Source organism: Alosa pseudoharengus, unplaced genomic scaffold (assembly GCF_046254945.1).
Source record: "Alosa pseudoharengus isolate Yale_2024_CS ecotype anadromous, Long Island Sound unplaced genomic scaffold, YU_APseudo_1.1 YU_APseudo_1.1_scf_2, whole genome shotgun sequence".
NCBI lineage: Eukaryota > Metazoa > Chordata > Actinopteri > Clupeiformes > Clupeidae > Alosa > Alosa pseudoharengus.
The window spans coordinates 7,046,219-7,118,307 of record NW_027468663.1 but is presented as its reverse complement, the minus strand read 5'-3'; the positions used below and the strand labels follow the sequence as shown (position 1 = coordinate 7,118,307).

The window sequence follows — 72,089 nt, the reverse complement described above, 5'->3', positions numbered from 1 at the left end:
GTACAAGCTCCGCAGCCTATACCCCTGCAATTTATAAATCCAACATTCACTACTCTGATGAGAAGCAGAGCATTCTTAATTAAAGATGGAGCAGAGATCAGTATAAATATCCTCAAAACCAATTGGAGAAAAGGCTCTTGAAATATACAGGTGCATCTAAAAAAGTAGAATATTGTGGAAAAGTGTGTTGGTTTAAGTTATAAACAAAGCATGTTATAAACTGAACAAATGTTTCTACGTCATATGGCAAAATGATCATGATAGCCTTTACATTAGTCTTTCAGAAGTATATATAGGCTACTTTGCTCTTTTATAAATGTACCATATGCCTAATAGGCTGTATTTCTAAGTGATTTATGCTATAATATTTGAATCCTGGCTACGGCCTTGGTCATGTCTCAAACTTCAGTTCAGTTTTGTGATTTAATGCTTATAGGCCCTACAAGTGGAAAGGACATTAAAACACCATGCGTGCATATCGTGCTGTTTGGCAAAAAGTTAAATTTATCCAATTATATGACAACTCAGTCATCTTCACGTCACCCAATGTCACATCTCCGCATTGCTAGCCTCCTGGTTGGTAGCTCATGATAACAGATGTAGGCCTGTCTGCATGTCGTTGTAGGCAAGAAAGAGACATAAGCAGTCTTGACTGCCATGAAAGAGCGAGCCTGAACATTAGTAACATTAACAGTAACATTAACAGCCTTAACATTAGCAAAGAACAGTTGTTTGTTGAGTGATTATTTTCTTATTTTATTTTATTTATTTATTTAATGTTTTTTTTTTTTGTATATTGACTCAGCCAGTTAGATAGCAAGCAAAGTCTACTTCCAGACAGCTGACACATTTTTAAGTTTTCCTGTAATTTCTTTTCCTGCTATTAAGAAACACAATTTTGTCTGTTAAAACCATCTCTAAAAGATAAGTAAAAATAATTTTTAGTTAGTATATTCGTATAATATGTCATTTGCCACCGATGTAAAGTGCTGGAAAAGCTTGAAATTGACCTTGAAAGTGCTTGAAAAGTGAATTTAATCTTGGAATAGGTGTACGAACCCTGAATGAGCATCGTCAAAACAGTAAACGTCATCGACAGCGCCACAGTTTGTCTGAAAGCGCGGAGAGGAGACGAGATAGTTGAGGTTGAGGTTTTGTGGGTAGGTAGTGTGAGGGAGGGGTGTGGGCGAGTGTCTCTTGCAGGGTTAGAGAGCGCCTTCTGTGGGTAGGTAGTGTGAGGTGTCCCCCTGTGGCGCTGTCGATGACATTTACTGTTTTGACAATGCTCATTGGAGGGATGGACCGCGGCCTTGAAGGCTGCAGCCTGGAAGTCGACCTTCGAAGCAAACTTCTCCATTGTGCGCACGGTAGCGCACCACCAGAGATTAGGCTTGTTCGAGATGAACTGCGGCTGACTTTGGCTGACTTTCTATGTCAACGTGAACTTCAGAGGCTAGCCGGGAGGAGCTACAACAGACGGCAGCTCATCCCGGACAGACAGGCTACAGTCTGCCTGACGTGACTCGTGATTTTGTTTGCAATAAATACAGCATAACTTTCATTCTTACTCATTAAAATGAGCATGATGACTGACGAAATAAGTTCTTATGATGTAGTTTAAATAAACCACTGTTGTCATACAGTTAACAGGCCTGCATTGTAGCACATAAATATATAATAAATATAAATATATTCCATGTGTTGCGAGTTTCCGGTTTGGCACGCTCAGCTGAAAAAAAAATTGAGTGGTGCCAGACAGGGGTGCCTGCAGGAATTAATGCTATGGTACACACACCCATCACACCAAACCCCCCCCAACACACACACGCACACACACACGCAAAAAAAAAGAATTACGCGTAGATAATATTTGTCCGTTTCCCGGTTTTAGCCCCGTGCATTGGTCAGCAAAAAAGTAGCCTACATAGCATAACAACATCCACATGCAATAATACAACAACAACGTCTGCAATGACCTATTCATTTGGACAACTTGATACAGCCCTATACAGGCTAAAGTTACCTTGTTTTGTTCTAGCGTACCGTGACGTCTGGCTTTAAACAACTGTAATGCAGTCTAACGTTTTGACAAGCACACCAATTGCCTACCTTGTTCTTGCCCATCTGGAATAACTCCTCTAGCTTTGCTGCCTACAGTACTTTCTGTTTTCGTTGTTTAAACTTGTGATATCCATGATGAGTATTGAGTTAGTGAAATAGCTCAACATTGTGTGCTGATAACCATATATAGATAGCAGAGTAAAAGAAAACAACAAGTAGCCTAGTTGCGTGCCTGCGCGTATTCTGTCTCCTGCTTAAACAAAATGTGTGCGCGTTAATTTTGATAACGTGTTTACTAAGTTACGTAATATAAAATAGCCTGATGGCATGCCGCTAATGGGATACTGTGCATAGTTGGGAAGGTATGGTGGGCCAATTTGGTGTAAATACACATTACACACAAGGGAACTTTTCTCTCGTTGTTGAGTAGCCTGATGGTACGCACAGTGCGTACGGACGTACACCTGCAGGCACGCCTGGTGCCAGAGCCCGTCTACGGAGAGCCTGGCCACTCTGTATTAAGTCCCATTGTACCGAATTTTGGTTGCAGTTCCACCAGAGTTCCACTGGGGGCGATTGCCATGAGTGCAAAATGAATGGGAGTCAATGAAGCTAGAAGGCTAAATATGTCTCTTTCACCTGATTGTCATTGACTAATGAATGACGTCATTGACACATTTGAAAGGCTTTTTAGAACAATTAAGTGACTTAATTGAAAAAATATAATACTCAACCAAGTGTATTTTCTTTGCCTCCCGTTTTGAATACAATATTCAAATTACTTTTAATTATAATATAATTAATTGCAATATACAGCAATACAATTAATTATATCCCGAGAAAAGTGGATTTTGGGGGTACAGCCAAAGTCCTTTTAGGCAAGTCCCTCCACTCGGCGGCCATATTGCAACGCTTTTTGGGCACTCATCGGGCATCCTATTCGGCAGAAATGCACGTGCGCAAGGCTTCACAACACCAATCTTGCTCCAGCGGCGAGTTCACAACACATGATTAGCACGATGTCTTCACAACAAACCATATGATTGGCTCAATGTATTCACATCACACCACATGATTGGCTCAATGTATACACATGTCGACGTTTTGCCGATGAAGGGGGGGGGGGGGTATGTGTAGACAACGGCGTTACAAACTAGCCCCATGCATTTCTTTTGAGTGCTGTGTCTCCTCATTAGAAAGTCTCTGGTACAGCTCCATAGACCTCCATTCATTCTGCACTCGTGGACGAGTGCCCTCATATGGAACCACAGAAGGAACTGCAACCAGTTCAGAAACCAGAAGTTTTCCCGAGAGTGGAAGTTCTCCCCTTATTAGACATTAGGCTTGTTCGATAATATCACGGGAGTCTTCACCTGCAGACAGATCTTGCAGTTGCCTTCCACGGTCTGCACGGTCTGTATTCCCCTGCACTGACCCCGAGCTCTGCAACCGCAAGCTGTATTCCCCTGCACTGACCCCGAGCTCTGCAACTGCATGCTGTATTCCCCTGCACTGACCCCGAGCTCTGCAACTGCATGCTGTATTCCCCTGCACTGACCCCGAGCTCTGCAACTGCAAGCGCATTGCCCTGCTTGTCACATTAGTTAACCCTCGAGCCTACCCATACTTTTAGGGCTATGAATAATGTGGTTTTGCTATTCCTATAGGATCAGTATGGCTCAAGACGTGGTTGAGCGAGGAGTTGTGCTTAATGAAGAATTTATTTCTGTTCTTTCTCTATCAACACCAGCCAAAAAAGTGATCTTGTCAAATGTGCCACCCTTCATTAGTGACAAAGTTTTGACTGAGAATCTTGGTAGGCTACAGCAAGTTAGTTTCACCAATCAAGAAAATGTCCATTGCGTCAAAATTGCCATTGTTAAAACATGTTGTTTCTTTTAGGCGCTCTGTCTATATTATCTTGAAAAATACTGAAATTGATATGACTCTAAATTTGAAGATCGATGGCTTTTATTACACTATCTATGTCACTACAAACTCAATGAAAGTTTTGGCTGTGGCCAGGTAGGCCATCTAATTAGGGCCTGTCCAGCAAAACAAACAGAGCCTGGAACGTCAAATGACACCACATCCGAAAATAGTGCTAGTGCTTCTGCTACAACTAGTTGCCTAGCCTGGCGGGCCATCCTATCATTGAAATTAGAGATGTCCGATAATATCAGCCCACCGATATTATCGGCCCGATATTAGCATAAAAATGTAATATCTGTTAATATCGTTATCGGATTTTTTTTGCCTTAAAACCGATAAAATAATGCTTGCGTTTCACCCAAATAGTGAGAGGGAGTTAAGTCATTTTCCGACGAATGACCGTCGCAGGAAGTTGCGTCATAACAAAGGGACGCCAGACCCTCTTGTAACCATAGACAGTAAAAGAAATGGACGAACAGACTCCGTCGTTTTCAATGGGAGGGCACTGAGTCAAATAGAACGATTTTTCAGTTGGTCCCCCCAGTACTGCGCAGACTCACACTTAACTTCGTGACGTTAGCCATCGAACTGAATCTTGTAACTCATATGATAGATACACAGAAATTCTTCTCACACTTCCTTCGCCTTCAAAGTCATCAAAATTAAACATTTATTTATGTATTATCATCCTCACCAAGTCGAGTTAATGTTGAAGCTACCACACATGATCATCTTCAAAAACAGTCATGCTAAAACAAAACAAAGTTATAGCCTTGAAGCTAATCTTCTTTCCACTTTTCCGACCTACGGTCAATCCATCGAAAACCTCTGAAATGATTAGTGCCCTTTTTTTTTAAAAAAATAGGTTTTTTATTATTATTAGGTTCCCTCTGTGTAATGCTTTACCTTAACATACGGTCGTGTATGCTAGGTTTTGCTTATGAGTTACCGTCAGACAGTAAGGTGGACTGAGCTTCTTATCCAAACAATTGACCTCTCCAGAATAAGTCCCGCCTCCGTAACTTCCGTATCCATCCAACTTCCGTGCGTGGATTGTCTATGGAAAATAACATGGCGTTTCGAAATATCATACCGGTAAAACATCTGTAGGTAGCGAAGTTGAAAAAGCTGGTGGGCAGATTGGCCTACACACTTCTGCCATATAGTTTCCACTGGATTTTTTGATTGTCGGTGCCGTTTAAGTAGTATACTATAGACTATACTACTTAAACGGCACCGAAAAAAAAAAAAATCCAGTGGAAACTAGATGGCAGAAGTGTGTAGGTCAATCTGCCCAGCAGCTTTTTCTACTTTGTCACCTACAGAGTTTGACAGGTACGATCTTTCAAAACGCCATGTTATTTCCCATAGACAATCCACGCCCGGAAGTTGGATGGATACGGAAGTTAGGAGGCGGGATATATTCTGGAGAGGTCTATACGGTTATCTCCCTACGGCGCGAAAGAGAGATTACGTCAAAGCTAGCTTCCCTCCAACTGAACAAGCTAACCGTTCTTCTTACAGGTAACCAACGTTACGGACGAGGTAGTGGAGTCTGTTTTGCCTTTATAGTGTTTATGTGGATTACACAGAAGCTACAATATCGGCACAGGATATATGTTATATGAAGTTATGGTATTTCAAAAAAATCCTACAATGAATGGACTTCTATGGGAGTTAGCACAGAGGTGGTCCCTCCAGCCTACGTCGATTCTTCTACTTCCGGGAATTCGCCTGCCCCCTTGCTTGTAACAGCTACTCGGTGATACTGCAGACTCGTAAAAGTAGTTAGAAAATAAGGCAGAAAAACGACAAGTTTCCTCATGCTGCTTCCTTATGTTGGAATATGCAAAAATGTACAAACAATCAAGAGGATGCGTTCTTGTATGTGATTTCTGCAACAGTGATACTGCAAACGTGTTGATAGCCTATGAGCCTATTTTTATGCTGTAGCCTAGTGTAAAGCATGTCACACTAGACTAGCCTACAGAAAACTAATTGATGTGATATAATGATAACTTGTATGCCTACAATGGTTTATTAAACATCGTAGTCATTTATTTAGTCAGTCATCATGTTCATGTTAATGAATAGGAAGGACATCTAAACGATACCAACATTTAAATAAACCAACATTTCGCGCAATATCTGCCGTGAGTCCCTATGCGTGAGTCACGAGCTCCTCCCAGCTGACTGGCAGATCACGTGGACAGTCAGTCGCGATCGATTATTTAATAAATACATGTGAATTACGAATAATAATAAAAAGATTCTACCTAATGTGACTATTTTTTCCATGAACTGTAAAAGAAAACACGTTTTTCCCCACTGTATTCTCCATAAAGAGTAAAGTAAATGATGTGCTTATTTCTGGAATTGACGTCACTTCCTGGACTCGTCTGAGGCTGGTCTAATGGGTCATTTTTAAAAGATGCATTTCATCCGAAGTCATGTCAGCTCTCTATGCAGGGAGTAGGGCTGTCACTTTTTATTTGAACATGACGTGAAATATCCGTAGTCAAACTATAAATAAACTATTCGGTTTTTAGTGCTGTGTAGCGCATTTCTACAGTCTATGATTAGTTTTATTTTATTGTTTGCCATCTCATTCAGTGCTACATGATCCAGGGTTCATGACCAAAGCAAGCCAATATAATAGCCAGTAGCCACAATGAGCCATATGCAGCCACCCTGTTTCGACAATCAGGTGACGTACAGAACGGCCAGCAGATAATTACGTCCCCAACTCATCTAAAATGTGGTGTCTTGAAATACTTTGGGTTCAACAACATAAAGTGACCGTTAAATATAATGTTAAAGAATGTATCTGTGGATAATTGTGGCTTTAATCGGTCGAAGTTGACTCCATTTCGTGGTGTCTCACGTAACTCAAAGCCAGGCAAGCTGAGGACAGGCGCTCTCTCTGTTCCATCGTCGTTATAACCAAACAAGTCTTCTTCTGTCTAGGTTTGTTTGTAGGTTTAAGTGTTGTTCTTCTATGTGGTCCACCTACTGGAGGGGAGTGTTTACAGCAGTTCCGTTTCACACATGCGCAGTCTACGCGTCACTTTGACGCGCGGTCTTAAAATTCGGTCGACTCAAAGACGCGACGCATGCTGTAAAAATGACGCAATTCTCGTCACGCGCTCACCAGTGCCGCGTGCGCGGGACGCAGACGCGGGAGCGTACCATACGCTTGACGCCGGTGATCCACTAGCATGCGATGCGAACACCGCGACGCAGTATCCCTATTCATTTCTATGAGAAGCGAATTCCGCACCCGCGTAGGATTCTGGGTATGCGGTGCGACGAGTGCTGTGGCTGCGGCGCGTCAAAAAGTTCAGCAATCCCCAACTTCATGCAAATGAATCCGTCCATCGCGAGGCGAGTATCCAATAGTAGAGCAAAACGCAGGGGAGGTCCATCATCACGTAGCCTAAACAAAACCTAATTTTCCGGTAACGCCTAACGCGTATCTCCTACTGCAAATAGTGCCTATGCGCTCCTGAAGCGTTTACCGGCGCAAAGATGATGACCTCAACAAGCTGCGTCTTGAAGCATACAAACAAGCCATAGATATATACACTAGATGTCGCCTTCTGCTTCTCAGCATGCGTCAACACCGCCGCCATCTTTGTACAGGGATCTGAAGCACTAAACTAGTTCTCCTGTATTGTCAGCGTTACCTATTTAGCGACGTTTGGCCATCCCCAGCGATAGAAAACCTTTTTAGCGATTAGCGACAAATTTGGGAACTTCTCACAATGATGGCAGATCGGCTTCTTTGTTGTTGAAACGTAAGAAAATCACCTTTCTCATGGCTTTGTCATTTATGAATTCAGCTACATCTCGTTTGCCCATGGCACTGACCCATGATTATAAAAGTAACGACTGGCGTAGCCTATGTAGTAGCAGAGGTAAATGTTCTACAGATCTACAGCAGCTTCTGGTGAGATTACAATTTACATGAGTAAACGAGACGAGGGGTATGTGGCCTCAACCAGAGCCTGTCTAGAAGAGCCTGTTTACTTTCATTGTATCGAACCTGGTTGCAGTTTACTCATTGTTCCTCTAGGGGCCGCCGCTAGCTAGTGCAGAATGAATGGGAGTCTATGGGGCTAGACGGGTAAAATGTATCTTTATTATCGTCTTAAGCTTAGTTTTCTCTAGACTCAAACATAAATACATGCCTGTCAGTTGGAACAACCCAAAAAACTAGATAATTGCTTGAGATTTTGACGATTTATGGTGATTTTATTTTCGCTAGATCTTTGCCCAGATTGACGCTAATGCATTATAGAGGAGTGGATCACTGAAGCAAGATGGCGTCTCGATTGACGCATTCGTTCCAATGAACAGCAGTAGTCAAGGCGACATCTAGTGTATATGTCTATGCAAACAAGCGTGGATGGCTGCAGTAACAAACTTGCTCGCTCTGTTTCAACATTATGTCTGTGGTTTGGAATTGGCCATGGCCGTCGTAGCCCCTTGAGTTGGCCGTGACGCCCCATTGAAAATCAGAGGTTTACAGGCCACGGTGGCCTTGGTGCCCCCTTCTTTAAATATTCTGCTTTGCCTCCTACTAATAGCGATATATATTTAGCCTATGGCCAAATTACGCAGTGGAGAAAGTGACAGCGCAAGAAAGTGCGTCCAAATTAACCCATTCTTCTCAGTTGAACTAGCAGCTACTCGCGAAGTAGCCTACTCATCACACAGACATCACAAGTATCACATGGAAGAGCTTTTTCTCAGCTTTTAAACGATGTTAGCCGCTAATTGCTGTGGTGAACGGTTCGCGAGAAAAGTAAATAATATCATTCAATCATAAATTCTACTGAAGTTTTTGCGTCCATCTCCCTACCCATTCATCTCGGTGGAATACTTCAGAACCCTTCGTTTAACATATGACAAACCATATTAGAATAAACAGCAGACCTTACCGAACAGAAAGGTGTAAATCAAACCGTTCCAGACTAATCCCGTTTTGAATTTGCAGTAAATTTCAACATACATGGATGTCTCCAAATTTGGGATTTAAGTTTTACACTGTGTTTAAATTGTTCCACATTATTTCATAACGGGCCAAATACAAAACAAATATTACAAATGTCGCCTAGATATCAGTAAATCAGAGGACAGCTGACTGTAAGAGTTTGTGAAAGTAGCCTTAATGATCACAAAATGCTAAGCATGCATCTAGGCTATTTGAGTTTCTTAAAGCTGAGCTGTGCTTAAATTGTTCAATACATGATTTCATAACAGGCCAAATATAAAATAAATGTTAAATATAGCCTAGATAACTGAAAATATTAGATGATCAGATGATTTACAGTTATATGTAATATGTCATGTTTTATGTTTTTGTATACAGTGATGCAGGTCTACTGCAGTGAATACAACTTTGATCATTTTTATAGCCTACTCTATAGTTAACTTTGGCCTTGGTGCCCTGACATGTGGCCTTTGTGCCCCCCACCAAATATGCCCAACTGAAGGCCAAGTGGCCTTGCCCCTAAAATGGTGAAATCCCAAGCCTGATTGTGGGTATGGCCCGTTATGTACTTCACCTCAAGCCTGAAGTATTTTTTGTAGCTCAAACAAATGTTTTCAAAATTGTGCAGTATAGTTGCTTGTCACATTGTAATTGACTCATATTTGTGCATTCATTCAATTAAGGTGATTGAGTTTTAGTTAAAGAAACAGTTCATGAAGCATCCTACAAATGCAGGCTCATTTAACACAGAAAAAGGGTAGCCTGTCATACACTATGCCTGTTATTTTAGTTGGATTTACATTCTGCTATGTTGCACATAGTTGTTCAGGTACAATGTTTTATCATTTGTGAAGAAGTCAAATTTGCCCTATTTGTTGTGGGCATTGTCAAGATTATCTCAGGGAGAGTGTAATCCAAACTGTTGTTTGAGACAATTAAAAAATAAAAAATAAACATGGCACTTTTTCCCTAAATTAAGTTGAAGTATTTTTCTTATTTTGCACAGACAATGTTAACATTTGGAAAGCCTTGTTGCATTCAAGAATGCATCCAGTGGGGCATCACAATAACATTAAGCATGTTGTGTTAATTCCACAACAGGAGATATGTGATGTTACCTAAATTAGTTTTGAGGAAAAATAACCCACATATCGACATCGGTATCGGCTGATATCGGAATCGAAATTTGAGAGTTGGACAATATCGGCATATCGGATATCGGCAAAAAAGCCAATATCGGACATCCCTAATTGAAATGTATAGTCTGGAATCGAACCATTCACCTCGCTTAATCCAAGGGGTGGGCAGAGAATTGTCTTTCAAACTGCCAAGGCATGCAATAGGCCAGCGCTACGACCATATCTATATCCGGTCGGCAAAACGGCAAATACATCCTTCTTCGAAAGGAATGACTTGAGTGCATTGTGTTGCTCAACTTTCAAAAAAAAAAAAGTCCAACTCCTCCAAAGTTGACGCCAACGCCGATTCAAACAACCGCTCTCGCCATAGCCACCTTCCTTGTTGTTCACCGTCGCAGGACTGTCGTTATCCTGTTAAGCCCGCCTTAAGACTCTAACAAAATAGAGCGCTGTGATTGGATGACGTCCACAGCGTCAGCCAATAGAAATCCCTATGGTTTGATACTAGGCGTACAGGCTGAGCAAATGAATTTGCCGCCGCTAGGGTGCGTCTAGATTTCTAGGCTAAGGGGTGGACCTCACTCCCAGACGCCTCAAGAGTGCTGCTGGCATGAAAGCTAGTAGCCTGGGCTTTTAGCTCGATTGTCAGCGCGCACGATTCCCGATCCGAGGTGCTGCTGTTTCGCAAGTTCAAGTCCGGGCGTGTGCAGGGCTGAACCGCCCAGGTATAACACAACGCAGGTTACATTGGGGCAGTGACCTGGATTTGGAGTGAGGTTAAGGAGGGTGAGTGTAATGGATGCCAGCTTAGCTGTACGTGTGAAATGTTGGTAAACCTCACTCCACGACGCCTCAATAGTGCTGGCATGAAAGCTGTAGCCTGGGCTTTTAGCTCGATTGTCAGCACGCTCGACTCCCGATCCGAGGTGCTGTTTCGCGGGATCGAGTCCGGGCGTGTGCAGGGCTGAACCGCCCATGTTCCAAACAACGCAGGTTACAAGTCCAATATGTTTAGGGAAAAAATATTGGATCACTATTGATAACACCACACATTTTCATGCACTGGTTATTCCTTGGAATTGCATTTCTAGTTTGAGTAGGCTTATTACTGCTCGGGACATTTGTCCTCCACATAAAATTAGAGAAAAACTTTCAGTGACTGAAACAAACTCTCTACAGAGGAAAACCACTGGTGTAACTGGTCCCCGCTGTGTCTCCTACCTACTCTGGCTGGCTGACTGACCAATGTCACGTATGCTTTTGGTTTGCACGTAGCCTGCCCTGTTGCCCCATAAAGTGTACGGATCTTGTGGTCCCTGTGTCTTACTCTGGCTGACTGTCTGACCACTGTCAAGTATATGCTTTTGGTTTGCACGTAGCTGAAAGTAGGCTAGGCTACATTCACTTCCTGACAGGTCACATACATCATTCTCAGAAACTGTTTAAATTTGAGTAGGCCTACAATGACATTGTCATCTCTCATATGGTTCTTGTGCTGCTGCCTGTCTAGCCACAACAAAAGCTGTGGTCTCAGTAAGTGGGGTATCTGTCAAAACAACATACACGCTAGGCTATGTTGTGGTGTGGCTGTCTACATTATAGGAAAAACAAAATAGAACAGGACTGGGCTACATCCATTTCTTGCATAGAGTTACCATACCAATCCTAACTTATGCAAAGAGCCAAAGAGCTGCTGTGGCAGCATCAAAATACAAGAGTCCCCAAAGTGATTGAGTCATCAAGTATAGGTGAATCACAAATTATCTTCCAGGTTACAGTATATTCTGAAGTCTAACACATTGGCTTACCAAACTGTCAGTAAACTTATTTTCAACCAAAAACTGTGCTGGTCTTAGAGCACACAATACCTATATGTGTGATGGCTTTGTTTAGCATGAGAATTTAGCTCTATAGATTAGACACAAAGGATCATCTTAGTTGCTTAAGTGACTGAGTCTTGGGTGACTTGGGTGCTCAACCACATTTACAGCAACAAAATGGCTGAGATGTGTATATACTTGCAGTAGTGATCCACAGGCATCAATCAGCTATTCATTCATCCAAGGGCTCTGTCAAATGGTTCAAAATTGGACAAATGTTTGCACCGTCAGGGCATTTTCAGATTATGCTTATGATGGACTTTGTAAATAATGATTCCCTCAAATGACCTGACAAATTTTGTTCTCAAAACAGAAGACCTGGGAGGTATCCTTCATAATAGCATACAGTTAGAACCTGCCTGTTCAAGAAGACACCAGCAGGGGGCACCATGGTTTACTGATGCTGGGTTAGGCCAGAGAGTCCAATAACCTCTGATCACACACAATCACTGTGTTCAAACACAATGCAGATGCATGAGACGCTTATTAAGGGCCATTGTAAGCGCAGTAACAGCTTGAACAATGGGCTGCAGTATAGTCCATCAGTTTGCATCATGCATCATTAGCTACTGGTGCTGCAGGAGTGACACCGAAAACTACATATGATACAACTCTCACCTGTAGAAAATGTGCCATTGAAGATTGTGTCAATGCCTGTCTGCCTCTACCAACATACTGTGTGTATTCTGCAAGATGACATAAACTCCTGTCAGGAGACACAGAAAAATATGGACAGAAAGACACTCATACATTCACTCACACATTATACTGTCCAAAGTTCACTGAAATAACTGAGGCGAATGTGTCTGATTTCAGTAAAAAACAAAACATCAGGCACAGTGAGTTAGTGAGCAGGGAGATCAGAGTCACCCTAATGACTGCCACAGAGAGACCCCCTGCTGCCGGCTCCCCGGTGTGTGTGTGTATGTAGTGTGTGTGTGTGTGTGGAAGGGGGGGGGGGGGGGGCTGACATTTTGCACAGAATGGAGCTGAACATGATGGGAAGTAGAGGTAGGGTACCATTTTCCAATCACTTCAGGGACTAAATGTCATCATTGCTTTCTGGTTAGCTTTATTTCCTTTTTGCTAAATGACATCATGCCTTTGTGATTCACATGAAAGTGCATCTGTGAATGTGTGAAATGTTACTTGTAATGGACGCTTGTTGTCACCATGTGGTTAATTTGTAGCCTGGGTGAACCCAGACAAACCTGTTAGCAAATTTGAATTTGCTCTGCAGGTCCGCTTGGAAAGGAGCCCATTAACACCCGTTTCCGAACTGGCCATTTTACTGCTTCCACAGGCATAATCAGAAGTGGAATTAAACTTAAATTGTGCATTAAAGTCTTGCCAAATCATTTTAGAAGTACAGCAAATATATCTTTCTTGTTAATGAATGTTTAAAATGCAGTAATGTTTACTCAATTGCAATGAAAATACACGTTCCTGCGTTTTTGGTGATTTGGAAATGGACACTAATGGGCTCCTTTCCAGAACAACCTGCAGAGCAATGTGCTAACAGGTTCGTCTGGGTTCACCTAGGTTAGTTGATATGCACCGTAGGCTATTTACAATATCCAGACTGTGCCTGAGTTTAGAAACAGTTTCATTGGCGGGATACCCAGTGATACTGGCCATTGTGAACAAGAACATTTCTTCATATGATGTAACTTAATTCATTGATATGGCAACTGAGAATTCACAAGGGATGAGCAGTGCCTATGGTGTCCGAGAGCAGGAGGGAGAGATCCCACTCCTCCTTTAGTGCATCACACTTTCTTTTACCCTCTCCACCTCCCTCCCTTCTATATCTCTCTCTCCTTTCCTCTCATTCTACTAAATGGGTCTCTGTTGAGAATTCTCGGCAGTTTTTCTTTTGAAGCCTTGGTTCATCATCACCTCCATTATCTTGTCATTTCAAGAGGATTAGACACTGGAGAACCCAGCGTCCAGCGCGACACTAAAGAACTGTGACAGCTTACAGTAATTGCTAACCTAATTAGCATGCTCGAAACCCTGACTGGCTAAGTCTGATTTGATGAATATGGTCTGCTTGCTCAGTGCAATAGTGACATTGCTCACTATTGTTGAACCCATATTGATTCTTCATTGCCACTTAAAATGGTTCAAGGTTCTGCTGAGAATAAGGAACCTCAATCTACCCCCCAAAAAGTATAAACTGAAGTTTGTAAAAACTCAAAGATCTGAGGTATAGTGAAGTGCTCATCCCTTCCATGTAGTGGTGTTAAGTTACAGGTGTTCCATAAGTGTAGAATGAGAATGATGCCTGCTGTAGAAGTAGAGTAAATAGACGCTGTCAAGAACTCTTCACATTGCATAAACAATATGATCATAGTTTGAAATGGTTCTGATCACTGATAACATAGCTCTGCATACAAGAACAAGTGGAACACCTTTAGTTCCACTATGGAGATAAGATGAAGTATGCTCCTTCTACCAACAGTCCTAACCACAAGTGTGTCTACAACACTTTAATTCACCATATCACTTATTGTGTTTGACATTTTGTTTAGCAAATTGTTGCTTTACTCCTCTTGATTTGTAATTTAATTTACCACTGTAATTCCATCACTAGCAGCATCAACAATGTTACAAGCAGAATGTATGAGAGCATGAACAGGAGTCCGATATGTCACAATTAAGCTGTGGCTTAACAATTAGAAATTAGAAACAGCCTTTTCACTTAACGCTATGGACAATGTTTAGGATAAAATAAAAGCACACGCTGTATAAAAACTGAGTGGTCCATAATGATATAAGCCATGGAAGAACCCATTAGCCATGCTGCCTCTTACCTAGACTAGACTGTTCTATCTCTCTCTCTCTCTCTCTTGCTCTCTATCTCTCTTCTCTCTCTCTCTTTCTCATCTCTGTCTCTCTCTCTCCTCTCTTTCTCTCTCTGCCATGCATAGCAACCAAATTGCGCACTCTCACATGGGTCTTCAAAAGCGGCTGGCGCGCCCGATGCCAGACAGAGAGGCCCCTCATTAGCTCTGTTAGCTCTGATGGCCTTAGACAGCCCTCAGATGACAAAGCTAAGAGTAGCACTGCCACTGGCCTGTCTCCCCAGTAATGCTCCCAGGACAACCATGATGTACAGGACGCTTATTTGTGCCATGATGTACAGGCCGCTTATTTGTGCCATGATGTACAGGATGCTTATTTGTGCCATGATGTACAGGATGCTTATTTGTGCCATGATGTACAGGATATTTTGTGGAGAAGAATTACAGAGCCTGGGAGGCGTCATTACAAAATAAAATTGTATATCGAGAGAACGTGCACTCGTTTTATTAAATCATGTGCTAATTTTACTAAATTGTGTGCTTGTTTTAATTAATAGTGGGCACATTTCAGCAAATTGTGTAGCCTACTCATTTTGAGTGCACTATTTAGTAAAACAAGCACACAATTTGCTAAATTGAGCACACAATCTAGTAAAATGAGAACATGATTTATTAAAACAAGCGCACAATTTAGTAAAATGAACACACATTTTACAAAAATATATCTTGCAACGACACCTCTGGGGTTCCGTACCTCCTCCTTCAGTAGGTCTATCTTTTTATTTATTTATTTATTTTTATTTAAATTTTGACAAACAAACAAGGCACTGTATCATTCGACAAGACAAAACAAAACAAATCAAACAAAGTTAAGACAGGGGCTCAATTAACAATTAAATCGAAGACAGACAACAGAGACACCAGGTGCAGGGCTTTTACATCCTTCACAAACTTCAAGGATCTAGAAAAGGAGTTAAACTAATTTATCCAGTGGGCTAAATTAGGGACAGTTCTAAATAAATGACATGGGACAGTTATAAAGAAATTACACTTTCCAAATAAAATCAAAACATTCAAAACAAAAGATACGTTCCGCTCACCTACTTCAGTATCAAACCACAATTTTACTTTTCCTGATTCCTTCTTAATGAAAAGTAAAGAAAAATCCGCACACTCAAGTCTTTGCAAACAGGTTTTTACTCTTTGTGCAAGCTTTCGGTCAGACGACCTTCTTCAGGCAGAGTAAAGCTTTACTCTGCCTGAAGAAGGTCGTCTGACCGAAAGCTTGCACACTATATACACTCTGATAACTTTAAATTATTTTTAGGATATTGCTTGTTCACAACTCGAGCTATGTATGCAAAGAAACAGAGTATTTTTATTAGTATTATTTCATTTGAGCTACATTTTACACTGATATGGCATGGTGGCAACATAAACACAGCTAGCAATGGTATTAAATTGCAGTGATGATTAAATGTAATGGAATATTCAACTAAGGTAGACTTAGTTCACAGCACTAAGCTATTTATGGTTACTAATATACTCCGAGTCTCTGGCCCTCTCTTAGAGCCAGGCATAGTGAGCTGGCCCTCGGAAGAAAAACCATTGGGGACCAATGGTTTAAGCCATTGAGATTTTGTGGGCCTAGTATTGTGTCAGTCCATATTCAACTGACTGCATTCTTCAGCACAGAGGTATCTAAAATTATGTTCTGTGAAGCGACTGATTACCTGGATCTATACTGATTCCTGGCACTTGCTCTATTACATATCTCCTCTCTTCAACAGGCCTATCACTTCCCAATTCTTTTTTTCCCATCGCATTCGGTAACCCTATAGTTCCATCTAGCGTAGAAATCGAGCATTCCTACTAAACGTAGCGCTTCTCTGCTGTTATGAAATTAATAAAATAGCCAGTAGGCTAGACCAAATTTTGACTGACAGTAGTAGTTGTCGAATTAGAGGCCACGATGAAACTTGCTACGAGTGGTTGGTGAATGAACCAGCTGACTTTGGTATGCTGCAAGGCAAGTGGCATGGCATGGCATTTGGTGTAGCCTATGAAGCGTCAGTTTCGTTTTTTTTGTTTTGTCTGATTTTTAGAGAACAGCTGAGTTTGTATTTTGTGCGATTCGAGTGGATTTGATTTTCAACTGTCATTCTGTTGACAGCAGGACAGCTGCACTTGTAGCCCTTATCAAATTACAAACTTTACTTAGGTCTCTCTACGTTGCTGTCCTACACAAGAGCTACTCAGAAAACAAACGTTAGGCAAGAGCTTTACCGTTTATTCTTGCAAATAATAGACAATATAAACACTGGATGCACGTTGTAGTTTGTCGCTAGTTGGCCGATCAGTATAAAATGAAGAAAGATTTGTGTCAGATGTAGGCTGAATGTCAGATACAAGAATCATCAATAAAGTAGTTGACAGCTGAGTCAAGTAGGCTAGTAGACATGGAATGCCGTGGGCCTGAGGAGCAGCTCCTGAAGTCTGCAAGGGAAGGAGACTTTCAACAGATCCAGAGCATAATCCAAGCGAAGATGAATCGAGAATTAGACCTTAACATCAATTGTCGAGGTGATCATGCCAATTCAGGCCAACAACTACTGATTTCAAAGTGTCACTCTAGTCTTTTGAGAGAATTCGCCCCCCTTTTTTTGTTTAGGTGGAAATAAATTCAATACAGGATGGACACCCTTGCACCTTGCATCATACTTTGGGCACAAACAGGTTGTGGAGGAATTGCTTAAGGTCAGTGAAAGTGTCCATACTCAAATTCTACACAGGAAGGCCTGCTTTGGGTAAATTAGTTTGTTATTTTTATTTTGGAAGGCCAAACTGTTAGGAAAATGTTCTTTAATAGTGTTCTTAAAAATGCTTTTCAGTAATTTGTGCTAAAACACTGAAAGTCTTGATGGGTTCTTTTGATTCTTTAGATTATCTCTCTTTTTTAAAAAAAACCTATAGGCTGGGGCTGATATGAACCTACAGAATGATATGGGAGATACACCCCTTCACAAAGCTGCACTAAGTGGCAGAAAGGTATGTTACCATCTTGGCATGACTGGTAAATTGTTGGCATGTTTGTCTGTCCAGTCAGTATTCAGCGTTTAGCTCTCTAACTCTGCAGGAGATTGTTCTGTTGCTGTTGCGATATGATGCCTGTGCAACAGTTATCAATGGGTCGGCACAAACCCCCAAAGACGTTACAGAGGACGATGAAATCATCACCATGCTGGAGGGTATGTCCATGGTGCAGACATAACCTGAATGGATCTTCACTTGTATGTGAGGTCACTGCATCTGTGCCATGGTTTGTCTTTATTACAGCTGCCCAGAGAAGAGAGGAGCGAAAGCTGGAGGACAGGCTTCTGGAGGCAGCCAGAGAAGGCGACAGTGCAACACTCACACAGCTGGTCAGCCAAGAGGCAAAACAATACTGTTTACATTGTTACACTTGTTTTGCACTGTTTGCAAATATGCTGGGTTTTGCTTTGCTTTTTACTCACAGCTGAGCAGAAAGAAGCCTCCAGATATTCACTGCAGAGACTTGCTGGGAAACACGCCTTTACACTGTGCAGCCTACAGGGGTCAGAAGCAGTGTGTCATTAAACTGCTGAAGAGTGGGGCCATCCCCACTATCAAAAACAAAAATGGTACAGTCCTGCCATTACGCAATGTTTGCTTTCAATCAAGTTAAATAGAAAGTGTTTTTTTTTGTGTGTGTAATGAATAATCAAATCTTGGATTAGTCTATCTGTCCTAATCTCCAAATAAATATAGGGCCAATCAGGAGACAGTTTGTCTTAAACTGTGCGTCAAAATATATTTATTTGACAGGCTGGCTTCATGCAACATTTTGATTTCCTCTAATTGTGTGAATGTGGTGCATAGCTAATGTTAATACTTATATATCCAGTAAATTATTTGTATAGGATATTATTAAATACTTCAGTACTATAATGCTTCAAATGCTTCAGTAAATCATGTAATGTATATAATCAAAGAATTGCATTTTTTAATCAACTACTAATAATTCTAGGTAATAGGTTTCAATAGTGATAGAATGAATAAAAACAGCTAATATTACATACTCTCAATACTTGGCAGATCAGTCTGTGTTTGACCTTGCTAACAGTGACGAGATCCGACTTCTTCTTGAGACCAGTCAGGAGAAAGTGAGTACTTTACTCTTCAGGGCTATAACGGTGGCTTCTGTCCTCATCTCATTACTGACTCATGGACAACAATCCTGTCAGAATGAAAATGTATGATTTCATCTAAAAAAATAATACATTTAAAATGAACAATATTTACCGTACTGTAACCACAGATGTAGCAGTCTCAGAATTCAGTTTGTCTACAGAACAACACAGTTTGTGAAAAATGCTAAACACTAAACATGTTTTATTCTCTGTCCCAAAGACTTCTGCATTTACAGTACAGACATTTGAAGGGCCTCTCTGGAAGGTATGTGGGAAGGACATTCTAACTGTGTGCAGACAGGCCACCGGTATTGTGAGACTCATGTGTGTCTTTCTTCTCCTCTAGAGGTCTAATTTTCTGGGCTGGAGATCACATTGGGTAGTTCTGAAAGATGGTGTTCTGTCATGGTACCCTAAGAAGTAAGATATTTTCAAAACTCCACTCCCAATATTTAGCCTTTAACACACACACACACACACACATGCACACACACACCCTCATGTGCATGCACAAGACCATGCCCGAAACACATTCACGCCCAGAGACCATATCAAAGTAAAATCTCTATTCTAATATGGCCTGCACCTCTCTCTGTCATCTCATAGCTTCCTCTCATGTCATGAGCTAAGGTGCACCCCTCACAAAAACCAGTCATTTTCTTCTGATGGCCTCATTGCCACTCAAGTTCTGGAATCAGATATGACAAGCTAGCCTGCCCCAATTACAGCTGGCCTTCACTTTATATAGATAACTTCTTCGTTTTGCTGTCCTATTAGATCACTATGTTTGTGTTAACTATTGGGAATCATTTGATTCCTCTAGGTTTGTGTGTTACAAACAGAAACTAACACATGTTGTCTTTTGAGTTTTAAGCAGATTTTTCCAGATTTCACCTACATTTTAAAAGCCCTCTTTATTGCCGCCATTGCTTTGACATACTGTTTTCCCAACTGCTGTGCTTGTGTTCTTAGATCTGATGCCGACAATGATGCACATAAGCAGGGTCATCAGCCCCTAATGAGGGCTCATTGTATGGTATGTATGTATTACAAAGTGAGCACCCCTTTAAAATGTCATAAACTGTTAAACTGTTAAAAAACTACTTTTTGTAGGGCCATATCTCCATATGTCATTGACATTTTCTTTCCCTAAATGGTTTCGCTTGCTTTTTTCTGTTTCAGTTCAGAGCCTGGGATAGGTACTTCTTCACTGTTAAATGCTTTGATGGCAATGTCCATACCTTTAAGGTGCCTGCCAAAACTGATCCAGAGGCTCTCCGGAAAGTAAGCAAGTACTCTGCGTAATTAAAAGCTTGTGAAATATTTGAAAATGAGGTTGGCACAGTGTATGGCGTAGTTGTGGGCTCATATCTTTATCTGTGTGTGTGTTTGTATGTTTGTGTGTGTGTGTGTGTGTATAGAAATGGCTGGATGCCATCGGAGAGCATTCCGCCTGGAGCACGTACCATAGTGGGTCGGAGCAGGCCTGCGATGAGGAGGACGAGATAAACGTTGAAGACGACAATGGTGCCGTGTCCTTAGGAGATCTCACTGACTCCCTGATGGTGAGCCAATGCCCCTCTAGCCAGTAGCCTCTCTCCCCTCATAACCCCCCACCCCTACCCTTATTCCTCCTTTCATCCTTTCATTCAGTTGGCCGTGTGTTCTCTCCATCACGCACTCCACTCACACATGACTGAGAAATGGAGAGAAGATGAGAGGAGAGGATTACATCATCACTGTTAGCATTGTGTCATGCAGTTCCCATCTGTATGGAAGGACAGGTCTATAGGCAACACTGGGATGAAAAGGGGCAAGCCACCTGGGCTGTGCATGTGCATTCCCTCTACATGCTCTCACTAAACCCTTAGCAGAAGAGCTTCTGTAGGTAGGGCTTCAGGACAAAGTAATCCTGAGAGAATATAGGAAGTTTGAATGTATGGGAGCAAATTATCCCCATAGTGAATCTTCTTTTTTCATACATCTCATGCACTTCTTATGCACTAATATATTCTTTCAGGTAAAAGCACATGACCTATACTAGTGTAATCTGTATAATCTATTTTCATATTATTGAAGGTCATAATTGTGACCGTAATTGTTGTGGATGTGATATGGTGGACATGATGGATGAGGTAATTGCATACTTTATGGTGTCCTTATGCAAGGTTAGAGGAAGAGAGTATGTCTCAAATCCAGAGGGTAAAAATAACCCCCTGAAACTGACACTGATTCTCCTGTAAGGAGTATTTAACCCATTATTCACCATATGGAATCTTTCCCCCAACTACTTCCTGTGAAGATGCTGTCTACAGTGTGTGAGAGGCCGTTTCATGCATATTGTATAGGGCATTCAGAGGCTGAATTGGGTTGTATTCATAGGACAATAGCACACTAAGAAACGTGACCACATTTCACCTGTGTTGGCTAAACTGCACTGGCTTCCTGTGGAACACAGAATTAATTGTAAAGTTCTTCTGTTTGTTTTCAAAGCTTTACATGGTTTAGCATGTGATCTTTTAATTCCTTACTGTCCTCCTAGACCTCTTCGATCATCTTCCCAGTGTCTTCTTTGTGTTCCTTCTGCCTCTCTTAAATCCAAAGGTGACAGAGCTTTCTCTGTCTATGCTCCCCAGCTTTGGAATAGCCTTCCTGATGTTGTGAAATCCTGCCCCACTATTAGTAGTTTTAAATCCAACCTAAAGACCTATCTCTTCTCCCTAGCTTTTAACACTCCCTGACCCCCTCACCTCTCCCTTATTTTATATGTTTATATGTATTATTACTATTATTATTATTATTATTATTTTATGTCAAGCACTTTGGTGCAATGCTATTGCTTTGAAATGTGCTATATAAATAAATTTGACTTGACTTGACAGTGCCATGTAAAGTGAATAGACTTGTAATGTAATGTGTGAATGTAAATATAATCACAACCAAATATATGAAGCCATATATTTGCAGTGTCTGCTGTCCTGCTGTCTGTGGTACCACATGGTCTCAATGGGACACGTGCACATTGTGTAGTGACTGTAGGGTTGTTGAACACGCTGTTCTGTGGCCCTGTGTGTTTCAGGCAGCTGAGGCCAGCCAACAGAAACTGGAGGCTCAGGTGGCCATCTTTGTGTCCATGGTGAAGAATGAGGAAGATAACAGTAAGAGAAACCCACTTTTACACTTCCATCCTCTAACTTTCTTTTTTTCTGGTATGTTGTGGAGTTTTTATTTATTTATTTATTTTTTCATGCCTTGGCTGTTACTAATTCTATACGGTTTCTATTTTATGTCTTTTAATTTGATGTTGGCCTCCCTCTCCCCTCATCTTTACCAATTCACACGGTTCCGACTTAATGTACTTATTTAACTTAATGCACTTCATAGGAAGCAGTTCACGCAGAGCCCTACAGCTGCTGTGCTATTGTGCTCTTTTAAACATCAACTCAAGTTACCTGAAGATATACATATACATATACATATATGGAGTCAATATGCAAAACTCTCTCTGTCCCAGAGGTGGCCATGCCTGTCCTCCTGAAGGCCCGAGAGACGGCCCACTGCTCCAGAGAGACCTGCTCAGCTCTGCGCCTCTGCCTGGACCTTCTCTCCCAGAGGGAAGAGGTACCCCCCCCCCCCCCCCCCCCCACACACACACACACACACACACACACACACACACACAAACTCTGTGGTTTCGACCCTCAGCACCTGTGTCACCTTTCATTTAGGCTCCAGTGAATAGCACATGCCAATGCCCAGTGCTCCAGTGTGCTGATCACATGCAGTCAGTTAGGCAGATAAGGCTGAATTGATTTCCAGTGAATTAGTGTGCTGATCACATTCAGTCAGGAGATAAGGCTGAATTGATTATTGCAGGCAGAATATACCTTTCAAACCTCTCTTCTTGACTGCAAAAATCCTATGTGCCCTTGCAGAGGCACAGTTATCCACAAACTGGTAAGTCCACAATACACACATATATAATTAATTCATATATATAACCCATGTTGAGTTTGAAAAGATCACAGTCACATTTACGTTTACAAAATAAACATATTAAAGATGTGAATTAGTCACATTTAAATTCCAAAGAGACATCCTCATCTTTTCTTGGACATATGGGTCACAGTGAGCTGATTGTGTCAGTCTTTGGACACTGATGACAGAGAGCACCTGAACCTGTGTGTGGTGTCAGGATGGCAGGTGGACAATGCTGGTGTCCATCTTAATAGATGACGGCCCCTGCCGGCCGCCAGCATGCCCTTGGGAGAGGGGCCGAGTGCTGGAATAATCAGTGGCTCAGCAAGGGCACCGTCAGCCAAGAATCCCTTTTTATGCTGAGCTCTGCAGTCCATTCCGTAGAGAATCCCGGTCTCTCTCTCTCTCTCTCTCTCTTTCTCTTTCTTTGTCTTTCTCTGTCTTTCTCTTTCTCTCGTTCTCTCTCTGTCCTTCTCCGTTCCTCTCTCGCTCGTCTCATTCACACACACATATACACAAACACACACACACACACAAGCACACAAACCGTGATGTACACGCACATGCATTACACATTCCTCTCCCCTCTCTCATTCAGATGCTTGTACGTGCATGTGTGACCCGGGAACGCTCACACACTCACTCACGAGCGTGAGCAAGGCACGGAGAGAAGTGGAGCGTGTGCACTCTTTCACTCTCTCTCTCTCTCTCTCTCACACACTCACACACACACACACACACACACACACACACAACCACGAGGAGACGAGAACGCGCAGCTACTTGGCGCTCCCTCACACAAGCCCGTAGAACGTCCGGGACTGAGGAGGGAAGGGGAGAAAAGTGACACCAGCCACCAAACAGGTACATACAGCTACCTTGTGTCTCTTTTTTTTCTCTCTGCTCTCAGAGCTCCTTGCGAAGCACATGCAGACTGGTGAAGTATTTGGGGAGGGTGTCCTGTTTCCTATTGCCTGTGTCTGTGTTTGTGGGATGGGTGGCTCATGTGGTTAATGCTGGGCTGGGCTGAAAGTGTCATTTGCACTAAGTTGTAGTGAAAAGACCGATTTGTGTAAGCACTCAAGACTGGACCCAGAAGGCGAGGCTTGGATGTCAGCCACTGAGTGCTTTATATGGATTATATACTTAAGTATTCAGAGTTGTCAGTGCCTTTCTTATTCAGAATGGTCAAAGATCTGAAACATTTTCACTAATCTGTTATGCACCTGCAATGGATACTTAAAAAGTTGTGGATGACACAACCCATTGTTGTTTTTTTATTTGATTTGCGAAAATCTTTGAAAGATTTTCTTTTGACATTATTTTGATGCTGTAATTCGTTAATCAATCATTTTGATTAAGTGTTTGTGACCAGGTCAGGTTTGCTGGAATAACTGTTTTTCTCAAAACTCTTTTGCCAGAGTTTCTGATTTGCTGTTATTAATACATCCTCACATGAATAGGTTACATATGCCCAGGAAGCTGGGTGTCTTTCATCATTAAAATGCTATTGATGCCACTCATCTGAAACTGATTTGCATGGTGTGGTCTATATTTAGGTATTGCTGTTGAGTGCAGGGAGCAATTGCCCGAGGATGTTCCATTGAGAGGGTGCTTTTAGGTTAGTGAGCTTCAAAGAAGCATAGGTTACCACTGCCCCCCCCCCCACAAACAAATATTTGGACACACAAAAGAGGGGTAAAAAGAGAAGGACCAGAGTGGACAATTTCACACACACCGACTCCTAATTAAACCATCTCTGCGATTTCAGGAGGGAATCTGGAAAAGTCTGCAGAGTGGAAAGGTGATTACTGAGCATCGGAAGCATTACCTCATTCTCCTCGCCGTTTACCTTAAGCAGCGGGGGCTAACGTGTGCCAAAGGAGGGGCGCTAGATGGGATTTGCCTGGTGGATTATTGCTGGATCATTTCATAATAGGGAAATGTCTGAGCAAGCATGCCTCACTGTCTGAATAAATCTGACCGTGTTACATCAGACTAAATGGATTACAGTGCTGCGTGTTGCTTCTATGAAGCCATTGCACTGACCCCAATCGTTTCATTATCTCAGCCTGTCAATCATACCTATTACTGAAGGGACGATCTATCTTCCTGTGGTCAGTTAACCTTCTACAATATGCTACCCAAGCACTGTGCAGGTGAAATAAGGTGACGACAAGATCTGGTTTGAAAGGGCAGTGACTCCAAACAGTGGTAAGCAGTTGCTTATGTCTGGATGTAGATTTCTCTAGCTGTAGGACGCCTTGTCCATTTCTGTTTATTGTTTAGCAGCTCGGAGAGCTCTTGACCCCTGCCTTGCTTCATTAACTGTCGGTCATTCATGTCCAGCCGCTGGCTGGTGGAGGTGCTCATTTAGTCTGGAGTGTGCTGGCGGCGAGGAGCCCATTGACTCTCTGTGCAGGGGCTCTGTTTTCCATTATTTCTCAGCTCGTTTTCAGGCGTGAAATCACCATGGTTACCGTTTCCGTATGTAGGGCGAGTAGAGAGGGAGGTTCTCAAGGCTGGGATGGGTCGAATGTGTGTGTGTGTGTGTGTGTGTGTGTGTGTGTGTGTGTGTGTGTGTGTGTGTGTGTGTGTGTGTGTGTGTGTGTGTGTGTGTGTACACACATAGCTCACTGTAATGCGTATGCATGTGCACACACACACACACACACACACACACACACACACATACACACACATGATGTAGATAGATAGATAGATACTTTATTGATCCCCAGGGGAAGAATTCAAGAATGATGTATACAACCCCAAGTGGGGTTATTTCCTCTTTCAGACAGAAAAGCTGTGCTTTGTTCTTCTATGCTAGGATCGAGTGTCGAGAGGTCTTTCATTATGTAACTGGGGCCATACGTCACAGAGACCTGACGCTGAAGTATTCCTATGTCCCAAACCATGGTCACTCGGTTGATGACCGACAGAGTTCTAAACTGTCAGGACTGATGCTGCCCAGACTAGGAAGACACAATGGCTGTTCCTCTCTCTTTTTTCTCTTCTCCCTCTGACTCTGACTCTCTCTCTCACTCATACATATATATACACACACACACACACACACACACACACACACACACACACACACACACACACACACATACATACATACATACATACATACAGCGGGGAAAATAATTATTGAACACGTCAACATTTTTTTCAGTAAGTATACTTCCAATGAGGCTTTTTGCATGAAATTTTCACCAGACATTAGTATTAACTCAGATAATCCACCCATATAAAAAATCCAAACATTAAAGTCCATAGGTAGAGTTATGTGCAATAAAGTGGAATGACACAGGAAAAAAGTATTGAACACGCCTGCTGAAATTTCTTAAATACTTTGTGGAAAAGCCTTTATTCGTAATGACAGCTTTAAGGCATTTCCTGTATGATGAAACTAATCAGTCACAGTATTCTGGTGTGAGTTTGGCCCATTCTTTTAAACAGATAGTCCTTTAATATTGAAGATTTCAGGGATCCCTGTTGTGAATCCTGATCTTTAGTTAACTTCCAAAACTGTTCAATTGAATTAAAGTCAGGGCCTTGATTTCCTTTCTCTGAAACCAATTGAGAGTTTCCTTTGCTGAATGGTTTGGATCATTGTCCTGCTGGAAGGTCTAGCCATGTCTCATCCTCATCATCCTGGTATATGTAAAGATTCTTCCGGAACAAAATGACTCCATTCATCATTCCTTCAACTGTATGAAGTCTGCTAGTACCATGAGATGAAAAACACCCCACACCATGATGCCACCACCTCCAAACCTCACTGTTGGTAGGGTATTTTTAGGGTGATGCACAGTGCCATTTCTCCTCCAAATATGGTGTGTAGTATGACATCCGAAAAGTAAAATTTTTAACCAGAATACATTCTCTCAGTATTTCATAGGATTGTTCAAATGTTGTGTAGCAAACTTCCAACGAGCTTTGACATGTTTTTCTTCAGCAATAGAGTCATGCGGGATGAGCGTGCATAGAGGCCATGGCGGTGGAGTGCATTACCTATGATTTTCTCTGTAACAATTGTACCTGCTGCCTCCAAATCTTTCTGGAGCTTTCTCAGGGTCCTTGGCTCTTAGGCTACTGTTCTGACTATCCTTCTGACTTCCTGGTCAGAAATCTTGCAAGGAGATCCTGTGCATGGCCAGTTGATGATGTAGTGATGTTCCTTCTACTTGCAAATAATGGCTCCAATACTGCTTGCTGGATGATTCTGAAGTTTTGAAGTGCATCTGTAACCAGTTCCATTAATATGTTTGGCAACAATAAGGTTGCAAAGATCTTGGGAGAGCTTTTTGCTTTTACCCATCATGAAATGTTTCTTGTGTGACACCTTGCTAACAAAAACCTTTTTATAGCCCACCAGTATGTACTAACCCAGCTTATATCAATTTGTACAGATAGGAGGGATAATTTCTCTAACTACTTATAGATTCCAGTTTGTTCCTTGCCATTCTTTGCGTTTGTGTACTGCTTTTTCTTAGCGTGTTCAATACTTTTTCCCTGTGCCATTCCACTTTTTTACTCATAACACTACTTTTAGACATTAATGTTTGGATTTTTATATATCTGTGGATTACCTAAGTTAATACTAATGTCCGGTGAAAATTTCATGCGAATAGCCTCACTGGAAGAACACTTACTGAAAAAAATGTTGACGTGTTCAATACTTATTTTCCCCGCTGTACATACATACATACATACATACACACATACATACAATAACACATACACACACTCTCTCACACACATACACACACACATACACACAATAACACATACACACACTCTCTCACACACACTTACACATGCACACAATAACACATACACATTCTCACACACACACACACACACACACACACACACACATGCACGCATACCCCATACACTCAGACTGTCTCTCTCGCTCAGCTTCTTCTTCCTCATCAGGTCAGCGAGGCAGATTGCTTTGTCGTGTGACAGTGCCAACTACCTTTCTGTCTCCCTCTGCTGACCTCCGCATGCTTACACTGTCATATTGCAGCTGTGAGGTTGAAAGGTCAAATGCTTATTTTTCCCTGCAAGGGTTTGGACTCCCTCTCTCTCTTTCTCTCTCTCTCTCTCTCTCTACAGTACAGTACAGTACAGTTTAACAATGTACCAAAAAGTGAGATTGGGCTGTGTTGAATGCCGTCACATGCAGAATTGCATAACCTTTTATTTTCAATATAGGACTTAAATTGGGCCACCTCAGCTATATCCCAAGCTCTCCTTTTCTCTCCTTTTCTCTCTCTCTCTCTCTCTCTCTCTCTCTCTCTCTCTCTCTCTCTGTCTCTCTCTCTCTCTCTCTCTCTCTCTCTCTCTGTCTCTGTCTCTCACTTTCTTTCTCTCCCTAGTTTTCGCTCTCTTTCTCCCTCTAGCATGAAAAAGAAAAACTGAGTTTAAGCGCAGCTTGCGGGGTCCTGTGGAGGGAATAGCAGGTCTCTGAGGCTTTCAGAGCTAGTGCGCTCGCTCCACAGCAAAGCGCCGAAAATAGCGGCATGTGCACCGAGGCGAGAGGACGCGGGGAGGCTGTGTGAGAGAGCGATGGAGCGGGCAAGCGAGCGAGCGAGAGAGAGAGAGAGAGCGGGCTGCCAGCCGGGCCTGTTACACAACAAAAGCGTTCCCAAATGGGCCCGTCCGCAGCGCTGAGCATCCTCAGAAGGGCTCTGTGGGCCCCCCGCCCACCCCTAGGCACACGTGTGAGCGGGCAGCCATCAGAGGGTGTGTGCGGCGTGGAGAAATTGTTTTGGCCCTGTGCCTTCCATACTAAAGGGGTGACTTGCGTTGGGAGCAAAGTGACCGTCACACTCTGCAGCGCACAGTGGTAATGTGGTGGCAGTAATGAAGAGAGGACAGCTATTTGTTGAAGTTAGAGGGACACAAAGGGAGGCTAAGGCTCTGTGCTCATTGCATCAGAGCCTTGTTTACTATGGAAGTACTGAGTCCTTAAGAACCTGATTATCTCATTGTAACTGGTGTGCACCACGTTTGTCTGTTTATGCATTGGAGCTTGCTCAGGGAAAACTTTACATAAATTAGTTTACAGCAGGAGACAGCCTAGAGTAAACTCTGTCCTCTGTCATAGCATCACATACACAAACACCTGCACTATCATGGCAGGATGGTTTAGAATGGATTTTTTTTTCAGTCCAAGAACAAATGGCCTTAAACCTTTGGTCTAATTCCTCCACAGTCATCTTGTCGGTTTTCTGATTAGAATAACAGTGTGTTTTTAGCATTTGACTCGCCGCCTAAAAGGGAATAATCAGGTAGTCAGTCAATCGATAGCATACCAAATGTATTAGACAACTTTGTGCTAGATTAGCAAGATTTTAATGGATTATTCCTGAAAATGACTTCTTTTTCAAACAGAATGTTATTACATCTTGGTTGCTGTGGGCATTTTTGGTGGCCTCTGCAGATCTGTGGTCAGATGGTCCTTCTGTTATAGCGGTCTACTTTTTACTCCTAGAAAATCACATTTCCTCAAGATTTTTTTTTTCCTAAAGCACTTGCTCCAGACAGATAAGCAGTATGTTTCAGGAACTTGTTAATCCTCAGTTTCAGTTCATTCTTTGTTAATCTTTTGTGTGGTTCTTCACCATATCCCCCTTCCTGTCTGCCTGAAGGTCTAATTTTGAAGATTGACCCACATCCATCCATCTGTGCTCTGTTTGTTTAACTCATCTTGTGTAACTATGTATAACTAGGCTCAGACTCTCTTCAGATGTGTGAATATCTTTATTCATCATTGAATACATCGATGTTTTATCCATACATTTCCATACCCAGGTTGTCATTGTGATATACAATAGTTCACAGGGACATTAGCCATCTTAAACAGTTTTTCACATGACTATGTACTGTATGTCATTGGCATGACAATGCCTGATCTTACAATTTCACAACACCAATACAGATGCTGATGTGTGGCTGTACTCTGTGCTTTAGAGATACCGATATCCTACCATTAGCATTTGGCTTGCTCACCCCGTCCTGAGTCCCAGACAGTATTGATGAGTTATCTTTGCAATGTGCTGGTGCTTGGCAATAATGAAGTCAGCAGATGGATTCATATGAGTCAGTCTGACCTTTCTAACATCAGCAGGCACCTGAGAGAGTGATTGGGATCCAGTGCCAGCCATGCTGTATCATCAGTGCTGCTGTGTAAAAGGTCACAAGACCTTGGGCAAGACCTTAACCACTAATTTAACACGATGGGCAAGACCTTAACCGCAAACACTGATGGGTCAGCTCAGGCTAGTGCTCCCACATGCCACATGATCATTGTAGTTCATGCACAAGAATCCAAGTTGTTTGCAATGCTTTTGAATATAACTCAGTTACCCAAGATGGGTTCTAAAGCTGAGGCTCTCAATTTTTAGGGGCTTGGAACCCCTTACATTCAACATTACATAGCAAATTTAACATTACAAATTTAACATGACATGTTGCTTGACTCAGGATATGCCGCATGTTGTACCCAGGATCCGTAACACCCCTGCCTCACAGTGCTACATGTGCTGCTAGTAGCCTGAATGCCGATCCAAAGAACCAAAGCACCAAAGCAAAATCACAGACAGGCAACATTTGTGCTCACAGCATCACCAACAAAGCAGCTTTTTTGAGCATTTCACTGGGGTTATCAAGCAGGCACCTTCATTCATCTGTGTGTTGTTGAATGAGACCCACAACACCTCCAGAAGGCCTAACTTAGGCCAAAAGCATAAGGCCCAGAGCCTTAGAGAGAGAGACCTATAAGGCTCTGATAAGGCCTTACAATCTTAACCCTCAGATCTCCATGATCATGCATCATGTACAGACACACACGCTCTGACAGAGGACCTAGCTCACCATCACTCTATGCTATGTGTCCTGCTGCAAGCTTGTTTACACAAAGATTTCCCTGTGCAAGCTCCAGTGCATACGGAGACAAGCGCAGTGCGCACCTGTCACTATGAGATAATCAGGCTTTTTAGAACTCAGTCAGTACTTCCAAGCAGTCAACCAAGCTATGAGAGCCTATGTCATTGCAGAGCTGATCCAATCAGCACAGAGGGTTGCTACAGACCCCACCTTGAGAACCACAAAACCACTCAAGTACTCAAAACAAATTGCTAATCCTGCGTTGTATAAAGAGCTGCCACTCATTTATTTAAATATTTGTTTATTTAAAAAGAGATATAGTGTTTTATGTCCAAATAAAAGATTCATTCTGAAGACTAGATACCTCCATGTGCACTGTGGGCTGGACTGTGTTTTCTTTCTGTCATGTGCTGCAGACTCTTTAAAACTAGAATTAGATGTATCAGCCTTTTACGACTGGGAAAGAATTCACTACATTGTTGTGCAATACTTTTATTTTGGAATTGGTTACAGAACTGTTTCGATGTGATTTAAAGACTCCTATTCTCTCTCACTCTTTCTTTCTCTCTCTCTCTCTCGGGAGAGAGATGTGTGAATGTGTGTGTATTTGATAAGAGTGCTTCAGACTGACCAAGAAAATTAATGACTCCAGTGGTCTTTTTTTATCTTGTAAGGTTTATTGAGGCTCCTCTCCTATCAGATGTGCAGGCAGATTTATAGCTCCCGTTGCCAGAAGCATCCTGCCAAGGTGACTTTGTGTCTTGAGCTCTGTGGAGAAATCCACCACAATGGCTTATCAGTCTGCTTTCTTTCTTATTGAACTGGACTGAATGGCTGTCCAAATGTTTTCTAAAATACTTCTGTCGCTGCGTAGCTGTGTGTGTTATCTGGCTCGGTCTGTCACTCTGTGCCACTCTCAGCAGATCATAAAAACCTCAGGCTTTCAGTTAGCCCTCAGGAACTCTCCCCTCATAGTATACTGTAGCAGGCAGTGTAGTCAGTCTTTTGCATTAGTGATATTAAATTGGAGCTGGCAGTTTCTATCAGCTTGAAGAGTCAGTAGGCCGTGTGTAAATGTCACAGCCCATTGTTTTTGTGGCCGTTGCGGCCTTGTTTGAGGTAGTCTGAAGTCTGTGCGGTTGCAGACCGCTGTGTTGTGTGTGTGTTGTGTGTGTTGTGTGTGTGTGTGTGTGTGTGTGTGTGTGTGTGTGTGTGTGTGTGTGTGTGTGTGTGTGTGTGTGTGTGTGTGTGTGTGTGTGTGTGTCTCCGTGGCGTGCCTGTCTGTGGCCTGCACCGGAGCTCAGGTATCCGCTCTGAGCGTTATGTGATCCCGGGCCACTGTGCACTCTTAGACTAGATGTTCCATTCCCCCTGGAGGTAACCAGATGCCCGTGGGGATCAAAGACAAAGGCCCGTTGCTCTCCCTGCCATTGACAGCGGTCTGCCTGTGCTGGCCAATGAGACGGTCCATAAAGTTGACCCTCCATCAGTCAACTGATATCATTATAATCCCATATCCATTCATCCTCTCAGCTCCTCACATCAGTATGCAGCACAGAGCCTCCTAAGAGTCTTCTCAAGATGCCAATACAGAGGAGTTATTAAAAGTTCATCATCATGTAATTGAGATGACCTTGGTGTTTAAGGCATCATGAGCATGGGAATGTTTGTTCTCATCAGAACAGAGCCATCATTAAAATAGATATACTGTATGTAGTTATCCTTGTCAAGAATGGCAGCTATGTTTGCTGAGTTCCTGCCTCTGCTTTTACCAGGATATGTAATTCTGGTCTCATGTGTGTTAACTGCTGTGGTGTGTTGTGCTGTTTCTCATCTGTGTGTGTGTGTGTGTGTGTGTGTGTGTGTGTGTGTGCGCGCGCGCACTTTCTTCTAGGCGTGGAGTCTGAAGTTGGAGCAGGAAGTTGAGAAGAACAAGATCCTGTCGGAGGCGCTGAAGAACTTGGCCACTGAGCACCACGAGCTCGAGCAGTCCCTGAGGAGGGGCAGGAAGTCCCCGACACTGAGCACGCTCACTGAGGATGACTTCTACGATGCAGTCTCTGGTGAGTGACTTCAGGTGACCATGAAAGGGTGACCCTCTCCAACCATGAAAACCACCTTTGCTCACGTCACTCAACTCAATGATCAATGATTCTTCTTTTTTGGCCTCTCAAACTGTGATCTGCTTCATTAAAACTCTTTACTCTCTGATCTTGATCCTGCTTTCTGTCTCCTGTATTCTCTTTATTTTGAGTGATGTCCTGTCTTTCTTCCCTTTGGTTACTACGTCTGGTTTATTTCTGAAATAAGTCATCGGCAAATGCAATCATATCCTATAAAATCACTGACTAGTAAGGGGTCAGTAAGATTGATGCATGTGTAGGCGATGCATTTAGTTTGTAGTGTGTTTAGTGTGTAAATTTCAGATTATTCACTAGTACCTATTCAGGTCATATTTAACAATCCATTGGATACCAGATAAACAGACACCCATGCACAAAAAAGGGTTCCCTCCCTTTGCATGTTTAGGTCCTAGTGCTACTTGGCTAAGCTTCCATTGAATAAATCATTATGTCTCCTTAGCATGGAACAGCTCAGTATTTGCACACAAGAGGGGATCAGCAGCACCCAGCTCACAGTCTGTGGGACTGTTCCAGGCATTGTTACACTGATGTCTATTTACAGACATGATCTTAGGATTTCATTGGTGTCAGCTCTTCAAATGGAAAGATATTCTTGGATATTTCCAACTCTTAAAATGTTATGTGGTTTTAGTATCTTTAGTGTTTTACATTATTTTACTTTGTTGCATAAGTTCATTTAATGACCCATGACTCATAATATTTGTTAAATCAAAGAACATCTTAACTGTAATTAGAATCTATTGCAACTAGACCTGCTTTTCTTATCTTACATATATCTAAGACCAGATGTCCATCCAGCCACTGTAGCTTTGGAGTTTCTCCCACATCAGATAAAGCCATCAGGCAGTTTGGCCCCACAGGTCCAACTTGTTGTTGGCATCAGCTCAATCCCAGGCAACCTCCAGGCCTATCAGAGGAAAGCAGACTCTGGTTACCGCTGGGCCCTCAGCAGCTGATCTGGGAGCAGCTCTCCTTACACACGCCCAATAATCTGCACCATGATCGCCACAGACAAAAACAACAAGAACAATTCCCTTTCCCCTCATCACTTATGAGGGACAACACAGTGGCTCAGTAGGGGCCTGTCGGAGGAAGTGACATAGCAGGCTGGCATCTGATTGGAACACTATCCTCCCAGGTGGGGTTTCATTGACTGTGGGGAGGGCGAAGGGAGGGGTGTAATTTTGGCTGCTTGGCTGGGTGCCGTGGGAGACTGCGCTTGCAGGTAGCAGGGAGCAGGTGGCGGCTTACGGTGTCAAGGTGAGCGCTCTCACTCGCTCTCTCTCTCTCTCGTTGGGCTTGGCTTAGTTCGGCTGTTTGTGAACCTGTATGTGCCCCTCTGTGCCTCCCCGCCCTGCCCCCACCACCCTGCAGACAGCGAGTCCGAGCAATCTCTGAGTGGTTTCTTGTCGGTGGCCGGACAGTCCTTCGACGAGGAGGTCGAGCGCAAGTCCGTCCAGCACAGCACCGCGGCTGCCAGCGGCCGCCCCAAGGGTCACGGCAGGATGTCAAACGGGGGTAACCATGGCGACGAGAAGGGGCACTGCAATGGAGTCAAGAGGCACAGGTGAGCCTAATGCCCACCATTACATCATAACAAGGTGTTTGTGAGGCCAGATAATTTCTCACTGCTGTTAGCCAGAATGAAATCGATTTGATCAAATATGAAACTGAAAAAAAATGTAAATACAGATATGCAGTTATCACCAAAGTTTATAAGTTGACTTGGATATGCCATTCCTTCGCTGCACGCCCAAGACAAAAAGAGCAGAGTTGACAGATTTAATTCATGCAAGTGTGTGCCATCTTAGTGATGCAAACTCTGACCCACTAGTAATCTGACACCACCTTTCCAGCTCTCTTTTGCATCTCTTATTTTTTTTCCAGGTGTGTTTGTGTGTGTCTGTGTGTGCACCCCAGAGGAATGCTCTGCGTTTTCCCAGCAGAGCAGAACAGAGCAGGCTTGTGTTTGTGTTGGTGATGACGCACCTCCTGTGCTGGCTGCGTGGAGACCAGTAGCATCCCTCATTCTGTATTAATCCAGCGAGCAACCAGTGAATTATTTAGAGTGCTTGTTTAGCATCAGGCAGGGTGGATGGAGACTTGGCAAGACACAGAGAGAGAAAGAAAGAGGCAGAGAAGAGAGAGGTACTCATGAGGGAGAAAGAGAGAGAGAGGGAGGGAGGAAGAGAGAAGTGGTTGAAGAGTTTGTGAAAGATTGATGAAAAGGCTGGCTCTGTACAACTGTAAACCCTGTCGTTCGGTGCCGTGATATCCCATGCTGATAGATGAATAGATGATATGGCTTTGTTGTGCTTTGAGAAATCATTCTCCGCTGTTGACTTCCTCCTTGGTGCAATGCACTTCTTATTCGAGAGTCAGTTTGTCAGTAAACAAGTCTTTGTTTAGTTTTTGTTTGTTGATTTGTTTGGGTTCTTGTTTCATTAGGGACACTTGGCTGCCTTTCACACTCCAATCATTTTCACCATTTAATGACTTATGAGATTTTGAGGTTACCCCAGTTACCCCAGTTCCATTTCTCTCTCTCTCTCTATCTTTGTCTTATGCTATCTCTCTATCTCTCTCTTTATCTTGCTCTCTGTCTTATGCTATCTCTCTGTCTCTCTCTGTCTTATGCTCTCTCTATCTCTTTCTCTCTCTCTCTGTCTTATGCTCTCTCTCTATCTCTCTCTCTTATGCTCTCTCTATCTCTCTCTCTTTCTCTCTCTCTCTCTCTCGCTCCTCCCTCCCCACTTGACACCGACTCATTCACAGATCCATGCGAACTCCACGGCCGGTCACATGAGAGCAGGTCAAACACAGACAGACTGCTCATTAGCTGTAGTGTCGCATGTCTCTTTCCAGAGATCAGGCCTCCATAAAGAGTGTTAGTGTTTTTAACTCAACAGCAGGTGTAAAGATACTGTGAATGTGGACCAGTGAGTTCTTTAATGTGCACTCCCAGCAGCACACAGAGAGCGGTGAACTTCTATCAACAGTCATGAGTTTGTTGAGTCCTGGCATATGGAGACATTATGGCATATATGCCCTACTCTGACCTCGATGGTGTTGAAAAACAATTAACTGAGGTCACAAAAAGTCAACAGAATGTCCTAAAACTGAGGTGTGTTCAAAGAGAATTACCTTCGCAGACTGTTTGTGAGTGTTGGCTAACATTCGCCAAAAGCTCAAGGCAAACAGAAACCCGTTCGCAAACATTTGCAAAAGTTTGCCTATGTTTGCTAATTTGAACTCCTCTGGTCTGTGTTATTAAATTGCAGCAATTAAAATGTGTTAAGTAAGTACATGCAATCCTTTAAAAGAAGTTGATTAAGATGTAGAGTTGTAAGTTTAATTGAGAAAAGATCATTTGTAATTTTGTACACCTGTCTCCAAAGATACCTTGGATGTTTCATAATTGTAAGTGATGACGTTATCCCTAAATATTGTACATTTTCATTGAGACACATTTGAAATCAGCTCCTCTCTTCTCCCTTGCAGGCAGGTCAGACTGCTGGTTTATAAGTCATGTTCAGCTAAATGTGTATGTAGGGCAATTCCACGAAAAATGGATGTTTTGTCACATCCATAACGCCAGTGAAATGCCTTGACATGATGTGAATGATAACATAGATTTTTTTGTGCATTTTTTCTCATGTACATTCTTCAGCCAAAAATAGCAAATGCTCAAATTTCATGTAATCATTCAGATCATACCATACCATCAGATTTTATTGGCGTTATGGATGTTACAAAAAAAACGTAATTTTCCATGGAATTGCCCTGTAGATGTTTTTCATTTGCTAAAACTCCCATGAGCCATTGGCAAGTTGTGTAAGTGGTGTTGAGACGAGCATGGGCACGTGGTATATAAATAAGCACAGCTTGTGGTGCCTGAGGGCCAGACTAAAGTGTCTTACAACACTGCCTTTTCCTTATACACACAGCGCATTCATAGTTTGCTTGTGGCTCTCTCCTCCTCCAGCAGGACATGTCTGCCCACTCCCATGTTCTCCAGGAATGACGTCAGCATCTGGAGTATCCTGAAGAAGTGCATTGGGATGGTGAGCTCAAACTCGGCCTTCAATGCACAACAGCCCTCGCTGGCACTATAAATAATACACACACACGACTCTGTTAGCGCCAAAGGCCTCTTTTATACAGCATTAATCAGACTCACTTAAGCAGACGCATCAGATTTAATTGTACATTTTCATCAGGCCCAGACAAGGCACTAGCAGAGAGACCATTCATAACAGCTTGACGACTAATTTCCTCTCTTTAAAGTCTGCTTTCCTAGTTCCATTCAGTGGTGGTTGTTTTTAGCTCTTCATTTTTATTTGTATGGGCCTATCTAGGTTCCTAGAGTAAGATACACAACAGTGCTTTAGTGCCCCACATGGCATAGTACAATCTGTAGGCCTGTGTAATATTTTATTAAACCTTAAATATTCATATACAGACAGAATGTAGAAATGGTTCTGTGTCACATACCATTCCTGTATGTATTGTGACGGCCTGTTAGGCCTTCTGCTCGTTAGGCTGTTGTCTTTCTACTTGTGTTCAGGTGTGTTCAGGACCTAACAAGCTGATGAGCTGCACCTGTGTGCAGGTGTGCAGATAAGAGGACCGCTTCCTCTCCCCTTGAGAGGGCCATTCTTACTTTGGGTTTTGGATATGCAACACTGCACTCAGACACATTGCAAACACACAACATCCATGCATTACTGATGACTGACTTTGACCCACCTCACACTGTTTGTTTGTTACTTGGTTAATTTGGTTAATAAATCCATATTTTAGTTAAAGATCCAACCTCTCGACTCCCTCTTTTGTTGTGGCCTTACCCCTAGGTCATAACATGGGGGCTCGTCTAAACAAACCTTTTTTCTGTTGTTAGTTTACATTTAAGTCGCACATTCGTTTTTGTATTTGATTGTTCTGTGTTTGCTCCCTTTAGGTTCATGTGCAATTGTCTTTGGTTCTCACTTGCCTTGCCTTGCTCAGGTGCAGAATGGTAGGTGCAGGAGGGCAGAGTGAATTTGAAGTCCAGAGAGTCTGGCATTTGGTGCATGTAGCACATTCGTTGGACAATTGGCATGTGTTCCTTTTTGTGTGGGAGTATAGTATGTTGGGATCACCTGGATGTGTCTGCTCAGGTGCAGAGCATCAGGTAGGCTAGCGCCGGAAATCCCAGTTTGTCCTTTGGCGCCGGTAGGTGCAATAATTTGGTTAGCAGTCATAGCACTTGATTGGTGTCTGCTTAGGTGCAGGCCAGCAGGTGTGATTTGGTTTAACTGCTGCTCGCCTAGTCGTTCGGTGTAGTGCCGTAGTCTAGTGCGAGTTTTGGGTCTTAGGTTCTCGCATAGTAAGGTTTGAGTACCTTTTGGAAAATGCGAGGTTTGTGATTTGGTTGCATTGGTTTGATTACTATTTTTGGCAAAAAAATTGTATTTTGTCGGCTTTGTTAATGTTTGTGAGTTAAGAGAATGTGCGACATATGTTTTTCTGTGACTTGCCATAGGCTGGTCTAAGGTCATTGGAGCCGTATTAAGTTTTGCCGACATTTGTCTCTGCAATAGGATTCATCTCCTGTGTTTGGTGAGTGCGTTGCACTTCTTTGAAGGGGGGCGAGAGAGGTTGGTTGGATAATTTGGATTTGTTTTGCTCAGTTATTGGCTGAATTTGTCGGAGGTAAATGGCCTTTTGGCTTATGTTGGTCCTAGCCTTCGTAGTTTTGTCTTGTGCCGTTGCTTAAAAACATTGTTTGCCACTTTAATTTGCAATGCTCTGTTTTCCCTGTTAGGCTTAGTGGCGTTTCCCCTTTGGGTTGCGTCAGGGGGGGTAGTGTTGTGGCAATGCGGTTCGTGTCAATCATCTTTGGATGATTTGTCTCGGGAGCACGTCCGTGGGAATTTGTGGGGTTGCCTATTGCAGGTCGCTTTGCAAACCCGCTGGTTTAAGGTGCACAACAACCCACCGCAAATCCACATGAAGACCATAGGTAAGTTTAGCTAGCTTTGGGGCAACATAGTTAGTGGGAAAACTTCTGGGGTTAGTTTTGCCTCATGCCAGCTAAAGTGGTAAACGCCTTCCTACTTTTTATAATTTGTTAGCTTTGTCTTGGATTTGCTCTACATTTGAACTGTCCGTGTGTTTTTTGATTTGTTGAGCAAGGGCACATAATTGAATTCGGACCAAGAGTTTGAATTTGCAGAGCATTAGAATGCCACTGTGATTGTCTGTGTGTTCTTGACATCTCCCTTTTACTTTTTCCCAGGGTAAGCTGCAGTGCGGAGATTGAATGTGGTGCAGACAATACATTTTAATAAATTGCATATTGTAATTTAATGTTAATTTTCCATATTGGATGTTTTTTGGACCCGATTGATTTAAAATTCAGAAACCTATGGTTTCTGTTTTATGGGGGAGGGTGTGACGGCCTGTTAGGCCTTCTGCTCGTTAGGCTGTTGTCTTTCTACTTGTGTTCAGGTGTGTTCAGGACCTAACAAGCTGATGAGCTGCACCTGTGTGCAGGTGTGCAGATAAGAGGACCGCTTCCTCTCCCCTTGAGAGGGCCATTCTTACTTTGGGTTTTGGATATGCAACACTGCACTCAGACACATTGCAAACACACAACATCCATGCATTACTGATGACTGACTTTGACCCACCTCACACTGTTTGTTTGTTACTTGGTTAATTTGGTTAATAAATCCATATTTTAGTTAAAGATCCAACCTCTCGACTCCCTCTTTTGTTGTGGCCTTACCCCTAGGTCATAACAGTATATATAATGTATAGGACACAGACATTTCTGTATACAATACTGAAGGAGTGTTCCACTCTTGTTCTATTTGTCCCACTCTTTCTTAGGAGCTCTCTAAAATCGCCATGCCAGTGGCCCTTAATGAGCCCCTGAGCTTCCTGCAGCGGCTGACGGAGTACATGGAGCACACGTACCTCATCCACCAGGCCAACACGTCCGCCGACTCCATCGAGAGGATGACGGTCAGTAACAGAGCTGCCATTTCTCAGCACAGAGGGTATTAGTCAACCAGCCGTAGGGATTTACCGGTGTGAGAATCTCTTCACAAGTCTGCCAGTGAGAAAAGTCCCACGGAGCCACGCTTGTTTGTGACAGCTGGCTTAAGGAAGGTTAAAAGCCCAATTGGTAAGAAAATGCAGACGGACAGACATGTTGTCTGTTTCCTTGTCCCAGCTGGGTTGGCTTGAGCCCACACTTTGCATGGGAGAACATTAATGTGACAGAGAATGGGACAGGCCCGTGAGGGAGCGGAGAGCTCATGAAATATTCAGCGGCATATTCATTGTGATGGGTGAGAATTATGCAAGCATGGTGGTGGTGCTGACGAGGGTGTGTGTTTGTGTGGTAGTGTGTGGCGGCGTTCGCTGTCTCGGCGGTGGCATCCCAGTGGGAGAGGACCGGAAAGCCCTTTAACCCTCTTCTGGGAGAGACCTATGAGCTGATCAGGTGAGACTCACATTGACAAGTTACAAATCGCTAGTTACATTTACATTCATGAGGCAGACGTGCTTATCCAACAGGACCAACAGCAAATGCACATGCACTAACAGCACATTGTACTCATGTGTGTGTACTCCCTAGGAATTCCATGATCTATTATCCTGGTGTCGCACCATGATCTTTTAGAAATTATATGGTAATATGATTTTTAAAACACCACCACTGTGACATGAGCATTGTTGACTCATTCACATCATTGTCAACACTCACTGATCATTATTGTAAATTGACTAAGATTGGCCTCAATCCAGGTTTACAACACATCCTGAAGCCTCTCTAGCTGCACTTCTCTGTTCTGCACCTTGCATTTTTGACAAACTAGCAATCTTCACCTTTTGACCCTCAATGACCCTCTCCTGTCTCGGCCCAGAGAGGACCTGGGCTTCAGGTGGATGTCGGAGCAAGTGAGCCACCACCCTCCGGTCAGTGCCTTCCACGCCGAGGGGCTGGAGAATGACTTTGTTTTCCATGGCACCATCTACCCCAAGCTCAAGTTCTGGGGCAAGAGTGTCGAGGCCGAGCCCAAAGGCAGCATCACACTGGAGCTCCCCAAGTGAGTTCCTCCTCTGGGACGTTCTCGCCCGTTAGAACTACTATATGTGTTTGTGCCTGTTTACTGTTGATTTGTGTTTTCTGAGGTGTTCTTTAAACACGAGTGTGAATGTGTCTTCCGTAGACACAAAGAGTCCTACACCTGGACCAACCCCACATGCTGCGTCCACAACATCATTGTGGGTCAACTGTGGATTGAGCAGTATGGCAATGTGGAGGTCATAAATCACAAGTAAGGCCATTACACTGATCTTCAACATTTTATAGTAGTGTCTATGTGTGTTGCCCTACTATATGTGTGGAAGCCAAACATCAAGAAATGAGAAACAGCAATACTGTCAATGCAGTTTTGGCAGGGACATAAAATGTTGTGTTTTGCTTTCAAAGCACATCATCAGCGCGAGGGAAAGTGTGAACGAGCGCAAGTCAGCTGAAGTCACTCTACCATTCTGACTGAATTAGAAGAGCAGACTGATTGCTATAACTGGATGGAAAAAGTGCTTAAATTATCATGTTTTTTCTTGTGTCAGCAAAGGCTACTCCCAAAGAAACACGTGCAGCTGAAATGCTTCAGTACACATAAAAACGTGAAAAAAAATTGAATCTAAAAATGCTGGAGTAGCAAAGTTTGCAAAACAAAAAATGTGTCACTGGCAAAACTTTTGGCTATGACTAGTTTGAGAGTTAACACTTTAGTGCTTATTTATTTAGTCATGTTTAGCTTGTATAGACAAAAAGGTTGCTTCATGGGAATATGGAAAAGGCTAATAGATGTGTTTTATCGTTTAACAGAACTGGAGAGAAATGCTGTCTGAGCTTTAAACCCTGTGGTATTTTTGGAAAAGAACTCCACAAAGTTGAAGGCTACATATATGACAAAAGGTAACTTGTTAACAAGATGGCTATAATCCCAATTTAATTGTAAGTCCTTAACATTCTAAATACTTGAATTCAATTCAGTGATTCTCAAGAATTCTGCACTTCCTACTTTTAGCAAAAACATATAGAATATAGGAAAGCAAGAGAAATGTGACAACATTTGTATAAATAAAGGATAATAATATTAAGAAAATAACACAAACTATACACAATATATTTCTTCTCTGTCTATAACCCTCTGTGCAGCAAGAAAAAGATCTGTGCCATCTATGGCAAGTGGACCGAGTGTCTGTACACAGTGGACCCGGCCACTTTTGATGCCCACAAGAAAGCCGACAAGAAGAATGTAGAGGACAAGAAGAGCAGCAAACAGGTAACAGCACTGCAAACACTGCTTATCCACTGCAAACACTGCTTATCCACTGCAAACACTGCTTATCCACTGCAAACACTGCTTATCCACCACTACTTATCCACTGCAAACACTGCTTATCCACTGCAAACACTGCTTATCCACTGCAAACACTGCTTATCCACCACTACTTATCCACTGCAAACACTGCTTATCCACTGCAAACACTGCTTATCAACTGCAAACACTGCTTATCCACTGCAAACACTGCTTATCCACTGCAAACACTGCTTATCCACTGTAAACACTACTTATCAACTGCAAACACTACTTATCAACTGCAAACACTGCTTATCCACCACTGCAAACACTGCTTATCCACCACTGCTTATCAACTGCAAACACTACTTGTCCACTACACACACTACTTATCAACTGCAAACATTGCTTATCCACTGCAAACACTACTTATCAACTGCAAACACTGCTTATCAACTGCAAACACTGCTTATCCACCACTGCAAACACTACTTATCCACTGCAAACACTACTTATCAACTGCAAACACTGCTTATCCACTGCAAACACTACTTATCAACTGCAAACACTGCTTATCAACTGCAAACACTGCTTATCAACTGCAAACACTACTTATCAACTGCAAACACTGCTTATCCACCACTGCTTATCCATTGCAAACACTGCTTATCCACTGCAAACACTGTTTATCAACTGCAAACACTGCTTATCCACTGCAAACACTGCTTGTCTAACAAAGTGTTATTAATCTTATATTAAGATCAAAAATCTAGTTGGTATTGTTTCTAGCATAAAGACACTTACCTTGCACTTTCTCTTAAAATCATTTGACTTAATTTCATTGGAGTTTCATTGGAGACTAATTTTAAGACGTCTTATCAAGACAAATTTGCACTAGCAACCAAATTTGCTTAAAACAAGCTACCGGTAATCTTAATCTTGGTTAGTTGCAGTGTATTAGATATGGGGCACTAGCAATTAAGTCAGTTTGGTTCTTGTGTGTGCGTGTGTGTGTGTGTGTGTGTGTGTGTGTGTGTGTGTGTGTGTGTGTGTGTGTGTACAGTTGTTCTCTCTCAGGTCACTTCTTATTTGAATGCTTTCAACATCCTAGATAAATTTCAGTCAGGTTTTAGAAAACTTCATAGCACCGAATCTGTTCTTCTTAAGGTGCAAAATGATATTCTTTGCTCAGTAGATAATGGTTCTTGTGCCCTCTTAGCACTTCTTGACCTTAGTGCTGCTTTTGATACCATTGACCATAGCATCCTGTTAAAACGTCTGGAGGTTGAAGTTGGTCTGCAAGTGGTGGTGTTGAAATGGTTCACATCATAACTGAATGATAGAACATTCTCTGTAAGATTAGGTAATTGCTCTTCGTCCATTGCTCCTATCAAATGTGGTGTCCCTCAGGGTTCCATTTTAGGCCCTCTGCTATTCTCCCTATATATGCTGCCTCTTGGCTACATTTTTAACAAACATAACATTCAATATCACTGCTATGCTGATGACTCTCAATTCTATCTGCCATTAACAGCCGAAAGTTCCTGCACCTTGGAAAGCCTGTTTAACTGCCTTAATGACATAAAGAGTTGGATGGCTGCAAATTTCTTACAATTAAATGAAAAGAAAACAGAGATAATTATTTTTGCTCCACTCAGCTCTGTTCTTAAGATTAGAAATGCACTTGGGCCACTGGCTGTAAATTGCCACAGTGAGGTCAGAAATCTAGGTGTTTTCCTAGATTCCTCTTTGAATTTAAATAAGCAAGTCAGTAGTGTGGTTAAGGGAAGCTTTTTTCAACTAAGACAAATAGCTAAATTAAAGCCCTGGCTCTCATATACTGACTTAGAAACTGTACTCCATGCTTTTGTTACATCTAGGCTGGACTATTGTAAATTTAGGTCTGAACCAATCTACCCTTGCTAGACTTCAATTAGTCCAAAATGCAGGAGCTAGGCTTCTTACTGGAACAAAGAAACATATGCACATAAGTCCTGTGCTGGCCCAACTCCATTGGTTACCTGTCAAATACAGAATTCATTTTAAAGTTTTACTTTTTGTTTTCAAATGGGATTTTGGAATTGCACCACAGTATATCTGTGACATTTTAAGTCCCTACTGTCCTTCCTTTAAGTCCCCGCACTGAGGTCTTCCTCACAACTTCTATCAGTCCCAAAGGCAACCCTTAAAACTAAAGCTGATAGAGCTTTTTCTGTTGCTGCCCCTAGACTCTGGAATAATCTCCCTATAGAAATTAAGTCCTGTCCCACCATCAGTAGTTTTAAATCAAATCTAAAAACCCATTTATTTTCTTTGGCCTATAATGTCCATTCATTTCTCCCCTTGTTTGTTTTTTTATTTTCAATTTTTTAATCTTATTTCTATTGTTTTCTGCATTATATTAACTGGCATCTAACTTTACTGTACATCTTTCTCTAGGACTATAGTAGTAGTAGTTTCAGTAACCATATGTTTATTTTTATCTACAATCATAATCTGTTTATTATTATTATTATTATTATTATTTATTTTTATTTATTTTTTTTTTCATTTATTTATTTTTATGTTTTGTCATTTATGTCATTATTTTTGTTTTTATTACTGTTTATTTTATTTCTGAGCACCTTGGGTCAATAACATTGCGTTTAAGTGTGCTATATAAATAAATATGACTTGACTTGACTTATGTGAGCACATTATCCTGGTGTGGTGCTCCTCTGCTGTGCCTCCAGAACACTGTGGACGAAGAGCCGGAGGAGATGCCCGTCCCCGACGCAGAGACAGTGCAGGTCATCCCCGGCAGCGAGCTCATCTGGAGAATATGCCCCCGCCCAGAGAACTCAGCCCAGGTGATCCGCTCACATGGAGCCCCTAACTGACCAAGAGAGGCACAGACCACTCTTACTGTCCACAACACAGGGTTCCTACGGGTCATGGAATTTTTGGAATATCATGGAATTTTGCAAAGTCTATTCCAGATATGGAAAGTCTTATAATTTTATAATTTCGGGGGCAAAGTCATGGAATATCATGGAATTTTGTAGCAGTTCAAAATGTAATGTACCAAAATACATTAATACAAATATATTTCCACTCAGAATTGGTGTATATCTGATTATTAGCTTTACTGCTTGTAGTTGTGGTTAGTCCAACTTTGTTTATTCAATGCTCATTTATTAATCTCCCACTCTAAAAAAGTAAAAGATTATTGAACGCTACGCGACTGTTCTGAAATCTTTGGTCGGTACTGTATATTGTACCATTTATTATATAGTAGGTCATGGAAATTCCGATTTTTTGTCAGGGAAAGTCAGGGAAAAGTCATGGAATTTTACATTTGTTTTAGAGTGGGAATCCTGACAACAACTAAGCATCCTCTGTGTCTTGTGTCAGTGACAAACATGTTCTTGTTTTCATTGTGTTTGTGATTATTGTATATTAGCTAAATAATAGATTTAGCAACTAGAGGCTGATTGAGGTTCTGTCAGTCACTCCTACTTTTCCACAGTTCTACGCTTTCTCAACGTTTGCCATGCAACTGAATGAGCTGGAGAAGGAAATGGAGGGAGTCCTGCCCAGTACAGACTGCCGCCTCCGACCAGACATCCGTGCAATGGAGAACGGAGACATAGGTAGCGATATTCGTATGCATGTCTAATGTCTGATTTATGTGTTCTATAAGGAGTGTTATGAATGACATATATTCATTGCAAATGCATGTGTCAGTCACATCCTGATTGATCAACTCAATCCGGGCTTGATGCTTGGTGCTTGTTCAGATCTTGCCAGTGCTGAGAAGAAGCGGCTGGAGGAGAAACAGCGAGCTGCACGGAAAACCCGCTCCAAATCCAACGACGACTGGAAAACCAGGTCAGTGTGGCTGTGTTGTTATTGGGTGGGGCGCTTTAGACTGAGGCGAGTTTTTGACGTCATCACACACACGAGCAGTGGGGAAACTGCTTTTTGTTGTCTACTTGTACTCTGCACAATGACAATAAAGTTAAATCTAATCTAAGAGACTTGAAGCAACAAAAAATTCAAAGTCAAAGTAAGAAATGGCTTTGGCATGCTCACATGAATCCAGGTTTATCATGCTGAACGTGACAACATTGTTGTTATTATTATTTCATTTTATCCTTAAATTATCTATTAGTATATCACAAATTATCATACTATAGACACATCTACTTGAAGTGAACAATAAATTGTTCCAGTAGTGTGAGTTTTTGAGGTATATGTGTGGATTACTGTAATATTACATGTCAGCAGCAGCTCAGTTCTTGTCTTGTATCATCCTGTCTTGCATTGGCTGTCTGTTCTGATGGGTCTGAGAAGTCATCCTGCCCTGGGCCCCAGGTTTGACATCTACAGTCATTTTGAGCTCCACCTAGACTTGATTGCAGTGTCTAATAGTGTGAATTTAGAATTCTGTAGCTCCCCCCTCAGGACAGCAAATGAACTGCAAGCTTTTAATGAAAAGTAATCGTTCTGCTGTTTGTGTTTGTTTCACAGTGTGCCTTTGTGTGGGCTCTGTTTCAGCATGCATAGCAAACAATGTACTTTTCTCCATCTCCATCAAATTAACAGTCTGTATCTGTTTTGTTCTCCCTCTTTATTTCATGTGGTTCCCAGGTGGTTTCATCAGGGACCAAACCCTCACAATGGAGCACCGGACTGGCTCTACTCCAGCGGCTACTGGGACAGGGACTACTCTCAGCTCCCGGACATCTACTAATGACCTCCCCCCTAGGCTGTAAGGGTGTCCACTCTGTTCACACACGTCCCAACTCTAACTCAGTGCCGTCTTTGTTCTTGTCTATATCTGCAGTATGTGTGGAGAGTTGCCCTGGGAAGGGCTTGGAGGTTATATAGCTGTTTATTCGGGGAAGGACATTATGTGAGGATGTACAATGGCTGGCTGGTCAGGAAAATAATGAGAGTGGATGAAAGAGAGATCTCTGACCGGCTGAACAGATCAACTCAGGCGAGGGGAACCTGTGAAGGTTAGACCGTAGCTGGTTTATGGTTGGCAAGAGTGAAGAACCATGCACACCATCCATAGCCTATAATGGTCTTCCTTAAAGCACAAACATTGAGCCTTCAGTGTGATTTTGCTGTGAACAGTAATTGACCAAGTAAATTTGCATTTATCTCCTAAAATAGGTCTGTTCTGAAACTACAGACTGCTATAGGTTTCTCGTTTGTTTTTGCTTGCTTTTTATTTGTATTTATTTGACTTTTTTTCTTATTTTTGAAATGACTTCAGTAGAATGTGATCCATTATTTCTTAATTTCCTTCTCAATACTCTCTTCATCCTACATACTACAGGGATTATTTGTACAGTACCAGACATTTTTACTTGAACTCTCTCTCTCCTCTGTATATGCCATTTGACAAAAGGTGATAGACTTGTTACTGCAGCTCATCAGACTGTTGTCAAACTCTGAACTTTTAAAACAACATTGATACTAGATTTCATAGATGTATGTATTTCTGACTGTATATCTTCACATATATTCTCCTGAAAGGAGTTAATTAGCAAGTGCTAGTTTTATAGGCTGACTGTAGTCAGCACTGTCTCAGAATGTTTTTTTTTTATTTTCAAATTTATTTAACGCTGCATGTACACAGTTAATTTATAAATGGAGAAGCTTAGAGTCTTGCCCTAGCTACAATTACTTTTTGTCCAGTGGCACACAGTTAATATTTGTTGACTACTTTATTTGTTTAGTGCAGTTTAAGATGAGAGTTGTGTGTGTGACTGCGTGTGTTTATGTGCAGACGTGTGTGGGTGCATCATTACATTTATCCTAAAGTATGTATCACTTTGAACCTCTTACACATCTGTAATGTTGTCAGCTTTTAGTCAAGTCCTTAAAAATCTCATTGATAAAGAAATGAATATGCTTGGTGCAGATCCCAAAGTGCTTAGAGCATCTGGAAATGCTGTAGATTTGTCAACACCATCATATTATTAAATAGAGAACACTTGCTATGAACTGTACCTAAAGAAGTCATGAAGCTGTAACTTGACATGCTATCCACTTGCCACATGAAGAAGTTCTGCAGCTGTATAAGATATTGGGATGAAATGCCAACTAAAATATGACTCCCATAACACCCCCAAAAGTAATAATAATTGACTTCTCTGCCTGTATCTAGACTCAGCTCTACCTTTACTATGCAACCATGTATTGCACACACAGCTTTCCGCTGACTCCCCCTGGTGGCTCATCTGTGCACTGACAGCACTCCTCTATTTCTTGACATGTAGCTGCTGTGTAAAGTGTTCATAAAAATTGTACTATAAAAATTAGATTAGGCCGTCGTGGCCTGATACGTGTTTGTTCTTAACTTATGTCATTCTTTGTCAATATCATGTAAACAAAGTAAAAAGCATTTCTATTGTTGCTAAATAAAGGCTTAATATTAACTTTATATCTCTGTCTTCTCATTGAATTTGACGAGCAATTTCTGAAAAGCCCTAAAGAACAACAAATAATGCATCCATATCCATATCAGCTTTATTGACCGTTCAGGCTCAGTCTGGTAAATATGTGTCCATCTTGGTGCGTATAATCTCCCACTTCTACTTGCTCTGGTCAGCATGGTGTGTGGCAATGCGGACCACGGCAGGCGAATAGACGGTACGGCCCTCCTCGGTGATGAGCTGCAGGAACTGGGCCTGACCGCTGCCCCCCTGAGAGCCACTGAGGCTGGACGAGGGGATGGAGAGGGACAGGATGCCCGCCGCGTCGTCTCGTCTCACCCTCACCGCCGACAAGGCGCCCCCGGGGGCCCCCAGGAGAGCCGTCTCCTGCTTCGTCCTGTCATCGGTGCACAACAGGAAATTGGGCAGACTGATTTCCACGGTGTCCGTGTCTGGGAGGGAGGCTGAAGGGCGAACTGAGTCCGCTGCAGTGGCGGCCTTAGCTGAGGGGGCCACGTCTTGGGCTCTTTTTTGGTGTTGGGGGTGGTCAGCAGCCTGGACGGTGCTCTCTCGGAGCCATCCAGGGGCCTGTTGGAGGTTGTGACTGGAGGGCTGGGGAGACTTCTCGGCCATGAGAACGTGCCCAGGCCCGAAGGCTCGGATGTAGGCGCTGCCATTGAAGGGCGGCTGGAACAGGACCTGGGTGCAGAGAGTGCCCTCGTCGCTGCTATGGGGCAGATGGTACAAAGTCCACATCTGATCGACCGAGGTCTTGAAGACGGTGTCGACGCGAGTTCCTCGTCCAGTCACTGCATCCTCAGTGTGTTGTTGCTGCTCCTCAGCTGAAAAGCAACATTCAGTAAAACGAAATTGTTTCACAGCCATTTTCCAAAACCAAATCACGTCAGAGTGATTCTCATGAAAACACAAATTATGTGACGTACTCTCTTGTCCATGCGCTCATTTAGGTTGTAGCACATGTTGAATTTGGTCTAAGCTTAAAGACAACAACTGGTTCTTTGCACTCAGTTAACACACCATCTTACACCAATGGAGGTATTCCAATTGTCCTTAGATCAGGATGTATGAATATGACTGTCAGATGAGATCTGAGAGAATTATCAAGATGCGCCCCAGTGGGTTAACCATTCTCTACCTTGTACAATTTCAGTCTGTATGCTCTTTGTTGGTGGAGCTGTTGTCTCGTCTCCAGTGCAGGGGGGGGCTGTGAGCTGGCTGCCTGAGGCAGGGTTCTGATCTCCCTGCATGTCTGTGGCTGTCTCGTCCACACTCACGCATGACACCTGAGTACTGGCATGCACACAGCCTGCAACAACAAACACGCCACAGCAAATAAAACCACATCTGGAATTTGGAATCCTCCTATCATATGGGCTCGTTGTAAATGCTCATCATCTTGATTATGGGTCACACTATGTAGTTTAGAATGAATAGTTGCATGCAGCCATATCATTTATCCAGTTGGATGGTTCCAAAAGACACTGCTAGACGTTCTGTGTATGATGCTGCCAGGGGGTAGTGTTACCTAACACAGAGGAGGTTCTTGGTGGTATTCCAGGGGAAGTCCCCCTGTCTGTTGTTCCTCTGGATCTACTCATGTCCCCCTCCTGACTGGGAACTGCAGCCAATGTTACATTAGTTGAATCGGTGGCCTCTACTACTTCTGGATTTTCTTCAGTGGTAGTAGTGGTGAATATCTGAGCAGGTGCATCGACTGCAAGCTCTCTCTCCTCAGAGGGGACTTGTTTGAGGGGTGACGGCTCTAAGATGTCAACAACAGAATCAGATGTCCCTGTGGTCAAGCTTAAATCATCTGTCCCTGTGTTGTCATTCACTGTTGCCTGACTGGACACGGTGGGAAAGGACACTCTGTGGTCTACACTGTCCTCTGCCGGCTGGCATGGAGATTCTTCTGTGACGTCTCCCGAACGTCCAGTCGAAACTGCCTCCAAGTGCTTAGGGACAACAATTCCTTCTATTTCAATCCTATGAAAGGTTTCCGTTTCTGAGCTTTCAAGTAGTCCACTCTTTAACAGGAATCCTTCACTGTCAGAAGAATTAGTTTTGTCATTAACCACAGATGAGGTACAAGAAGCTCCATCAACAGATGGCTGCAGTGCTGTTGCCTCTTCTCTGGCCAGCCCAATAGGGAGAGGTGAAACAAGCTCTAACTCCAATAGTGCAGTCTGAGGTACCTCTGCAACAGCAACCAAAACATTATTAATAACTATGTATGTGGATAAACATTAATGTCACCAGTAATGCTCCAGATTAAGTAAGTGTTGTGCCATTACTACTTCTGAATAAAATCCTAAATGCATTTATTCCAAGTCTATGCATACCATGAATACCATTTTATGAGTATTACCTGGTTCAGGACAAGTGACTGGAGAAAGTATGGGTGATGCATCTGTCTGCTGTGTCTGTGGAAGTGGTGCTGTCTCAGTAATCTTACTCATGTTCTGCTCACAGGAACTGGTGACAACAGTCGTGCTGTCCATGTTCTCCTCTACTGGTTCTGAAACTAACCTCTCTGTGGTGTACGTTCCACAACATATCGGTGTCGCAGACTCCCTATCCTTTTGGAGCACGTTCTCTGCTCTTTCTGTGGTGTACGTTCCACAACATATCGGTGTCACAGACTCCACATTCTCTTGAAGCACGTTCTCTGCTCTTTCCGGACATTCAGTGTTGTCACTTCTAGAACTTTCAGCTGGTAATACTGATTTTACAGTAGCAGGATTGAGAGCATCTTCCACAGATGGTTCTTGTGCTTCTGTCTTTTCAACTCTCTGTACAGTGCAGAGTGGTGAAACTGTCTCACACGGGATGCATGCAGTATTAGAATTGAGAGCATCTTCAGCAGATGGTTCTTGTGCTTCTGTCTCTTCATCTCTCTGTACAGTGCAAAGTGGTGAAACAGTCTCACATGGGATGCATGCAGTGTTGCTTGCATTCAGATCATCCTCATCAGCAGTGCTGGTCAGACTAGTGTGCTCATCGACCGAGTCTGATGTTTCCTCAGGTTGATGTTGTCTGAAAGGTGGAAGTTCAGAGTTGTCGAATGCCGAAAACTCACGCATTTCCTTGACTACATTCAAATGGTCTGCATCAGCCATCTCACTCAGGTTCATCTGAACAGGACTTCCCACAGATGTCACATTTTCCAATGTGTGGATGTCAGCTGTCTCCACAGTGCTGAGAGGAGACACACTTTCAGCCTCAGACATAACAGTCTGAGGTGTCTCTGTAAGACAAATGTTTTCTAGTTAAATACTCTCTTCCTGCCATATGACATATGATGATATAAAAAATAAAAAATATATAAAAAAAAATATATATATAAATTGCACGTTACATTGCAATAGATTCATTTTACACCACAAAATCATGTCAAACTGCATTTACACTGATAGTACAAACTGCATTTACACTGATAGTAATATCAGTGTAAATGCAGTTTGACATGATTTTGTGGTGTAAAATGAATCTATTGCAATGTAACGTGCAATTTTTATATAATTTTTTTAATATTTTTTTTTATTTTTTATGATAGTAGATCGTAATGATTAGATAGCAATGATTATTTAGCATTACCTTTATTTATTTATTTACCTGCTAAACAAAAAGGGTCTGGAGAAACATCCTGTGATACACCTGCCTGCCTCATGTCTCCATCCACATCAGTCACACCTTGAGATGGTGAAGTTAGTCTGTAACTGATCTTAGAAGCACTTCCAACAAACATGACAACAGCACTTACAGTAATTCACCAAAGGACCTTACCTGACTCAGCTACTCTCTCTAAAGATATTCTAGGAGGAGTGTCCCTTTCAGTTATCTCTCCATCATTTGGTAGACTTTCAGAAGACTCTTTGTTACCATCCAATACCCCAACAACCTCAGCTACACACTCTTCTGACAGTTGTACTACCATGGATTTGAATGTGTCAGCTGAATCAGCCCGGCCCACTGTTTCTGCCATCAGTGATGTTTGTTTATCTTCGGACTCGTCAGACACATCATTCGAGCTCATCGGATGTGAACCAGGCTTTGCTGAACTGTCAGCTGCTTGTTCAGTTGGACCTTCAATATCACTAGTTGTGATATAATTTTTTGCTGGTTCAGGTGGACATTCTATGACTGTGAAACATATCAACAGGTCAACTCATTATGGAGTGAACATAATATTTACTTGCACCATGCATATGAACAAACAAACATACCTGTTATAGAGGTCTTTGGAGATATTCTGGGTGACGTGTCTCTGTCTGACTGCTCTGACTGGTCATCCACTTTTTCAACACTATCCTCAGTTTTCATCAAATGTGCTGAGAATACTTTGACCAGGCTACGTTTTGATGATACGCCCATAATCTTAAATGATTCTTGAGATGCTTTGAAGGACAACAATCAGCTTCAGGAGCAGTTTTGGATCTTTCAAATCAAGCTTTTTATTAGGAAGACTAATAACTATAACTAATATTGTAGAAACTTGTGCAGATGAGTGAGCAGGTGTGTGTGTGTGTGTGTGTGTGTGTGTGTGTGTGTGTGTGTGTGTGTGTGTGTGTGTGTGTGTGTGTGTGCGAGAGAGAGAGAGAGGGAGTGTGTGTGTGTGTGTGTGTGTGAGAGAGAGAGAGAGAGAGAGAGAAAGAGAGAGAGAGAGAGAGAGGGAGAGTGTGTGTGTGTGTGTGTGTGTGTGTGTGTGTGTGTGTGTGTGTGTGTGTGTTTCAAAGGCCTACCTGCCATTTTCAGTGTTTCTGCATGTTTCTCCATGTCCCCTGAGTTCTCTTCTTGTGCTGTTGGGATGAGAGGCTTGTCTACAATCCCTGAATTCTGCAGCTCACCAGATTCTATATCCACTGCAGACTGTGGAGGAAGACAATCCTCCTTGGACGGAACTCTTTCAAACACCACCATTCCACCCGAGTCCATCTCGAGAGCACACTCCTCTGTCCCGTCCATGTCAGTCACAGAGGGTGTGCTGGTGACACTGAACCTCACAGAGGAAGCTGAAGTGGGGCGGCTGTCAAGTTGGAACACTATCGCATCTGGAAGTTTCTCTGAGTGAACTACGATGACATCGGCAGAAGGTGCCATTGCAGACTCAATCAGAACAGTTTCCTGGACCTCGGGGAAGTCGCTTCTTGATGGAACCCTCTGGAAGACTGCTGACTGAACCCTAGCTAAAGGAGGGTCACCAGGGCTGGTTGGACTCTTAGGCTGTGCCAAGGAGGGCTGAACATCTATCCGCTGACTGATATCCAAGGCATCATCCGCCAGACGGCAGCTAACAAGACTGGTTGACTCAGTGGGGAGAAGGTCCTGACACATCTCTGCAGGCTCCCCACAGGGTAACATGGCCTGATCTGGAGAATCTCGCCAACTTTTCATCTGAACTTGGCCACGCTCTAATTAACATGAAAAACGTTTCTTATGTGTAAAAACAGCTTTAAAAATACAAAAAAATGTAAATGTCTCAAAGAACTAATGCATGCACCAATCATAAATGATTGACATAAATGACTTAGGGGAAACGACGGGATTGAGAAAGAGAAGAGAATTACAGTCAGAGATTGATATTGAACATGTAACAAAACTGTAATGTTGCTCACAAGAAGGCTCTAAGTCTTCAATATCAGCCATTAATTTAAAAATGTAATATGTAATGAGGAAAAGGCCTATCAAATAAAGGGTTAAGGTAATAAAACGTCATTAGTGAAAAATGTCATCTTACCTCGCATTTTCTGATAAAGGTGTATGACTTGATGAAGGTCGTGGGAAGGGGCATCTGAGTGTAATTTGTGCAAACAAAGAAATGTCATTAGGCCTAAGTAGCCATGCTGTAGTTCACTGATAATAGGATAATAGTATAAAAAGGAACCGCTCTTTTTATAGGCATACAGTATTTGTTGCCATTAGCCTACACGACTTACGGTCTCTGTGCATTAGGAGGTCCTTGCAATACGCAGCGATAAACTGTTGTATATGCTGTGGTTCCTCAATTTTTATCGCACGACACACACATTCCAGGATACTCTTCAACCCATACGGAATCAAGAGTGTCGGGCGGCAGACATTCCAGCACGCCATCTGGGAAATTAGTATCGAAAAAAGTGAACGCATTAGGCCTACCACACATAGACCTTCATCACACGACTTTATGCAGCGTTTGGCCATCACTGACCGTCAGTAGGCTACCAATAACTAAATATTTACAAGTAATAATTCGTGAAATGTATTTTACTGAACATAATGGCATGGGCCTACTTTGACAGGACGAGCTAATCCAGCGAGGACCACAGGACACTAGATTCCTCCAGATAGAATTAATTTATAAATCTGTCACCATCGCCTACGTCACAATCCCAGTCGTTGATCAACAAAATTCGCCTGTGAAGCAAATGTAGGCTATTTATGCTTTTATCCAATGATTTCATTGAATCCCTGTTGTAATGGTCTATCTAATCACATTGTTTATCTTAAGAGGTTAGTCGAATAAAAATAAAGGCAAGGTTGATGTCGCTTTGCAGTGCTTTGTTCTATTTGCTCCATCCATCCAAATAAAAAATGTGTTCAATAATCCAATTTTCATTTTTTTTAACTGGTCAGCAAATAGATAATTGCTGCTATTTTCTACATTTGTCATTAGTCACACAAGATTAAGAAAAAAAACTGGATTGGAAACAAAAGTAAAATTCAGTTAATATTGGATTTTTGCCTTTTTTTTTATACCGTTTTTGTTGGGCTGAACCACAAGCGTAGGTGGGGTGACCTGATACATATAACAGAGCGCGCGGTGTTGGTGATCCCATTTTATCAGCGGATGTAGAGATGGAGGGCTATCAAACACAGTTCAGCTTGCATCAAGGTGCCAAGCGATTGATAATGTCAGCTCGAGACCAGAACTTCAGATGCAGAGGGAGACATTGCTGCGACCTGACACCGCCCAGCTGTTCTGGGAGGCTTTGGAGACGTACATGAGCATTACCAATGGACTTGGGCCGCAGTAGCCTACAGGCCAATGTACTGTAGGCTATTTGCTGTTGAAATTAATAAATGGATAAACTGATAAATTATTCACTGTTGTGTCTTCGTTTAAAGTGTTAAATAAGCAAAAACGCCCCATGTCAAACAGTGCTTGGGGTAGCCTATTCATGGGTTTCCTCAGGTCCCTTTACACATGTGTATTAATCAAGCACCATGCAGTCTGCATTCATAATCAAGGTGCATGTATACACCTGTGGAAAGGGACCTGATGAAACCCATGAATAGGCCTGTACTGCTCTGGGCCTGTATAGCCTAAACTGACGGATGGCAAAGCATTCTGCTTTGGGGAATTGTTTGCTATGTAGGCTATGGCATGGCCATGGTATTCAAATATACTATATGTTCAACATAGGTTGAAAGTTATGTTTAACGTCCCATCTCCCAAAAATCGGCGAAGTTTTATTTATTAATCTATAAAGTAATGAGTAAAAATCACGAAGAACTTCAGGCGGCGCTCTCGTCGACCAGCTAGATGGTGTTCTTCCCCCGGTGCTCGTGGTTCAGTCCAACCACAAGCGCAAAAATGGAAAATTGAAAATTTACGCATTATTTCAATTTGTAACTTCTGAACATAAAACCATAACTGTGCTCAATTGAAAATCAAAATAAGCATCAATAACCCCTTTACTGTGCCGTCCTAAAGAATGGATAATAGATTTTAAAGCCTATTTTTATATTTTTTTCATGTGAATTCTGAAAATAGAACACAACACTGCAAAGCATTACACGGACGGTCCACCATAAGATACTTTATTATATTAATTAGAAAAGTCTTTATCTAGTTGTCTTCTTACAATCTTCTGAATCCATCTCTGCATACTAGATCTGTAAGAGAAACTGAGAGAATATATGAAAAGATTAGCCTACTGCTTTGTAGTGCTTTGCTTTTTAACTGTATATTGAGGGCATTTGAATTTTAAATTATAACAATTAAAACTAATTAACAGCAGGTCTCTGAGGCATATTTAGCCTAACTAACGAATAAATGTCTCATTAAAATTTAGTCTGTAATTAATAACTATTATCATTAAATGGATCACAAATTTTGTTTAACTAATGATTTGATGATTGATGGTTTAAAATACATAAGCACACTTTAAGATTAATTTGATTAGGATACTTAATTCAATTAGGGGGGAAAACATAGGCTACATGCATCATACATTAAGCCTTCAGTATTCTTATACCTTCTTTTGTTTTGCACAAGTACTTGTATCGTACCTGCTGATTAAAACTGGGGATGGATGTGACAATTTGGATTGTATGGGCACCTCCTGTTTGGTGCGTTAGAGGTTGGCATTTCACCCTCCCTCTGAGGCATGGGTCCAGGGTAATATGAAGCACAGCCAAATGCAGGGGGGTAAAGGGACCTGGGACATCCTGAGGGGGATTGTTGGTTCACGGGTAACGAGACAGGGTCAGGGGTACTGGTGGAGTCAGGACTATTGGGGGTATTTTGACATGGAGCGGATGGGACTTGGCTGGGAGCACACACCCTCGGAGGATAGCCAGGTGGGGCATCATGGCATCTCCTGGGCATTGCTGCTCCCATATTAGGCCACATGAAACAAGGACAAGGAGGACACCAGGGGTATAGCCCCTGAGGGGGCCAAAAATGGTAAGGGGGAAAATGTGGTGGAGGGGGGAACCACATGGATCCCGGTCGATACCACCCATAGAGGGGCCCATAGGGAGGGGGAGGTCGATGGTAGTGGGCTTCAGGTGGCTGGCACCAGTGTGTTCCAGCCGGGCCAGTACGAGTTTCAAGCCGCTGCTGTGGCTGCAGCTGTAGGCGAGACTGAGACTGAGCACTGTTAGGGGGATGCCTGTCCCCATCTCTGCTGTCATAGGGAGCCCACCTCTTTCTGTCCTCCGTGGTGCCGTCGCTGGGGCCCAAAGAACTTTCCTTCAGCTGAACGGAGAGTTGCTCTGTGACAGTGTCTGAGAACAAAAAAATACAGATATGTACATTATCCGTGTGAACAAATATCTCACAATGTGTGTGCTTCACTAAAATTACCCAGCGAGAACATACCCACACTGGGAGAACAGAATCACCCCTTTCATGAACTGACTCTCACCTGTTGTGGCACCAGTTGGATTGGTCTGGGCGGCCATCGCTGTGGAACAAGCTGAAGGTTTCACTTCATGCTGTGCATTGGTGTTTGTGTGATTCCTGGGGGGATCTTTAAGTGGATGGACACAAGCGGTGCCTCTTGCCCCTTGATTCAGAGCCTGTTTTTGAGATTCTGGAAGTCTTGTCCTTATGTCAGTTGCTTTTTGTATTGACAGAGAACTTTTAGGACACAATGGGACTGAATCCGCTTGGCTTTTCACTTGAGCAATCTGGTTGGCAAACAAAGCATTCAGCATTTTAGACTGGGCACTGGCATCAATTCCTTTGATAATTTTGAATGGCTCTGAAGGACAGGTATTTCTCCCAGCACTAAGGTTTTGTTTGCCCTCTGGGTGAACCTTCTGCTTGGTGTCTCCGGCAGCCCTTCCAGGATTATTACTCTTGACCAGAGAGTTTGGTGTTGCAGTTGGTGGTACATTTGATTTTGCTCCGTTCGTGTTGTTAGTGTCATCATATTGATGTCCCCATGAAAGCAAGTCTACTTCTCCAGTGATGCAAAGTTCATTATATTCATGGTCAACATTTGAGGTGACATTATACCCCTCTTTCTTGAGCTCCTCTTCAAATCCATCCCCACTTATTCGATAAGCTGTTTTGAAGAACATACATACATACACACACACGCACACACACAGTAAGTAAATCTATTTAGACTGGATAGACATGGTAGAAATAGATTAAATGGCTGAGTCTGACTGAAAGATCATTCAACCTACCCAAATTGTTGTGGAATTCTCGCACAAGTTTTCTAAGGTCAAATGATTCATTTTCTGTAAACCAACATCACAGTATCAGCAGGTTGCACAAACTAATCAGGTGCCTGACAGATCAACGTTCTAGACTGTGATAAATCCAATAGCTTCTAACGTTAACGTTAACGTTATCATTATACAACTGTAACTCACAATAACTAAAGTTATCGTTAATTAAACATGGGTCCTGCTGCCTGAAATTATGTAGGCCTATTTAATGTGGTTTTGTTACCGGCTTTGTATTTCATAAGTTCCGTGAAGTAATACCAGGCAAAGAATCCAAGATTACTCGGTCTTTTCTTCAATGCTGCTTTAGAAAACCCCTCCAGAAGTGTGGGAAGGCCGCTGGGGACAACGTTAGCATGCTGTTTTAACATCCTTTCTCGTCCTTAATGTGATGCTTATGAAAAGCAGAAACGTTAGGCTATATAGCAACCCTTTTTAGCACTGCAACCTTAGCATTTGAAGACATCGAACATAATGAAAAGACCAGCGTGATTTCTTCGCTAACTGCCTGACCATTGTTGTTTATGTTTCAATTTGATGTCGCTGTGATACGGTTGTTCTACAAAATTCCAACCATGGTTCTAACCAGAGCCATACAAGAACGTTTCTAGGTCAGTGGTTCTGATCAAAGATTTCAGAGTGGATTGTAGCGCTCTATTGGTTCTAACCAAAGATTCTAGAACATAGCTCTGTTCTAGAATCTTTGGTTCTATCTGTTAAAACAGGAAAATGTAGCCTACAAACAGGCGACTCACTCAAATTCGATTAAGTGTGGCTGTCTGACTGCTTTCACCTACTGTAGGCTAGCCTACTGATTGTATGAATAACTGATTACACTTTCACTTTTCAGCACCTTGGACAACAACCTCTGTCAAGCAGGCTAGGCCTAGCACATGTGCATCATGACATGCTTGATCATTTTCAGCATTCCACGGATTAAACAACAAGAAAACATTCAGTTTCTTATGCTTTTATTTATCCAAGCATTATTACTATTGATAGTATCAGGGCATGTGCATGTGTATAAAGTATTCATTTTTTCAAGGAAGAATCTTGTGGTGGTTGTTGTCCTGTTGTCCTGTTAAGGTAAATACATTTTTTACAGAATTAATTACAGACAGTAATTTATAGATTTATGAAAAAATGACTTCATCAGAACATATGGACCTACTTTTTCACAGTAATTTCAATTGACCAATGACACATTGGTTCACTTGGTATGCACTCCCTCACATTGTCTAGGTCATTGCTGGCAGCGTATGTGGGATTGATACCACGGACGATCACTGGTGAACAGGCCGCGTTCCCTTGATCAGAAGTCACATGATAGAACAGAGGTTGACTGCACTCAGGATCACTACTAAAGGGGTCTACTGGAAGATAGATTGACAGATACTGTTTGATCCAGTTCCTTTGTGCACCTGATCTTGGTGTCTCTTTGTTTGTATTTGGAGATGTGTCACTGGGTTGGTTTCCCTTCCTCTCAGCGTCCTCGTCATTCACAAGAACATAATTTGGAGTGTTGATGAGGTGGACGTGAGACAGGATAGATGGCTTGGGTGACTGTCCTCTCTCCTCCTGACTTGGTTCCGATGGTTCCGATTTAGAGGGAGGAGAATAATTTCCTGACATGGTTGTTTGGTCCTTATTCTTAGGGGATTCATAGCTGTCGGGCTGTGATGGTGAGGGGTTCCTAGTTGGCTGCTTTGCTCCAGTTTCCTCTGTCATCTGGTAGAGAGTCCAGACCTGGTTAACAGAACTCTGAAGTGCTAAGTCTACATCTGGACTGTTCATCTTCAACCCAAGTGTGACAGCTTGCTGTAGCGCCTCATCTGAATGTTAACAGTGAACAAATATTTCACAAGATGTGTAACCTCTATAATCATTTGAATTTGAAAATGAAAGATTAGAAAAAAAAGATTAATTTTAATGAGGACCTGCTTTAGCATCTCCAGCGTTAGCCTCTAGAGTTTTTTGAAGGTGTCCAGGGCATCCTCCAGTGCTGCTCGATACTGTGATGCCTGTTATTCTTGACTTTGAAATATCTGGGGAAAGTAGAGATCACTGATAACACCAAACTGCTCAGTCCTCACACACACCATCACATCTCTAAATTCAACAATCTCTGCTACTACCTGCTACTAGTAACTGGATCATACAGTGTATGCAACTGAACATACAGTGTATATCCAATGGTTTATTGTACCAGAGTAGTCATACACAAAGTATCTGTATCCCATACCTGTTTGTTTTTTCAACTGAGTGGACTGCAATATTTTCTTCATCAGCCTGTCTCTCTCAGCAATGGCCGCCTTGATGGAGACTGCAGTTGTGGGTTTTGCTTGGGTTCTTTTCAACATAGGCTCGTCTGCCATTCTGAAAGATTCCATTAACTGGATGTTTTTTATGGTTTCCTGTGTGCCTGAACTCACTGAGGTGTCATGGGGACATGGTGTGTCCTGTTCAGAAAGATGTGTTCTCTCCGTCTCTCCAACGTGCTCTGATGAGGTGTTTTCATCGGTTAGAGAAGCCAGGTCATTCAGTGAATCAGTCACATCCTGCACTGAAGGCACTTTGTGAAACACCACCACATCAGGGCCAATGTTTGTCTGAGAGCCTGACCCATCAGGTCTCTGTTCCAAAGCTTCCGAACTGGAATGGGCGGGTGAGGGACAAGACCGCTGGTCACTGTTTTGGAAAACAATGACGTCAGGAAGGTTGTCTGAGTGAACAATGATCATGGGCTTGGACGGAGGCCTCATTGCTTGGATCAAGACTAAGCTTTCATTGGATGCCCCCTTCTCTAGAGGTCCCCTCAGGAACACTGCTGACTGGACAGATGAGAGGGTGCCCTGCGCCTCCGTCTCCAGGCATGGAACATGGATGCTGTCCCAAGAACCATCTGCACCTTCTGACACCGAACGAATCGGGGCATTTTCAGCACTGTCTGAACTACAGACAGGTTCTGCATTCACAGTCGGAGGTGTGGGCAAGGATGCTACTGTGACGGGACGTGCATACGGGATCTCATCTAGCACAGCGTCAGAGAGGCAAGGTGCTAAACTGGCAGAACTTACTACACAATGTCCTATATGAGAAAGAAAAGACATGGAATAAAGACTAAGCTATTCATAGTGTCTAGCATGACCATATGATAAGAAATGTACACAGCTACATCTCATTTGTATCCACTTCACTGTTTAATCAATAGCAATAGTTATGCTGTAGAGTAGACTATCATTGTGGACAGGTAACAGTGAAACTATACAGTTACAACAAATGCCTTCATTCCAGTGGTGTTTCCTCCAACATTTCTTTGAAGAAAAAAAACTCTGATACACTAAAATCATTACAATAGCTTAAGAATGTTTTCCACAATGTATTAGCTATTTTTAAAAGGACAGCAATCCAAACTTCATGCATACCTTTCATGAATCTCAGGAGAGCTGTTAGATCTTGAACGGAAAGCTCAGGGTGTTCTGTCAAAAAATACCAGTTATCACATACATACTATAATAAAACTCAGCATGTATTTGTCCTTTATGTCAAACCATTTATAGCCAGCATACAATGACATTGTTCACATGCTCACATGTGGGCAGCACACCTTTCCGTAAGCAGAGAAGCTCATTGCAATAAAATGCCATGTATTCAGCTATATTTGATGGCTCCTCCACCATCACTGCATGACTAATAGCCTTTAACACACTCTTTAAGCCATATGGAATAATGAGTGTTGGCAGAGACTTCAGGATCTTCTCTGGAGATGCTGTCTGTTAAACACAAATAGGGTAGCATAGGTGCCTCGTAAAACTACTATAGATCATACTGACATTATATATTACACAAAAAAAATGGATGGTGAGTTAATCTGTCTAGGTTACAGAATATTCTGACAGTATATTGCACCCTACAAGGTATTCATCAACCTACCCCCATGGCTGCCAAGTTAGCACTCTGGCATGCACTGTTTATTCCATGAGTTATGAACTGTGTCACAATTGTGGGTGTGACTCATTAACATTCTTTTTAGACATGTGACACAAACCAGCTGACTGTGTTGGTTGGAATGTTCTTTGCCAAATACGACTAACATTAACAGCAGATGAGCTTCATCAGGGTTGAAGGATACAAGGATACAAGGATACAAGGATACAAGGAAATTTATTGTCACATGCATATAGTTACTGGAAGTAAGAAATGCAGTGAAATTATGTCTGGTGTCAGCCTATTTGTGCGTTTATGGGGGGGGGGGGGGGTGTATGTCTGTTGTAAGTCTTGCAAATGAGTCAGTTGAGGCCTACCAGGTGATCAGTGGTTCATTATCTACAGCATACAGTACCATATGTCTGGTCCCAGTGTGTGTCCTGCTTATCCAGTTCCAGTTAAGATGAATTATTGAATGTTTTGTTTACTTTTGTAGAAAGTAGTACAACAACCAAGAGCATACTGTATGTCCTTTCAGAGCCCTGGCCTCATATCCTGTGTTGCCCTCTGTGTTGGGCCTTCCTGCTTTGTCCACCACCAGCTCCTTGTTCTTGCTAAACCAATTTGCCACATGGTTTAGAAGTGATAGCTACACTCTCTAGAGCTAGATGGTCAGGGAGCTACAGTAGGGCTAAGTAGTAAATCTCCTAAAACTTTATATGAAAATACTTTAGTCTAAGTGGGATAATTAGAGATAGAGACATAAAAACAAATGAAACAAAAGGTCACCTCGATCATCACATTAATGAATGCTATCCACAATTGGCCATGCCACTGGAATATTGATATATGCCATGCCTCTCACCACATGCTGTGCGTGTGAGCTAGGAGCAATTAGCATGAGCTGCGTTTATGATGATCTGAAAACCTTCAATGGCATTCCCACTGGGTTAGAGGCATCACTAATGAGTGCTGATCCATTGAAAGTGACTGGATCAACGGCTGGCTGATCTCATCATGAGCCTTATGCCCTTGGCAGTTTAAGGCTAGAGTGCCTGCTCAAAATTCATAACCCTGCCAGGATATTTGGTAGGTTCTTTAGTTATGTCCCTCAACAAAGTTTTCAAAGGTCTGCACATACTGTATACAGACATGACTGAATTTGCAGGTACTTTTACAAGTTATTGAAAGAATACTTAGATTGCTTTCACACTTGGTCCGTTTAACTGGACCGTACCCGAGTGTGATTACTCCCCGCTAGCCCTGTCCCAGCTAGTCTCTGTTCACATTACATTTTTGTTTGCTGACTTGGGTCTGTTTATGTCATAAACACTAGCTTCTATTTACCAATATCGCTTGGCAATGTCACGAAAACAACCATTTATTTCCTGGTTTTGGAACAGATAGCATTCAAACTGCATCGGAGTTCTAACAAACCGTACCCCAGACCATTGTTTTCTAGTGGACCCTAGTCTGGACCCGGGTTTGGTGGACTGCGTTCACATTAGCCAAAATCTCTAAACCATCGATCCAAACGAACTTGGATCCGGATCAAACGGTCTAGTTTAAATGTGTCGTTGTATATGAGGCGTTATATAATATTATTGTGGACTCTCTGGGGGCCCTCTGTCAGAACCCACCCCCACCCCCCTAGTGGCGCACCTGTCTGCATGGCTTTGGTATTTCATAAAGTAAAGCAAAGAAAGTTTGAAAAGAGATTATTTGGTGTTTATTTTATGTATATATTCTAAAATGTTCCTGACAGATTTGTAGGTACCCTTAAAAAAGATGATAAATAATTGTATTATATTGATGTTTAAACTTGTTTGACCTTAATTAGTATTGCAGATGTATTTGATATTGTCTTTAGTCATTTAGCCTATATAAATGGAGAAAAGTAGTGACTGCAGTTTGGTATCATTGTGTGTACCTAATTGAACATGGACCAGAGAAATCGATCACTTTTTGGACAACAGTCGACTCCTTGAGTAGTGGAATTGGCTACGGTGCATATTGTCAGAATTCTTCAGGAGAAATGTTCTTTGGATTGAAGAAAAGAAAGGGGAGCTTTTTGACAAGTCACATCAGAAAACAAAACACACAGAACACACAGAATCTCAGGACTAAAAATCGTAGCATACAGCCCAGTGTCAGAGAGCTCAGACTCAGGTCATGGGTCCTCAAACAGGATAACAGGACCCAAAAACACACAGCTAAAAACATCTAAGAATGGTTTGATGATAGTGGACTGCTCTAAAGTGACCACCTATGAGTCAAGCCCTGAAATTGAACATCTCTGGAAAGATAAGAAACATACAGTGAGGAACGTAGCATTCAAACTGCAGTTAATACTCAGTAAGAGTGAGCAAAACCAGCTGTTGACAGATGTAGAAGACTCATTCAGAGCTAGATCAAATGTTTGTTGTTAACAATTACCTCTTAAGGTTTCACAAAACACTATTTTGTGGCAATGCCATTTTTGTTTATTTATTTATTCCATTTGTAAAATCAAAAAGTCCAAATTTGCATTGAAGAAGGAATCCTGTATCCTTGCATATTAAACAATGCTGAATATTGCTATTTTTTAGGTGTGTGTGTGTCTGTGTGCGTGCATAGTGTACAGTCACTAAATGTACACATTACACTTACACATTCATTTATTGTATGGTCCCCCCATGAACGGAATTCCACGAAATTTGGCATACATTCAGAGGGTGTCATCACAATTAATTTAAAATTTTGTGAAGTTTTGAACATGCCAGCCAAAGATACCTGCGATTACAATGCCTCATTTTTGCTTTTTCATTTTTAACAAAGTGCCGCTATACCTTAAATAAGTGGACATGGGATAGGTTGAAATGGCCCCTTACAAAAAAAATGTGGTCATCCTAGGCCCTACGGTTCTCGAGATATTCACAGAAAATGGTGTCCGGCCTAACCTTTAGGGGGGTCTGGTGTGGCGGGTGGAAGAGACATCAAACCGAAATCCGGGGGGGAAAAAAACAACTGGTTAATGTGATATGATGACATAAAAAGACATTGAAAAAATGTGTTGGTATTCTTGGTATAGGTAAAGCTACATTTGAGTGGTTCTATCATATTTTTCACATAGGCAGCCATGGCCTACAGGTTAGCGCATCGGACTTGTAACCGGAGGGTTGCCGGTTCGATCCCCGACCAGTAGGAGCGGCTGAAGTGCCCTTGAGCAAGGCACCTAACCCCTCACTACTCCCCGAGTGCCGCTGTTGTAGCAGGCAGCTCACTGCGCCAGGATTAGTGTGTGCTTCACCTCATTGTGTGTTCACTGTGTGCTGAGTGTGTTTCGCTAATTCACAGATTGGGATAAATGCAGAGACCAAATTTCCCTCACGGGATCAAAAGAGTATATATAGTATATATATATATTTTTTTTTTACTGCAAGAATCTTAAATTAGAAAGGTTCTAGCCTTTACATAATGTGGTGTTTATTTTACATTCTCAATATCTTGTACTATCAGATGAAGAAATGTACCAGTGTAACGGGAAGCTCACAAAAGAAACAGATATTTTACTGCTCATTGTTTTTATTTTGCAAATTTGCTTTCTGAATCAAAAGTTAGGAACCTGTGTGCTTGTGTGACTTTTCCAAGTATGTGCCAGCTTCCATAGCATGTCTAGAGGTTGTAATTGATCCTGTAGTCTGTCATGACAAAGCAAACACATGTCAATTCACAGCCCTTATACAGAATCTACATCTGTAAAATATTAAGTAGCTACTGTACATCATATTATTTGGTTGTGAGATCACTGTTCATACCGTGGCAGGTCTCTGTGGCTGCGTTCTGGTGTGTGCAGCTTGGTATGGTGGTGGCCTTGGTCAGCCCGCAGACGCTTCCACAGTGTCCACCCTGGCTAATCACCTCCTGGTGGTCACAGGTGGTGAGCGAGCTGTGGCGTGGCTGCAGCGGTGTGCACGCAGGCTGCATGCAGCAAGAGTAACGGCGGTCGGCGGCGCTGGGAAGCACGCGGTGGCTGCGGAAGTGCTCGGACGAGCAGCCCTGGCGTGGTGCCAGGGGGCCCAGGTGGTGGCCCGAGCAGGCCGGCTCGGCCATGTGGTGAGGGCGCAGGCTGCCGCAGGAGGAATGGCCACGAAGCTCGTGGTGGCAGCTGCAGTACAGGCCGCAGTCCTGGTACATGGGGATCTTGGCGATCTTCTCCAGGCCACACTGGGACATGGATGGCGAGGGCTGGTAGGGGCAGGTGAGCAGATGTCGGCCTTGGGCACCAGGAGGAGTCAGGTGACACAGCCTCCAGTGGCTGGCTGATCCTACGCATGGACAGACACTGGCCACCATTGGCTCAGAGGACCTACTGTGCACTAAACACAATAAAGAGAAATTCATTAGTACACACAACATTTTTTTTTCAGAAGTCTGTTTACATAGAAAACTGTATCCTTGCATTACTAATCTATCATCAATTATATTATTAATAATATAATCTATTATCAATTCAACTCGGACTTACGTGGGCCACAACTGCAACAGGAGACGTTAGGCTGTTGTCCATTATTTGTGACACCTGCACCTGCTTGATGCAGTAAAGATGGCGAAGTATGAGCTGCGGGTTCTGCTGCCATTGAAACTCCCATCGGGCAGTTACTGAAGGGACGGCGCACCTTAGAGAACCCCATGTGCCCCTGGGAGGTAGGCCTGGGGGGCTGTGTGGAGTTTTGAGCCTTCTGGGCCTCGGTGAATGGAACAAACGTGCCAGCGAAGCTCCCCGTTCTTGACAGCTGAGGGGTTGTGGCCCCCACAAAGCTGGGGCTGTTGGGTAAGTCTCTGGTGACCAAGGGGATGCACATGTATGGGGAGGTTTTGATTTCCTCGCCTTCGCTAACGGCCTGGGGAACCATGCCAGGGGTCATCACCTCCATCGGTGGAAGAGGAAGATACACCAGGTACGGCGCCCGGATCTCCAGCGGTGGAGCGATGTTTGCCTGAACAGAGGCTGGCGTCTTGTCCTCTTGAACGGCACAGTCCGCAGGCAAAGGTCTTATTAAGTCTGCGATCTGGATAGCGGCTGCTCGGGGAGACTCAGTCTCCGCTCCAGCCGGAAGCAGGTTCTCTGCGGGCCTTGGGGCCCCAGGTTCCTCCACAGCCCCAGAGTGGCTGGTTTTACCTTCAGCCATAGCAGGCTCACACACCAGGCAACGGGACGGTTCCTCTGCACTTGTCTCCAGCACATCTGGGATGGCAAGACCTGAGATCAGATTCTCCTGGAGGGTCGTCTGCGATCCAGGGGTTCCATCTGCGGTTTCCATGGCAACTTCAGCAGCAGGAAGTTCGGCTGAGGTATCACCTGTCATGTCTGATGCAGAGACTTCTGCGTCAAAAACAACAGACACTACATGAACAGTGTCCTCAGGTGATTGATTCTCCTCTTCCTTTGATTCAGAGGCTCTCTGCACTTCATGGGTTTCTGCACTGTCTTTGGTGACGACTGATTCAGCTGCATCTGCCACATCTGTGATAGTGGTCTTATCATCACACACTAAAGACACGGCTGAAATAACAATGTTTGATAACGAACTCTTCTGAGCAGCACAGTCCAAACTATTCGCACAGGAAGAAGCCTTCTCCACAATTTGGATCTCGTCAGCAGCAGAGGGTGCAGCAATGCTTGACGCTGAACTCTTCTGAGACGCAGACTCCTTCACTTCCGCAGTTATTTGCTCCTCGTGGAAAATAACAGGTGCAGCAATATTTGATCGGGAGCTATGCTGAGAGGCTATGCTTGACGCTGAACTCTTCTGAGATGCAGACTCCTTCACTTCCGCAGTTATTTGCTCCTCGTGGGAAATAACAGGTGCAGCAATATTTGATCGGGAACTACGCTGAGAACCAGAGCCTCTATTCCTCTGGGATGCAGAGTCAGTCTTTGTTTCAGCAGTCGCCTGATCCCCAAAGCTTTCCACAACACTTCTGGGAGCAACGAGTTCCACAGACTCCAACATCTTTGCCATCATGGCATCACCAGTGTCAGGGCTGCTGCAGTAGGTGAGAGGAGCTGATGCCGTGGCAGTGTTCTCTTGGTTCAAAGTAACAGCCTCCATTCCAGCACTTACTTTGATGTCCGCTTGAAACACAATAATCTCAGGTACTTCTTCGGACTGGACAACAATCTGCGCCACGTTGGGAAGCATGGATGTTTTGATGAGGACCGCATCCACGTCCACGGCGATCTCGCTCAGGGGCACGCGCTCAAACAGGGCTGAGCGGATCTGCCCGCACGGAGAGCCCCGGTTACTGCACTCCCCCGTCTGACTGCTGCCACAGCTGTTCCCGGGAGAGCTCTGGGGGGTCGTCCTCCGACGGAACACTGCCAGGTCCATGGCCATCTCGTGAGTAATCGGGCCTGGTGACAAAGTGATCACATTGGCAGAAATGATCCCATCTAGGTCACTCTCCTCGATTTCAGCTTCAACACTCTCTGAAGGGAGAAACTGGGCTTTGGTGAGCTCCTGTGCATCTTTTCTTGCAGTTTCATTTAAGTCGCCAGCAGGGAATATGGGAAAAGGTCCAGTCTGGTTGATTCGGGCTTCATACAGCAGCGGGCCTGCTTCCCATTCCTTAGAATCCACACGGTGAACTGTTTGGAGTGATGTGCCTTTGCGATTTACTGGGAAACAGTAATGACATTATTATAATTGTATAATCTACACTAGCTAAACTTGAAAAGCAGAAGATCTGATAGGTACAATAGCTACATATATAACCCATTTATATTCATAATATAACCCATTATAACACATTATTTGGAGGTGAAACTGTAGCCTATGCCATTTCTTATTGTCTGTAAAACAACAAAACTAATTTGCCGTACTTACACAGAGCTAATTGTGATCGCTGGAATTCCTTCAAAAGCTCATCAAAACTCAAATTTGGATTCTCTGGAGAGCACGAAAGAAAGAAAAATTGAAGTAACTCGAATTTACATTGTACTTCGATGGAGTGAAAAGGATGAATTATGTGATGAGACTTACAGTATGAGACTATACTAACCAGCTCTGAAGGTCAAGAGAGCCTTGAAGTATTCTTCAGCAAAATGTGGGATGCTCTTCGGCTTGCATCTCACCACGGCTCTGCTGAATCCCTCGAGCATATGTTTGAGTCCATTGGGAATCAGAACTTTACGCAGATGAGTATACATTTTCTCCGGTTTGTGGAGGTGTAGCCTACTGACCTGTCCTGAAGGCAAGGTTAACACATCTGAGAAATGCCCTGTAGCATAGGCGCTATAATTCCATCCCTAGGTAATACGTCACGTTATGGCCACTGTGACATACTGTAGGTGCGTCATAATAGTCTGCAAACGCAAATAAACGCCGAATGTGAAGAAACTTTGTTAAAAAGTTCAAAGTTTGTTTTGGACACTTATTACCACGAAATTCTCACGTCTTACTTCTGATTGCTTTTTCATAGCCTAAAATTAACCAGAAACCTTCGTTAGGCTACTCCACAACCCACTCGTAGCATAGCCTAATCACTGTAGCTTGCAAATGGTAATCCGGCGGCTGAGGAAGTTCAAGGTCTCCCCTTTCCATTCTGAGGACCTGCTCATCAGTTGTTGAGAGCAGACTGCTAAATTCAGAAAAAAAGTAGCTGGCATTTCACACGCCGTTTTATGTCATTTGTCCATGTTTCATGTTTTCTTGTAACTTCTCCCAAGTAAATTTTTTTTTTTTTTTAAAGCAACACTGAATCTATATTTATCCTAACAAATTCATCATTATCATTTTAAAAGCACACTAAAAGTATGCCCAATTCCTTTAATCCCCCCCTCAAGAAAACATTTATTTGGTTGTTACGTGCTTAAGTGTATCTGAAAAATCATTGTACTGCTACATGCAATGTGAGTTTGTCTTTTTAAAGGAGGCTCAAACCTCAATCTATATTATCATTAGGGCTGTCAATCGATTAAAAAAATTAATCGAATTAATTACATACTCTGTGATTAATTAATCTAAATTAATCGCATAAATAATTTTTGCTGTGAAAACTTTAATATTTAAATTCAAATTAATCATTGAATAATCAGCATTAGTGACATTAAAGTTCAAAAACTCTTTTATTATTATTTTCACTGTTCAAATAATGGCCATAATAATCTATGATATGACCTAATATGCTGAGGAAATCAATTCAAAAGTGAAAGAAGTTTTTTTTTCACATACAAGGCATTTCAGGCCACAGATATAACCTAGGGGACACAATGAAAATAAATGAACACTCCCCTGAATGTCTACACTACACAACTCTTTACATTGATGTGCGACTTTAGAGTTGACAAACTCCAGTGATATGCAAATTTCTTGATGCAGACATTGCAGAGGGCTTTATTTTAATCAACACTTTATTTTTTATCAACATCAGGCCGTTTTTTAAAAGTAAATGTTCCAATCAATGATCTAGGCAGCACATTTTGTTCTCTCTCCTTCATTTTACAGTCTGATGGTTACTGACTAGAATGGCTCGGGGTCAAAGGTCACATGGAATCGATTAATCTGCGTTATTTTTTTTTAATCAGTTATTTTTTCTCAAATTAATTAATCGAAATGAATCAGTTATTTTGACAGCCCTAATTATCATGTAATTTATTCAACAGTTGGATACATCTCAGACCAGGGGACTGGGTTATAGTGGTGATGTCAAATGCCTAGAGAAGGCCTACTGTTGCCTTTACCTGCCCAGGAACTGCACATAGGGAACAACTAAATCTCTTAGGCCGCACAACATCTGTTTTCTTCTTGCATATCTAAACTAAACCAATGGCAGCAGTGGCTACATTGTGACACAAACTCAACAAGCTTTTAAAAACCAATTTATTGTTAAAACAGTAGTTTTTGACAGATGATACTGACACAGGAAGTTTTCCAGGAAAACAATCTAAACATACATTGCCAGAGTTTGACCCATACAGTAGGCTTACATTTTGAACCATAGGCCCATCTTTCTATAATGACCCACTGACATATACCAGGACCCCAAAGTAAATTATGTAACCACATGATAAGACAATGATTGTCTTGTGACTGTCCTCCTTAGTTTGAAGGCTGCAACTAAGGATCTAAATCCATTTTGAATTTAGGAAACTATTGTCAAAGAATGATGGCAAAATATAAATGGCTATTTACTAGTTTTATAAGTCTTATGACATGACATGACTTATCGGCCTAGTGCCTGCGGGGCAGTACTGTACCACATTCCCCATTGAAACAACTTCACAATGTTATTGGCATTGTCCTGTCCATTACCACAATAAACCCTTAAGCAAAATCTTTTTTTTTTAACACTGG

At 42.6% G+C, this 72,089-nt stretch overlaps 2 protein-coding genes across 2 annotated transcripts in view; one reads left to right on the top strand and one right to left on the bottom strand.

Annotated features, from left to right (window-relative positions):
• The first annotated feature begins 16,886 nt into the window (after positions 1-16,886).
• LOC143133702 (oxysterol-binding protein-related protein 1-like) lies at positions 16,887-48,835 on the top strand. Its single transcript, XM_076293512.1, has 27 exons — positions 16,887-17,398; positions 17,487-17,572; positions 17,789-17,863; positions 17,952-18,063; positions 18,152-18,237; positions 18,333-18,477; positions 18,932-18,999; positions 19,247-19,291; positions 19,373-19,446; positions 19,999-20,062; positions 20,209-20,310; positions 20,448-20,591; positions 22,106-22,184; positions 22,541-22,647; positions 32,807-32,975; positions 34,431-34,623; positions 37,042-37,120; positions 39,933-40,067; positions 40,454-40,551; positions 40,976-41,158; positions 41,282-41,389; positions 41,950-42,039; positions 42,283-42,409; positions 45,160-45,276; positions 45,936-46,059; positions 46,207-46,297; positions 47,060-48,835. Exons 1-27 carry the CDS (start codon positions 17,275-17,277, stop codon positions 47,160-47,162), a joined length of 2,928 nt encoding a protein of 975 aa, XP_076149627.1. The 5' UTR covers positions 16,887-17,274; the 3' UTR covers positions 47,163-48,835.
• A 22,763-nt stretch (positions 48,836-71,598) lies between these two features.
• The window catches only part of LOC143133701 (tetratricopeptide repeat protein 39C-like), a 15,063-nt gene continuing 14,572 nt past the window's right edge, over positions 71,599-72,089 (bottom strand). Inside the window, exon 14 of the mRNA XM_076293510.1 lies at positions 71,599-72,089. This exon is cut by the window's right edge and continues 1,062 nt beyond it. The gene's annotated coding sequence lies outside the window, so the exon portion shown is untranslated.

Excerpts from the sequence above, each read along its gene's own strand:
- LOC143133702 (XM_076293512.1), top strand. The coding sequence starts at position 17,275 with ATGGAATGCCGTGGGCCTGAGGAGCAGCTCCTGAAGTCTGCAAGGGAA. Across the intron at positions 18,064-18,151 it reads AATCATCACCATGCTGGAGG|CTGCCCAGAGAAGAGAGGAG; the intron begins GTATGTCCATGG and ends TCTTTATTACAG. Across the intron at positions 34,624-37,041 it reads AATGGAGTCAAGAGGCACAG|CAGGACATGTCTGCCCACTC; the intron begins GTGAGCCTAATG and ends CTCCTCCTCCAG.